This window comes from Labrus mixtus, chromosome 5 (genome assembly GCF_963584025.1).
Source record: "Labrus mixtus chromosome 5, fLabMix1.1, whole genome shotgun sequence".
In the NCBI taxonomy this organism is placed as follows: domain Eukaryota; kingdom Metazoa; phylum Chordata; class Actinopteri; order Labriformes; family Labridae; genus Labrus; species Labrus mixtus.
Window position 1 is genome coordinate 8,751,227 of NC_083616.1, and position 50,675 is coordinate 8,801,901.

The 50,675-nt window shown below is 41.1% G+C and overlaps 3 protein-coding genes across 6 annotated transcripts; 2 read left to right on the top strand and 1 right to left on the bottom strand.

Moving 5' to 3' along the window:
- Window positions 1–1,305: 1,305 nt before the first annotated feature.
- On the bottom strand, window positions 1,306–8,704 carry kctd9a (potassium channel tetramerization domain containing 9a). Its single transcript, XM_061037612.1, has 12 exons — window positions 8,533–8,704; window positions 8,089–8,210; window positions 7,960–8,003; window positions 6,922–7,018; window positions 6,740–6,798; window positions 6,525–6,653; window positions 6,339–6,406; window positions 6,154–6,249; window positions 4,989–5,138; window positions 4,476–4,581; window positions 4,265–4,398; window positions 1,306–2,866 (listed from the first exon to the last, which is right to left on the bottom strand). The coding sequence occupies exons 1-12, from the start codon at window positions 8,578–8,580 to the stop codon at window positions 2,750–2,752; spliced, it is 1,170 nt and encodes a 389-aa protein (XP_060893595.1). The 5' UTR covers window positions 8,581–8,704; the 3' UTR covers window positions 1,306–2,749.
- Window positions 8,705–9,144: 440 nt separating this feature from the next.
- On the top strand, window positions 9,145–10,964 carry ankrd39 (ankyrin repeat domain 39). Its single transcript, XM_061037614.1, has 4 exons — window positions 9,145–9,556; window positions 9,753–9,856; window positions 9,940–10,143; window positions 10,235–10,964. Exons 1-4 carry the CDS (start codon window positions 9,463–9,465, stop codon window positions 10,379–10,381), a joined length of 549 nt encoding a protein of 182 aa, XP_060893597.1. The 5' UTR covers window positions 9,145–9,462; the 3' UTR covers window positions 10,382–10,964.
- An 11,822-nt stretch (window positions 10,965–22,786) lies between these two features.
- Window positions 22,787–50,006, top strand: fgfr1a (fibroblast growth factor receptor 1a). 4 transcript variants are annotated; one of them, XM_061037616.1, is made up of 19 exons: window positions 22,787–23,071; window positions 23,386–23,443; window positions 28,237–28,417; window positions 34,446–34,688; window positions 34,905–34,994; window positions 36,275–36,447; window positions 38,516–38,639; window positions 39,736–39,926; window positions 40,243–40,393; window positions 43,622–43,812; window positions 44,198–44,343; window positions 44,728–44,849; window positions 45,324–45,434; window positions 45,998–46,188; window positions 46,310–46,432; window positions 46,644–46,714; window positions 46,821–46,958; window positions 47,642–47,747; window positions 48,613–50,006. In XM_061037616.1, exons 3-19 carry the CDS (start codon window positions 28,264–28,266, stop codon window positions 48,787–48,789), a joined length of 2,502 nt encoding a protein of 833 aa, XP_060893599.1. In that variant the 5' UTR covers window positions 22,787–23,071; window positions 23,386–23,443; window positions 28,237–28,263; the 3' UTR covers window positions 48,790–50,006. The 4 variants fall into 4 exon arrangements, with proteins under 4 accessions (XP_060893599.1, XP_060893598.1, XP_060893601.1 ...); XM_061037615.1 differs by having other exon boundaries at window positions 22,787–23,443; XM_061037618.1 differs by lacking the exon at window positions 40,243–40,393 and adding an exon at window positions 41,185–41,329 and having other exon boundaries at window positions 22,787–23,443.
- The last annotated feature ends 669 nt before the right edge of the window (window positions 50,007–50,675 follow it).

The following is a 50,675-nucleotide window of genomic DNA, read 5'->3' on the forward strand; positions in this document are numbered from 1 at the left end:
CAACCTTATAGGTTATATATTATACTATATCCTGTATATATATATCTATATATGGAGTCATATGTTCACTCTCTTTCTTGTTTTTGTTACTAGACCTGCAGCAGAGTTCTGAGATAGTTTCCCATTATACTTTTTTTGGTAGACCATAAATAGAGCACTACAAACTGCAGTCTAAAGAACAAAAGTCACAGATGAGCTTCTCAACATCTTACTGAGATAAAAACACCTTGGCAATATTTTAGGTAAACTATTTTTTTTTTGGGAAGCTTCAAGGGTGTCTTCACACAGAGACTCTGATGTGGTTATAAATCATGTCGAACAATAATCACACCAACTGAACATGCTAACAGCATTTATTATACCATGAAATGATCATCATTTTTTATATTTTTTGTGTCCACTTTCCCTGCTGGTGATAATATCCTAAAAGTTAAAAAAGAAATAAAATGTGTGAGAATAATGAAGCATTTCATCAGAACCGTCACAGTGATGACTTGCAGCAAATGAAATAACATCGTACAAGCAATCCTCTTTTCCTTATCTCAGAGAAAGGAGATTCTTCTTCACAGCCCAAAACACAGCAGGCTGGGCCCACATGTGGAAACCCCTCGACTATCTGTGGAAAAATAAAAAGTACAAGCAAAAGACAAGAAGGCCAACAAATGCTCTGGAAAAGTTTGCGAGGCCATGACACGTAGCTCATGCTTACATTGTTCAGAGTGTCTGACAGGTTGTCCAGCTCCCTTTTCCCTCCTGGGCTCAGTCCGTATGACCAGTGCTGACTGCAGCCAAAAGGTATAGCAGTGCACACAAGCAAGAGCCACAATGGCGACGGGGTAACCATGCTGAGGAGAAAAAAAGTCATTTTAACATTTATTTATCCCACAACACAAATACTGATGTAGTTCTTAGCCAGTCTTTACCTTCTGTTCATACAGCGGGCAGAACTCTCTGATCTGATCTTGTCTGCCGTCCTTTGTGAATCCTTCAATATTTTCAAAGGTTTATATAAACCTGTGCTGCTTTTTTTCCTCTAAATCTGACACTTCCCTACAGGGGGTCCCAAAGTGGGATTAAGCATCATGGTGACCTGCAAAGCTGTTTGAAAAATGACACATGCTGTGTGATTTCTGCTCCTCCATAAAAAACTAAAGGTTGCACAGGGAGGGATCTGTCCACAAATAGCCAACCGTTTTTAAGATTATCAATTCAGTAACTTTTAAAATGTATTTATTATTTGTCATTTTAAAGAAATGAAATAGGAATCAGATGAAATAGGAAAAAAAAGACACCGGAGAATCTTTCTTTTTCTTCATAGCAGTTTATTTAACAGTCATTTATGGAAATATATTTCCACGGTCGAGTGCAATATTCATAGATAGGGACTCATTCCAGACTCTCTTCCTCATACACAATCAAGCCTTTGTCCCATATCGCATTTAGTGAGATGTAGTAACATAAATAACCAGAACTCTTCCATTGATTTTGCACAACATGATTGCCTTCATCGTTCATTCTCACAGGCTGGGTACCTTGTGTTAAAAAGAACTGAGTAAATATTGTATTGCATCAGAGCAGCTTTGAGCTACAGCGAGAGAAGACGAGAAGCTCTTCACACATGCAGACAGACTGAGGTGAGACCCTCGACTAAACAGCTGACGACACCGTACTAAACTAAGAACCATTCTTTTGGAAGTTTTTTTTTTGGGAAACACTGGATTTGATTTACATTAAAATACAAGCACCAAAACTTGTGTTTTTTTTTTTTTGGTGAACAGGTTTAACATGTTACAAGTCAACATACTCTTGTGCAAAGAAGTTTAAAGAACGATTAAGTGATATATGTCGATACACGCAGAACGTTTCCAGGCAAACCCACTTTGACGAGACGTGAAAATGGCTCCTGTTGAAGCAGCCCAAAAAGGATTATTTTCTCATAATGAAATTAAGAAGGATAACTGATGTCATACGTAAACTTTGCAATAAATGCATGCAACTGTGGATCACTCACACGACGGATTAAAAAAAGAGGTAGATTCACATAGCGCAAAACAACGGAAAGCTTTTTAAGAACACAAGGTTTGAAAACCTCACAGCCATCGATCATGTATTGCATACATAAGCTGTTTTATAAACTAGCCTGTCGCATAGTTTCTTTTTTTTTTTGTTGCACAAACAGCATGTTGAGCCTTTCAGACTCTGCTGTTGTTATGGCTTTGGCTTGGCATTGCTTTCTTTAGAATATGTTAAATCCAACAAAATGAAGTAACAAACAGGAACAAAGAACCACACAGTTATTGGTAAGTGACCCCCTTCTGGTTCTGCTACAGCAGCATCAGTGAAGAAGCTCAGCGCTCTGAACTTCACTGAACACAGATGACCTTATTCAGACTCCCACTAACATGTCAAGTAACGTGAGCATAAATTATGTAAAACATGAAATGTGTACAGTCATGGATTGCATCCAAACGCATCGACATACACGAGGAACATTATTTTTGTTTTGGTGATATATGCAGCTGAACATTCAAATATGACTCTACCTTACAAACACACATGGACAACCCTGAATATATTCTAGTGCAAGATATTTAAAGCTCAAATAATAAAAGTTGGAATGCCAGGGATGTGCATACAGGTACCTGTGTCACAGACAGGTACAGAGATTGAAAGTAGGGGAATATAGTGGAGCACAGGTTCGTGAAAGAAGCCAGCTGATGTTCACACTGAACCACAGGTGTGAGCTCATTTATCTGACACTCTGAGACATGTGCAGAGGGGTCAGCATCTCTTCAAAAATGGCTCCTTTTACATTGGACCCTCTCAGGTTGGCTTCTTGTAGATCGCAGCCGGACAGGTCGCAGTTCTGCAAAGACAGGGGGATTCAATAAAGTGGGTTATAACACATGTGGTTTATTTGAAAAATAAACATGACGACTGGAAAACTTTTACACATTTGCTTGCAATTTGATTTAATTAAAATGATAGGTGCTTTTACAGCTGATCATCATGTCCCTTGTATTTTAAATGTTGTTTTTTTAAATGCCAGATTATGATGGCAGATGCCCCCGAGCTTTAGTTGTCCTATTTCAATAGCTTGTTTTGTCCAGCCAATAGGTTTATACCTGAAAATATTCACCTTTGATTTGTAAAACCGTTTTTTTAAAAGGACTAAGGAAGATGTTTACACTTGCAAAAAATAAAAACAATTCTTTTGGCATTTTCTGCTTAAAGGTCTGTGTCCATAGACATTGTTTTTGGGCTCGTTTTCAATACAAAACCAATGCAGTTCCGCATTCTCAGCGTTAAAACGCTGTCAACGTTTTTTTCACTCTAAACTGAAAACATTACAGTTAAACTTTTGGAAAACCACCACACTCGTCAATGTGACTTCTCCCTCACCGACCAATTAGAATCAAGACGAGGCGGGACTTAAAACATCAGCTTAGTCAACAACAATGGCCGAGGAGACGCTAGTCTGTCTCGTCTTTTCGAGGGTACAATTTCCAGGTGCAGAGATGCTGCTGATTCCAGGACATGACTCCTGTACATTGTTTTCATGTTTCAATCTACTGAATTACATCATTAAATGACCCCTTACTATATCATCAGACATTGAGGAAACATGCTATGTAGAAGTGCTGGCTTCTCTGACACAAATGCAGCAGCCAGTAGGTCCGTATCGGTCTGTATTCGTTTGGACCAGAGAGGGTAGGCGGTTTTAAGGCACCTCCACATGGCAGTTCTGAACATCGCTCTGTTCGCCAGGCAAATGGCAAACCAACAGGTGTTGCAGAGGTGGAAACTGGCTGTGGCTCAGTTGGCTGTTCGGTCCCCAGCTCAATGCAGCTACATGTCAGATGTGTCCTTGGGCGTGCGAGTGTGTATGACTGGGATTAGATACTTCTGACGGTCACTTTACATAGAAACCTCTGCCATCAGTGTGTGAATGGGTGTGAATGTGAGGGTGTGACCTGCATTGTAAAAGCGCCTTGAGTCCATTTACCAAAGCAAACCTGTTCATATATAATTTATTCTATTCAACCTTTTCTTGGGTTTGTGTAAAATGTGAGGATTCTGCTGCATTCTAGCCATTTAGGCAAAAGCTCTGATGTGCACCAGAAATACACAATCTATAGGAGCAGCAATGACATGCAAAAAAAGCTATTGGGATCTCTGTTACTGAAATTATTTTTGTGGTATTTGTAACTAAATATCAACATGATGGTTTTGAGTCATAATCCTTCTGATGGCTCCAACTCACCTCGAGATCCGTCCCTGCTAAAGTGGCTCCCCGCAGGTTGCAATTCTTCAGCTTTGCATTTTTCAGAGTGGCCACACGCAGGTTAATCCCAGTCATCTGGCTTCCTTCCATGTCCACTCCTTTCAGGTTAGCACCTGATCAGAAAAACATTTGGTTCAGATTTATTTTCACATGTGAGGCTCTGCTTTGGTTTAGAGTGGGGATCGATCACCTTCCAGGTTGGCCTTCAGACCGGATGGATCTTCAAAGTTGCATCCTTTGAGAGAAGCTCCCTCTGCATGCGAACACAGCATCTTCACACCCTGTAAATTGGCACCCTTAGAAAGACAAGCCAAATAATCATTATGTTTTTTGAGTTCATACTGGGTGACACCCTAAAAAAAGGTTACGTGAAGTTAACAGATTGGAAAAACAGTCTGCTTGTTGCTCTTCTAATGAGGTGAGAGTGGATTTGTGTTTTGTCAAACTTGTGAACAGAACGGCCCTTCCTCCTCACAGCTGAGGGGACAGCAAGGGAAAAGTGGACAAACACAAAAAGACTGGTCCATTGTTTACCAGCAGGAAGACCATCAATTCAGAATAACACAAAAATGACACATTACCTAGAAGACCAGGGAAATGTTTCCTCCTGGCTGAGTTCTTCAGTGTATTCTATGTTGATGTTTTCTGGTTACATGAATCATAAAATGCTGACATGGAACATTTAAAGAGCTATTTGACTTACATCCAGGTTGGCTCCAGACAGATCGGCTCGCTCTAGATTAGAGCAGCACAGGTTGGCATGTGAAAGATTGCAACGGCTCAGATTGGCCATCTTGAAATTGATGTAACGTAGATCAAGTCGGGAAAGATCAGCGCCACTGAAGTTAAGACCCTAAAAACAGTACAAATAAAGGTGGTCAAAATCAGTTTCATATGATGAACTGATGGAAATCAGTGTTCTTTTCCTTCATGTTAATTGTGACAAAAGACTTTCTTCTTTGTGATTCCTTTTTTTTCCTGACAAAAATGAGTCATTGACGATATTGACGATATCTACTGAATCAAATCATACAATGCCTTACTCAATCATCAGACATTAAGGAAACATGATATGAAGTACTGGCTTCTCTAACAACAATGCATTCAGGTGCGGAATGGTTTGTTTTTGTTTTGACCAGAGAAGGTAGGTGGTTTTAAGGCACCCCACACGGCCGTGTTGCACTGATTGAAGCGGGCAAGTGAACTGGTTCGGACAGATATAACTGATTCTCCCCGGCCTAAAAAGCCTCTGCATTTTCCTAATAAACTCCAGGACCAGAAACTTGGTTAAATTAGGATGAATATTGGAGATGCTTTTGAAAAATGGAGGGGTTAAAACGCAGAAAAATTTCAAGACTGATGTGGAGCTGGCTAAACACTGAAGCTTCAGTGACATAACAACCTGCATGCGCCTCGACTCTAGGGTGGAGGGGGCGGGGGGAGACAGCTCTCTGCAATGTTTTGAATTTGGACTGCAGTACCCATTTTAAACACTAGGTGTCAGAGTTACATATTGGTCTGTAAAAGGTGTTTTAAATGGGTTTTTGAGTTTAGATAAACAGCTTAAACACCCGGTTGCCTTGATACCGATTCCTGATACCTGTATTAGGTTAATTGAATTAGTTTGAAGAGAGAATATCTTTACTAAAAGCAATGACTTAGTAAGGACTTTTCATTGACTAAAACTGGACTAACATGTTTTGAGTTATCGTTAACTAGAGCTATAAAACTATCAAAAGTTAAAATAACTCAAATGAGACAAACTAATGAACATTTTAATCTAAAACCGAACATTACGTCTAAATCTAAAATATCTGCCAAAATGAACACTGATGGACATATCTGAAAAACTTTGGATTAAGCTGTACCTGACAGCGGAGCTCTGATTTGGTTGGTGTTGCCAGAAGAAAACGAACAAACTCTTTTCGGGAGATGGGAGAGTGGTCCTCGGGTGGTTGTGAGTTCTGTTTTAAAAGTAAGCATGTGGTGAGTCATGACGTATCAAGGAAGTAATCACAGTGCTTAATGAACACTAATCCACACTTCATATTACCTTGATTGCGGCTTCTAGCTGTTCAGCAAGTTGCTCTATTCCAAAGAAGCGAGCCTCCTCGAGAACACCTGGAAGATGTTAAAGAAACACATTTCAAACTCTATCGGGAGATTTGTTGGGAATTTAACTACTGACCTTTGTTGAGGGATATAGTTATCAATACTTAAGAGTTTCTTGAAAGCTTACCTCGTATATTTATGCCTTCATTAATAATGAGCTGTCCATGTCTTAGGTAGTTGAGAATGGGCTCAAAGTATTCAGGGCTGCGGTCGATTAAGTAAGCTCCATGCTCGTCCTGCTTGTTCCCCCACACATCTAGGGAAAACACAGAAATGAAGAAAACTCAAAAGGTTGCTCACATGTGACTGACTGCAAACTGATAGGCTGTAGCCATAATTTACCTTTCTCTCGAAACATGTGAGCAAGCATACTCTCTGGCTCTTTGCTTACTAAGGTGCTCCTGAACACAAAACAGACACATTCAGGACAGAAGACAATGAATAAAAAAAATGTAGCTGCAACAGAGACAAACAAACAGAAATATACACTGATGTCTGGCAATCGCAAGTCTTCTGTGATGTACCTGGTGGTGGTGAAGGGACGACCACCAATATTAAGTGTCAGCCAATCAGTGTGTGCTCCGTGCTGATCAGATATAACCTTGGCTTCATTTTGAGGATCTGTGATGCAAAAAAAGTAGAAGAATAAATATCTCCGAGTAGAGCTGGGCAATCGTATTTCAATTTCAATAAAGTTTTTGGTTTCCAACGATCATGAAAACAAGATACCGTGAAGCAATCCTTTTTTTCCATAGGTTAGTCATGTGTGGTTACCTTTTCAAAGTGTTTATTGTTCTATTTTGGCCACAAGAGTACATCACCACTATCTCAAAAACATCATTTAATTTATTGATTAATAGTATATATTATTATTTGTATATATTTACTGGATATTTTTAACTTATTTATTTTCATTTTTTGCTTGTTTTTCAAAGTGTTCAGAATGTCAAAGTGTCAAAAGTGTTTAAAATAGATAGATGGTTGTGGTGCAGATGTTGTAAAATAAAAAGTAATCGTGTTAACATTTATAATTGTGAACTCAATATCAATTGAGCAGAGACACCTCCCACCCCCCACCAAGGACTGTTTTTCGCTGCTGGACTCTGGAAAGAGGTTCCGCAGCCTCCGAAGCAGAACTTCCAGGTTGTGAAACAGCTTCTTCCCACAGGCCACAAGACTCTTGAACACAAAAAAAAAGAATCCCTCCATTCCACCTCAAACCCCCACACAGGACTACCTCACTGGACTGTAAAATACAATATAACATACATCACAAACGTGCAATATATTTATCTGTATAGTAATTTTTACCCATAGCTTTTCTTTTTATATCTGTTTATATCTGCACCTTATTTTTTTCTATGTGAATACTTGCTGCTGTTTTTTATCCTGCAATGCAACGAAATTTCGTTCTTATCTGCACTGTAAAGTACAAGTTTGAATGACAATAAAGAAAGTCTAAGGCTAATTAAAAATAATCCTCATGATGATTTTTTGCCACAAACGAGCAGCCCTATCTCTCTCTCTTCCACTGACAGATGATGACACATGACAGCACTCACCAATAAATGGATCTCCTTCTGACACATACAACACGTCATCATCTCTGTCAGGAAAGACAAGACGGAGAAATTACAAACAGAGTTGTCATGCCAACAGTGAACTCAGAAACACATCTATCATAAACTTACCTTATAAGAGCTATGTCATCTATGAGACCACCTTTTCCATTGTACAAACAGGAGGCTTTGATTCCTAACTTATTGCTGGCTACGGATAATAAGTCTGACAAGGTCCCGTACACTGCTACAACCTAAAAACAAATCATTAACACATAAAAACAAATCATTAACACATAAAAACACATCATTAACACAGTGGGATTCATAAGATTTAACATAATAGATCACTCTTGTAAATACATTGGTGTGTCGCAGTTAGCAAGATTGTTGCCAATAGTAATATCCATGTGAAAAACAAAACAACAAAGAGTAACCCTTGACTCCATATGACTATTATATAAAATATGTAACTTTAGAGAGTGGTTATGAGGTCATAATGAAACACGTATGTTCAGTGGAAAAAGACAGTCACACAGCGGCCTAAGCTCCCACAATTAACTACATTTTACCCACCTTGCCATTTTTACATGTCCCGTTAATAAATAAGGTAACTCTTCTCATTCTTTAGGCGCTTTGGTTACAAGTTTTTTGCTACAATGGCTACAATAATTTGGCTTTAGCCAGCTAACACTTGCTTGCCGATTCAAGCTGGCTAGCTAGCAACATCAGACAACAACACGAGACAGAAGATGCTTTCAGGAGCAATCGGAAAAAGTGACTACTATGAGGTTGCAACTCGTACTTTGCCAAATGTTCATAACTCCTTGTCCCCTCGTCAATATATTTAGATACAGTTTTAATAATTATATTTAGTGCATCTTCCAGCCTGGTGCATAAATGACAGTTAAAGCTTTTCAGAACAGTGAAAGAGGAACGGGAATGATTATGCCATAAATAAATAAATAAAGACTAACTAAACTGACTGACTGAGTTGGTGAATTGAAAGAGTCGTTGCAGCAATATGATAGCTCACTTGTTTTAATCATGAGATCACCAGTTAACACTTTTGTGTTACAGTTGCTTGTTTTCTTCAAAATATGTGAAACGATAATTCCGATAAATCAGAGGGCCCCTGAAGGGTATCTTCCGACTGCTGCTCTACCATTGGTCGGAATGTTCATACGTAAGCACGTTTGACCTGTTTCGGTCTACTGCAAACGTGAAGCTATCCTGAAGGTTTTCGTATTCACAGTTCTCAAATAACATTATTTTTGGGTTATTTTCGTCAAACATTAATTGGCTGCGTAACGTTTTTGTGGGGCTTGTATGTTTTAGAGCTGGTCCTGTTGGTTGGGGTAATGCACCACGATGTTGTGGACCTTTACAAGAAGAAACGCGGAACCGACCAACAAAACAAGTTTATTGATACATATTTCTCAGAAACAAGTGCTCAACTAAAGCTTTGAATCAGTCAGAAACAGCTGTTTTAAACAGTTTTTCACAATGGCGTTGGATAGACATCAATGTTCGTGTTGCTCCCATAAAGTCTCTTCTCCCAGTGTTTACCAGACTCTGAATGAAATGGATTTTGAACGAGGTTTGCCTTTATTTGCCTTTCAAATGGTAGATAGGGAGATCAAGGTCATATAGATGTTTATAAGTGAAGGTGTTGACCGCCTGCATTCAAATTCAAACTGATGTGTATTTGATTAATGACCTCTGATAACAGTTATTTAGTTCATGTAGTGGGTGTTTTGTTGCTTACAGCTGTTGTGTTGTATTCTTCTCTACAGGTATCTGGTCTGCTGCAATGGACGGGGACCTGGAGCGAGTTAAAACCTTGGTCCAGAAAGGCACAGACCCTGACCTGAGAGATGCAGCTGGATACACAGCTCTGGTGGGCAAACTTTTAGCCTTCAGTGTTATTGACTTTTCATTCGTACCTAAACCCCTGGCTCATTTCCGTGTGTTTTATTTCAGCACTATGCAAGTCGCAGTGGCCATCACACTGTATGCAAGTTTCTTCTGGAGAATGGTGCTTGTGCATCTCCCCAGACACCAGGCGGTGCAACACCGCTCCATCGATCTGCTTACTGTGGTCATCTTGACGTGGTTCGACTTCTGCTGCAGCACAGAGCAGATCCGATGACCTGTGACGACGATGGTGCATCACCTTTACATAAGGTGCAGAATTACTTGAAACAATAACACAACAAGGCTGCTTCATGATTTTTAACCTGTGCCTTTATTTTTGCCCTATTTAATGCTCGAGCAGGCAGCAGAACGAGGTCAGGAGGAGGTGTGCCAGCTGCTTCTTGAGCACAGTCCAGCGCTCTGCAGCCAGGTGAACAAGAGGCTGCAGCTACCCTGCCAGCTAGCACCCAAGGGAGACCTGCAGGAGCTCTTAAAACCATCTGGGTGAAATCAGGAACACTGCAATCTGGGGCATTCAGAGGTGCTATGAAGAGACATTTAGATGGGTCTTCTTATATCAGGATTATACTCATCTTGACCTGGATTGAATAAATTTGACTCCTTTTTCTTTTCAGACTTGGGCAAAGAGCCACTGAGTAAAACAGGTTGGACACAGCATTACATGTCTAGTTTGTAAGCAAATGTTACCTTCTTATGCTGCAACCATAAACTGACACAAAAATGGAAGACTCTACAGTGAGATAACATTAACAGCAAGGTTTTGAGTAGGAATGTTGCTAGAGCATCTTATGTACTAGCTCAATGTAAACAGAGGTAAAAGTACACAACACATGATCCTTTACACAAGAAGTATAGAAATGGTGTAAATGAAATACCGCTCAAGTACTGATATATTTTCTTCACAGAATTTTAAGTTAAAAGTTGAGGCTCTAAAATGTATCGACATTATGAAAGTAACAAGATATTTCTACCTGATGAAGTTGTGCAGCAAAACCTGTTAAACTTAAATACATCCAATGTAAAATACAAATGTATGTGCAAATGAATTTAACGGAAATTAATGCCTTTAATGTGAGTTCCCCTAAAGAATTATTAAAGCAAGCAAGTAAAAATCAGCTTTTGAAAGTGCAAGAAATACAGAGGACACATAGGTGCTAACAGTAAAAAGTTGACAGAAAAACAAATCTTGATTTGCGAAAACTCTACTAAATTAAAATGATAACGTGACTTCCAACACTGCTTAGAAATGGCTAAGAATGATGGATTGAAGTCACATATGGATATTAACAGTTTACTTAAAACACCAGCTTTTACACTCTCACCCCACCCAACACCATTGCAGCAGCATCAACGATTATTTACCTTGAACTCGAGCCATGTTTGACAAAGCAGTTTGTATTCAAACTGGAGGCCAACACCTCTGTGATGTGTTAATTGTAAAAACTTCTGCACATTTCTGAGTAAATCCACGCTGTGTGTTGTTTTAATATGAAGCAGCAGGGGGAGCTGTTGTCTCAAAAGAAATGTGTGTTTTTTCCAGTAGACCATGTGAATTAGCTGGCAGCCTTACACACAGTGACCTCATTCGATCCTCCCAGCACCATGTCTGAAAACTAAACAGGGTGAGTGTTAGAAAGAGAGAAAAGTGAAGCAGTTACAGCGGGTAGTAAGACATCACTGCTCAGGGAACTTGTTTATGACACTCCATTGGGTTACTTGTTTTGTATCAGTGCAGTAAGTCACCACTGATTGCGACATGTTGTTGCAGGTCACCCTGACACATTGGGATCATTAGAAAAGTTTCAAATCTGACATAGTCCACGTTCAGCCAAAATAGTTTTACAGTAACCTGTTGCTTCTTTTTCAAAAAAGTGTGAGTATTTGAGCAAAAACATGAACCCTAATGCTCGTGGTGTAAAGCATTTACACTTTTTCACACTGAGAGCAGATACTGTCTTTGTACTTTTGTCAAAGTAAAAACCGTCTTCTTCCTCAGTCTGCTGGTTTTGCACTGCCCTGAACCTACGTGATGTGCACATAACTCCCTCCTTTTTCAAAGTAAAAGCCTCAAACCCTTCAACTGTTCTCCAACAAAAAAAAAACATGTTGGCTATACAGTAATTGTGACCTAGAATGGAAGATTAGGAAAAATAAAAAAATAAATAGTCACCATCATATCTGGTTTTATGTCTTTCTAAAGAAAATACAAATGACTATTTAAAAGGATTAGCAATTATGAGTCTTTGAGAGGATTAATCCTTTCTGTAGTCATGAAAAGCAAATTACTGAGCTGTGTACTGAAACCAGTATTTTGATTTCAAGGAACAAAAGAACGGGAGCCTGTGAGTGAATAGAGGATGTTGATATTTCCATGTCTATAGAAACAGATGGAAATACTTGAATCTTTTGTCAAATATACTTATTCAAAGCATGCTCAATAAGTAACACATGCACATACAGGAGGCAGATACAGCACAGTTGCTGCACTTCTCCTGCGCTCCTGCGTGCCGCACAAACACAATCCAGCGGCAGGAAACCTCTCGCTGCAGTCTGAGGAACTTTCATTGGGTCCACTGGTGGGTGGTGTTTCCAAACTACCTTCAAACCACATCCAGTGCTGTGACTGGAGGGGTGCCAGGCCACATCTGGAGCTCGTTGCAGCTGACGCCACACAGCACAAGGAGATGGGGTGTTGGAGAAGGGGGGTTAGATGGGGTGGGATGGGGGTATTTAAGCTAGGAAAACTAAGCCAAGAGAGCTGTTTACGCTCAGTGACAAGTTTCCTCCTTCCACACAGCTGAGCAGCTGTAACGAGGATCACCCATTTTGAGTGCCACATGGCTGTAATAGCAGGGGTGTGCTCTGCCTTTTTCACTGGTCACTGAAGAAAAGACACCCCTGTAATACTTCTAAATAAAAGACGTTACTCTGTATCAGAGCAGTAAGTCTGACTGGCACACAGATGATCACAGCCGCCCACAGCACCTCCCGATTGTTCCCCTGCCAGGTTCTGTGTAGCACAATCAAAGTTGATGTCTCAGATTTGCAAGCAGTGAGTTTGGGTAATGAAAACCCTCTGTGTCACTCCGTAAAAGCGCAGGAATATTAAAGGGCCTCGTTCTTTTTTTTGATAAATGTTCATGAGCTGGTTTGAATTTGAGAGCTGCTATCCCCCCCCCTTAATGTGGAAACAATCAGAAACCGGCCTCCTAGCATCGACAGGGGGAAAAAAACAGACTTTGAATGCATCTTTCAGAAATGGCTTTCAATTAAATGCAAACTTGACTCAGTTTCTTCAGTCCAAACTCTCCGGCGTATGATAGATGAGGGTTAAGGTGTGATTTTTTTAGGATCAGCTTTGAGAGCTTTCCTTTAAAAGTGACGACTCCACAAGACGAGGAATTCGGATTACAGCTCTGTTTAGTGAGATTTATTTGGAAAGCAATGAAACTTCCTGGCGCAGGAACCCACTTCCACCATAATGAGGCCGAGTTAAACCGGGACTGGATGTTATTTTCTTCAGGAATAGAAGGTGGTCTGTGTGCCATGCTTGAACGGAGCATTTGAAGTCAGTGCTGGGACTTTATTTTAAACAGCACTTTGGATTGAGCGTGGATGAAGAGAACAGTTTGTCCTCTGTGTGGATTTCTTCTGCTAGCAAAATTGTGATCGAGCTGCAACATTTGTCGTTTTAAAGTGTTCCAGCCTTTTTATTTCCTCTGCTGTTGATGATAATTCCTGGTCCTTATCGTTCTTGCGTCCACCTGTACAAAATGAATGCCACTGTCTGGCCTCCCTGCTGCCCCGACAGAGCCCGACCTGTCTGAGCTATCCACAAGTAATCAGGTAAATGGCTGGCAGATGGGCACATATTAAGAAGGGGGAGTACCAGAGTCTGGCATGGAGGACCGCCCTGTATCATCTCATCTGCATCGAAAGGGAAGCAGGAGTGTTAGTGTTGGTTGATGGGGGGTGTAATCAAATTTTTCAGGAGCTGCTGCTCAGAGATACTGCATAATCCAATTTAGGTCCACTCCCACTTCAAAGCAGCATGTTGTCTGCTGCCTGAAGTGATGTTGCAGATCTTGAGCTTCAGCTTTCCAGGTCAGCGGGTGATAAGAGCCATGAGTCCAGAAGGCTGTTGCTCAGATCTTCCCAGCAATCAGCACTGAGACTGTCAGGCTTATCAGGTGATCCAGACATGTGAATCATGTTTTTTTTTTCAGGACTTTTTTAAAGTAAAGATCTTTCTGTCGTTTTAATATCAGACATGGAGGCCATTTCAGTACAATTTGTGGCCACACTTAGACTAAAACGCATCAAAAACATCTGGCTGATGTCAAAACATCCCTCCCAGCAATCATAATCACGTAAAAGTTTCCCCAGGAAATTGTGCTCAGGGCACACGCTGTGATTTTGCTCTTATTCTGGGTTTTTATCAGAGGGAACATTTATTTTCCCAGATGTTTTTTTTTCCCTCCAGATTCTGTGATGGCTGGTTAAGCTTCTTTATATTGATTATGGAGATGTAATCTTCTCAAAAGCAGGGCCAGACAAACAACCCACAAGCTTTACCATATGAGTCAGAGGACGATTAATGAAGCTTCTGGGATCATATATCAGGTCCCATCATACCTGACTGTTGTAGAAACTACACACATATTCTGAACTATAGACTACACAGGCCCGTACTTATTGGTCAGTGAGATAAGTTCTACATAAAGATGGAGAGTTTGCAGGCTCTCTGATATTACATGGACCACAACACCAAATTATTCTAAAAGTACAATCTTAAAGGCATGGTTGGTAATTATCAAAAACTAGCATGATTTTGAAAGTAGCATTACATTGCCACGCCCCTCACTTACATGCAGTGCCGTTGCTCCTAAGTTCATTGCTTGCATTGTGTAGAAACTACCTCGTCTCATATCTCATGTCTCATTCACGGTAATCAAACACTAAACTGTGTCATAATACATGAATATTTTACTACTCATGGCTAACAAACTCACAGCATAAACTCCGTCATCGTTGAAGCGCTTTGAGCGTGTGCTCGTGCACGCAGGGAGTACAGAACGAGCAGGGAGACAGGGAGGCGTGATTGGTTCATCAGATTGGTACCTCGTGGCAGACATTGGTCGAAGTTTTTACATGCTTACAACTGCTACAGATGACGGTTTTCTTCATTCCTTTTTTACAGCACATGAGTTATTCATTTCTGTCAGGACATAAAGGCGATTTTAACCAAAATCTTAAAAAGTTTATCTGGAGAAAAATAGCTACCCCTGCCTTTAAAGCCTCTTCACCAGTAAGTACACCATAACAATTGATCAAATGAATTTGTGCAATGAGTTAGAGGAGTAAATTCTTATTTTTTTATTTTTCAGCCAAAGTGTTACAATTTTATAGTTTCTCACACTTTGATGTATTTTTCTTAAACAATAAAAATCCACTCTACTCTACATGCTCAGTACCAAACAGCAGTCAGAATTTAGCGTCTATCTTTTCGGATTTGGCATCTAAAGAGACAAATATTTTTTTCAGGAGTGGAGTCCGGAATAAAAGGGTCAATATTGCAATAACAACTTCTATGTCAGATAGTAATGCTGCTCCTTTAAGTGTAAATAGGCAACTTCTTGCTAGAACTTTGTTTTCCACACCATCTTTAATTGTAATTATGTCAGTGCTCCATTAGCACGTGTTTCCGCTGCCCCCACAGAGGCCAAACAAAGCTTTGTGAACCGACATGCTGATGTGTGGTCACAGTCCGTTAGCCACACCAGTGCTGGCTCCCAACGTGATTCAGTGTCAGGCAGCTTTACTTCACAAAGATTTTATTTGTTTAGAAGACACAGACATGTTCAGTTTTTAATTTGTCCTCTTTTTGTCTCCATAGAATAGAATGAAATGAAAACTTGGGTGTCCACAACTTCAAGGAAAGGTAAGATAGTCAATAGAAACGTACATGTGGAGGTAAGTATTGGGGATCATTTGAGTACTTTGGGGGAGAGTTTAGATAATCAATCGATCAATCAATCTTTTTTTGTATAGCGACGATTCACAACAAATGTTTTCTTGAGACACTTAACAAAAAGCAGGTTATCAGACCTTACTCTTTGTTATTAATATAACAAAAGAGCAGGTAAAAAAAACATTGTTATATTACGAAGACCCAATGTTAATCCATCATGAGCACAGCACTTAGCAACATCTAGCAAAGTTACAGTAAAATAAGATAAGATAAGATCATTTATCCCACAAATAAGACATTGACAGTGTTACAGCAGCAAAGAGCAAGGATAGCCTAAAACAGAGAGCACACACAGAGCACAATAAAATAATTGAGGAACCAAAAACAGAGCTGCAGTTGTTACAAATGTAGTCTGAACTTTCACAGTTGTTGGGAAAAACATGATCATGCACACAGCGCACATAAAAGTTGAACATGTTGCAGGGTGCACCAAGTATAAGTTCTGTATATTATTGCTTGTAACTTATTTAAGTAACTTCATACACATCATGGGAAATTCAGTTTTAGGCTGTAACAAAAAAGCTGCACAAACGAAACAATGCAGCTGACACCACATTAGTCAAGAATCCCTCCACAATCATCAAAACATCTACAACTGCAGTGACAATCCTCCCATTGAGCGTGATTGACCAGAGGAACGTAACACCGGTTTGCACGTGTAATTGAACAAGATGGTTACGCTGATGAACTAAGACTCATACAGGCACGCCGTCCCTCTGTCAGCAGGTGCCCGGCACACACAGCCCCATTCATATGCGCATTCCTGTCTCTCCTCTCGCAGCCCAGCAGGTTCCTCCCGGGCCACTCAGGACAGAGCCTGACGCACACAAAGGGTCTTCAATCTGCCTCAGACAACAGGCCGCATAAAGGCCCGGAAAGCCACAACAGCGTCCTGTCAAAAAGAGGACTGGGGGGTGGTGAGCAGAGCTTGGGGGGCTCTGTGCAGAGCAGAGGCGCTGCTGATGGATGGATGAGGGCTGGGCTGGGGAAGGCCTGTCTGAAGGTTTTTGTGTATAAAAGGAGGATATTTGTACTTGTCCGGTAACAATGGAACGAAAACAGTAAAAAGCTGGGACAATAAAACAGCACTTTGGGGCGATAAAAAAAAAAAAAAACTCCTAGGGAAATCATCATGCAAAGCATCCCCTGGGGGGGCTGGGGAGGGAGATATTGTTCATTCTGAGGATTGCATGACTCCATGTTTGTTCTCATGCTGATGTGTGGCTTTGGCTGCCTTCGGTTTGCTTTTGCATAAGGTATCCCTGGCTTTAACAGTGTCCGGCACATTTCCTTACACTGAAAGGAAGTGTGGAGTGATCATATCTGCCACACCTTATCCTAAGGCAGACGGTGTTCAGGATGAACTTTTGTCTGCTGCATGCATCTGAGCAAATGTTCAACTGACTTTAGTGCCTATGAGGTCCTGGTCCTACCCCAGATACTGTACTGTGTAATTATTAATAAAAATCATAAACTCTACTGTATGCCGTCATTTTATGGCCTTTCAGTATCCATGACCCGCCTATACGCTTCTTTAGCTACCATGGCATGTCCACATCACAGGGACAGCTTAATGATAAATGATTGAAGCTTTTTCAAACTAACCTTGTTTTATACATGTTCTGCTCTTATTCCCATATGTCTGACAGTAAACAGGTAAAGAAAGAAACACAAAATGTCTTCTTTTTGCTGCTTTATACCACCAAATGCCATCTTTTATTGGTATTCAATTGCTTTTTATTTTATTATGTCTCATCTGTTGCGCACACATTTTACCACCCTCAGCTTTCACTGTTCACACTGAGGGGGAGATTTCCAGAGTTCCAGATATATGACTCATCTCTTATCATAAGAAGAAAACAATAAAAAAACAAAACAAATGAGTAAACAGTCACCATATGTTTCGGAGTGCTGCCAAGGCTTTCGAGTCTTGTGGAGAGCTTTTTCTTATTAACAGCTTAAAGCACATCTCAAGGGAACCCTTTATCAGAGACACAAACAGAAAAAAAAAAAAAAAAACGTCTGTAAAATGTCTGGTACCAGACTGCTGCTGCATCAAAGATCTCTGCCGTGTTTTGATGCTCTGAAACCGTAAGATGTGGCTGATGGCAGCACATGCACGTTTAACTCTCACTATTAGTTAACTTTATGAACATGCGTGCTTTTTCTCTGGTATGTGCGCGGTTGTCAAAGTCACACTCCATCTGGCTTGGCAGAAAGCAGCTCTCTTTGAAGAAGCAAGTTCATTTGAACCTAAAGTGCGTTCAACAAAAAAGGCAGTTAAGAATTGTTAAAAGTGGGAGTCTTACCACAATACAGCAATCAAAAAGCAGAAAATGAAGACAATATGTTCTTTTACAGTCAGTCAATAAAACTTCAAGGAATTTAGGGTAATATGTGTTATTTTCTTGCTTAGAGACAAAGAATTGATTGACACATTTCTTGTAAATATTAAGCTAAAGCCATTAGCTGGTTAGCTCAGCAGAGAAGCAGCTAGCCTGGCTCTCTCCACGGGTAAGGATCCCACCACAGCCTTTAAAGCTCACTGATTAACAATGAACATCTTGTATTTGAATCCATGCAAAAACCATGGAATAAAAACCAATTGTTGTTGTTTAAACCTTTTGTGCCAGGCATTTCCTTTTCAGGACCAAATCAGCTCCTGGGGTCTGGGCTGGTTGCCTTTTAAGTTCACAGTGATGAAAATACAAAATAATTCACTGCAACTACTGTACTGATAACCATAGACTGTTAATATTAATGGGCAAAGCCTGAGTAATGTCACTCATCTGTTACTGCAGGGGGCTCCGGAGGCTCATCTACAGCAGTCTTCATGCTGGAAATGCTGTCTCAACCTAACTCTCATTCCACCTAACGACAGGCTGAGAGCTGGATCTGAGGCAGGTTTCAAGCCTCCTGACAAACCGCTAATCCGCACCCGCCTGTCAGCCAGGTCAGCCTTATACCTTATTCTGCACAACTCGCTTCATTCATGAAATCAAAACAGATGAGTTATCAAAAAAAATGATCCACCCGTACAGTGTGTGCCTATGAGGACAATAACTAATCAGACCAAAATCCTTCTTTTGTACCAGGATTTAAATATGGTCATTTCTGCTGTTAAGCATATCTGAATGTGCTGAGTAATGCCCCGTTTCCACTCAAGCAGTCCACTTTGGTTCAGTACATTTTGGTACGGTAAACCCTGATCTTGCGTTTCCACAGCCAAATGTACTATTACGTGGTAAACCGAGTGTAAGCTGGATGGCGATTAACGCGTCAGCTGTGTCATCGCGTGACATCATAGCAGCACGACACAGTGTAGCCTGCCAATAAGTTCAATGAAGAAGATAAACCCCACACATTAAACGAAGGGCGACAATGGAGAACGTTAAGCGGAGGTCTGCACCGCCAGTCAAGTCGTCCACGGGGTGGTGCTACGTGCTGACTTTAGTCGCAAAAAACAAAACAGCCTTGAAATGACTCTCTCTGTAACCACAGGGTATTTATACATGGCTCGATTTGTGTTTGTCCTTTATTACGGAAGTCATCATTCGACCAATGAACAGACTGCAATGTGTCTAGCTCCAGCCTTTAGGGTCAGATCAGTACCCTTGGCACTTGGCATCCCAACATAAGGGTAGCAAAAAAGTAGGACGGTACTGATCGGTTACTTTGGTACCATTCCCAACTTTCGACAGTGGAGACGCTAATAAATGAGTACCGTACCACACCTAACTAAACCGAACTGTACTTCTGCATTGGCTTTATTTTTTAACACCGGAGGTCGACACTTGTTGATAACTCTGTAATAGCTTACAGCCCCAATATCAAACTGTTGTGCTAAGCTAACTGTTGTGCTAAGCTTAGTGACTGTTGGATTAGCTTCCAGTTATTGTGCAGACTTAGAGTAGCATCCATCTATTCTTACTCTCAAAAAGAAAAACCTAAATCCTAAATTTTCACAAAATGTTGAGCGTTTTTTAAACAGTACTCCACCAATTTAGCTTCTTACTGAAACGAATTCTGACTCAGAGTTGACCAATTACAAAAATTCAACAATATACCAGAGTTATTGTCTTATCCTTCTTATTCAACCCAGTTTCATAGAGTTCCCTATTGCAACTGTTTTGTTCGAGATTTGGTTTGTGTTATGCTAGTTGTAGCTTATGTTGCTTCTTTGCCTCAAGAAGAGCTGAGTAGCACGCCAGAGGTCGGGTTGCCTCACTTCTTTATTAGTTAACCAGATGTTTTTTGTTTTTTTTTCATTTTGAAGCTTTCAGTCATCAGGATCCAGAGGTTTGATCAATTTTGATGTATAGGTCATTCATCAGACTTCACACAGCTCCTTCTGAAGCCGCTAATGGCTTGATAGGCTTACTATTGTTTCACATTTTTAAAAGCAGACTTTGATGTGTAACATGGAGGGGAGTTATGCTTTAAGTGAAAATAATAAGATAACCAAAGAGTTATCACCACCAGTATGTAGCAACTTCAATATACACCTTCATGTGATGGGCGTTTTCATTACTTTGCTTTCGCTGAGTGTGTGATGTTTTCAATCTAACAGCATTTACCTGTGTGTGCTTTATTCTGAACTCAAAGTTAGTCAGTGTTGTAACTTTATGTGGATCGTGGTGTTTTGTGGGGCCTTTATGTAGGCCTAACTCATTGTTTTGTTGTGATCTCTTCTTAAAGTTTATGGTGTGAGGATTGCACGAAAGATGGATCAATTACAGTATCAGCCCTTTATCTAATCTGAAGCACATCCTGTTACAGCATGCAGATATCCTTCTTTGTTTGCACAGGAGTTCAGTTTAGGGTTTGTGTTGAAACTAAAAGCAATAATATAATGGCTGCTTCCTAAATGGAGGACAGTAGAGTAGATACAGCAAAAACATATAAAAAAATATTTTAGGGGACAATTAGGGAAAGGAAATAAATAAAGTAATCTATTTTTTTGCATGCATAATCACCACAAAAGGTTTACATTGCATGAAAGGCGGACATATGTTGAAACACAAATCAGTTTCTAAATCATCCTACTCTTTAATCTGTCTACCAAGCTGGGCTTCATGTGTCTCTGCAGCTTCAGTCGTCAATCAAATGTGACATGAAATCAAAGACCATATGAGCTCTTCATATACGAACTATGTGTTTGATCAGGCAAAGCAATCTTGTGTTTATGCTGAGTTGACAGATACTTTTGAAATCTTGACTCTCTTTGAAACGTTGCCAAAGCATATGATCTTTAGGCCAGCACATAAAGCTGTTTTATAGTTATGTTGAACAGGAAGTTGATGAAAGTGCTCACCTTCTGTCAATGAATTTGCATTCCTGTTAGTCTCTCTGACATGCTGCAAAGAAAACACATTTCCCTCCAAAGAGACATCTTCACATTTTGACCCTCACAATCTGATGATGTTGAACTTTTTTTTTTACATATCTGTTGACAATGATACTTAGACCTTTTCTATCATCAACTTGTGTTCCTTTGAAATTACTAAAACTTTTTAAGGTACAATATTTAATTTGGGGAGGGACGTTTTCACAAAGAGCTCGACAACTTTGTAAAAAGAAAAAAACATTGGAATAATTGTAGATTTATGTCATTATGTAACTTTTTGCAGTGTCCCTCCAAAAGTGGTAGCCTATATACAACAGAAAACGAAGCCTGTATCCCTCTTACGGGAATCTAGCCTATTTTATTTTTGGATATTCCTTTTTTAGCCTTTCTTAGATTAGCCTACTTTATTTGGCATGACTACATTTGACGTGAGTTACCTAGATAACAGTCTATGGTCGTTAAGTGTAACGCAGGAGCTCTATAATTATTTATAATCCCAGTATTAGTTTATAATCCCACTATGCAAAGAGGTCGGTGTGAAGAGTTGGTGGAGGTCTGTTGGAGCGGTGCTATGGATGGCAGGGGGAGCCAGGTTTCTTCCAGCCCCGGCAGACCTGCGTCAAGTTGAAAACTAATAGCCTGGATCTGAATACCGAATGCGTGACCTTAAAAATAAAAGTCTTATTTTAGTCCCAGTAAAAAGTTAACATGGAGCCTTTCAACAAACAAAATAAACGATTATATATATGGAAAGCAGTTGATATAATGTGTAAAAATAGTTTAAATTCTAATATGGTGAACAATTACAAATGGCAAGGTTATGACATAAAATGTGAACACAAGTTTAAATAAAAAGTGCAGCGTTAACATTTTCTGTGTTTGTCAAGTTGCAAAACAGTCACAAGGCCTGCTCTCCATTTTTCTAAATTGGTATTTGTGTATTAGTGCTCTAAAAACAACTGTATCAATCCACGTAGGCTACTTCTGCAAAATACTGCATCTTCCCCCAGTTATAGGCCTTTTCCTCAGCCTTTTTCCACCTATTCTTTGGAAAATTCCCAATGTTTAAAAAGATTCAACATTTAAAGGTAGCAAAAATAAGTGATGAGGAGATTTCTTTACTGGTCGTTTTTATTTCAAATACCTGTTAATAATCGTTATTATTTTTTTTTTTATTATTTGTCGATTTGTATAGCCAATTTGGTTTAAATATTTCTGCAGTTTTTACCCGTAAAGCACATTGTAACTTGGTATTGAAAAGTTCCAGACCTATATAAATACAGTTATTAGAGCAGCTGTGGCCTTTTCTTAAAAATCAGACTTAATAAATGTTCGTTTGGTAATGTATATATTTGGCCAAGTTTATCTACAAAAGTTAAGTAAGGTTACTGTCCAGTAACTTCCGATAGCTTTTGTTTGATAATGTCGGCTTTTATTTTATGCTATAACAGAGACCGGAAGTAGTCTATGTCACTCTCCCGGTCTTGACAACAGTCCGGAGGATGCGCATACTCTCAGATTTAAGGGGGGAGGTTTGGAGCAGTCCGGACTCTCGTTGTTAAACAGCATTTCTCCGCCAGGAATGGTGCGAACACTTTCTAGGATTCATTTTAACTACGACTTTCTTGTGTTAGACCATAACGACAGGCAACATATCGTGTCGATATATTTCGACGGAGAGAGTTGAACAACTTTTGAGACACAGTTTTCCGAGGTGAGGAGACTTCATTTCGTGGCGTTTTGGGATAAAGGGGGACTACACGCGCGGTGTTCCTCCGGGATATGTTCAGGTTAGCCAGGTGAGATAAAAGACATTTGTTGAAAGTGGAAACAAAACACAGCGTCGGTGTTTTAAAAAAAAGCAAACTTAAACACTGTGTGGGAAGTTTTGTTTTTTTTCCGCTTCGTTGATTATTTGTTTTTTTTGTTTTTTTTTTTATCAGAGTGGGGGACGCACAGTCTTTTCTCCTGTCGCACAAGTTTGGATAAAATATGAGCAAACTTGTTAGCAAAACGTCTTTATCTTGGAGTAAGTGAGCTTCCTTTACGGGCTTTACGTTTGTATACCTGGATATACAGTTTGTCGGGAAGTTTTTTCTACATCCAATCTCAGCTCGGGAGTCTTCCTTATCTGACCAACACTGGCTGTTCCTCAGCCCACCGCCAGTAAGGTGAGTTTGTGTCTTACTATACTCATCTACTCTTTGATTTAGCATCACTTACATGTCTATTTACGTGCTTAAGGTGCTAAACCACGGCAATCATTTGACTGCATTTTGTTGCACCTCTTGGCTTTTGTAGTAAATTGAACGACTGAAGCAAACCTTTGAGACGTGCAGCCACATGTTTTTCTTAGGAAAATGGTGTTTGCGTTCTGGAAACGTAAAACAAGATGGGATAACTGTGGTATGTTTGTATTTTTGCTGTGTGGATGATGTTTCCTGTGCTGTAACACCTCCGTGTTTGTACATGAAAAGGGCACAAACACCAACCTTAAAGCAGAAGGCCCAGTGTTGCCTGCAGTCCTGTTGGTTTTCTATCTCAGGTCACAGTAGGCGCCTCTAATCAGATTAGGTCTGTGAATTTTGGGGTGGGGGGAAGTACTTCAAGGCACATCAAGGCTGAAGCTTAAAAAACAAATGTTTAAGATTGGACTGGATGAGCGCATCCTGCTAAAATAAACTACTTTTGGTTCTGTGGATATGTGGCACTTTGCTCAACTTTGTCATTGCAACTACATCATTTGTGCAGAATCTCTGCAACAACAAAAAAAAATCCAGTTTTTGTCACATTTTCTTCCCTTCTTTAAATTGTGTTCTTACTTTTCTGCTCAAACATAAAGAGTTGACTCCACAACGTGTCTCTTTCCTTAAAAACCATGGCCCAAATTACATATGCAGAAATGCACTGAGGTTAAACCACATCTTAAAATTCTCAGAGGACGGCCATTATAAATACATCTGTCATGAAGTCTGGGTCTGGAGAGGCCAGCCTGATGTTATGTAAAGCTCTAAATGTTATGATATAAAGGAAGAGGGAGAAGATGGATGGTTGAGGGAAGCGGTGTCTCCACAGGGAGTTCACCAGGAGGGAAAACAGCGTTTTCCTGAAACCTATAATGGGAAGTGAGGAACTGTGCTGCCTATTAATTTACCCCGCTGCTCCTGTGGCATTGGGAACTAGATGTAAATCCATAGAGAAATATGTTGTGGAATAAATGCTTGCAAGGTTTATGTGAGGTTAAGTTTACCAAGAAAAAAGTAACATTTTCTTCAAAAGTTGTTCTAAAGACACGGCAGGATTAAGTGTTTTGTCAATGTGTCAAATGCTGATTTTAATAACACAACATTTTCTGAGCATGAAGTCTCCAGGGATAGTTTTTCTTGCTTGGTTTGCATTAGATTGGAAGTGTCAACCAAATGGTAAAGTGTCGGATGGCTCAGCATTAATTGTCTTTACATTTTGGTGTAATCTCTTTGACACCTGAGCCCTCTGTAGCACCCTCGTGGCAAACCATGAACTCCGAGAGTGAGGCTGTGTGTGTTTTTGTGAAAACAGTAGCCTTAGGGGAACGGTCTGATGCTCTTGTGTCCGCTGAACTGTGTGCACACCAGCCTGTTGCTGGCTGGGAGTGCAAAGTGAAACAGGGAGGGAGGATGGGGGGAGTGTGGGGGCTGCAGAATTTGGGACCTGAGGAATTTTATGCATGGATGGCAGTGAACAGTAATTATGGTGCAGGCAGTGTTATGGGTTAGGCCTGCAACCTTTGTCTTTGTATAATGAGAGAAGCTAAATGTGACTTGTGTGTTCTTATCCGTTTAGTTTAACCTCTCATATTCGCCGGATTTCACTCGTGTTTACCAATTCTGAAGGATTAAAAAAAAAAAAACAGTGTGATTTTTCCAAACCTAAGCATATCATCTTAATCTTTGACAATACTAGTCAACGTGTTCTTTAGTGGACTTAAACAATCCAAGATGTGTAGCCTAAATTAATATTTTCTTTTATTTTCTATCAGCATCAACTGTTCATTTTTTTTTAAAGTATTTTGGGACTTTTTTCGATACATTGCATGTTACTGGGCATCTTTTCAACAAGGACATTTTACACCAGAAGAATCAACAACAGTAAATCTTGGGCTAGTTTTTCTTTCAGCTTGACTTCTGTTGACTCCTTGTAGGCAGTTAGTCATAACTCAAGTCTTGTTATGTTTAGACATACTGAAGATGGTTTGATTCACCAGCAGAGAAGTTGTATTGGTCATACTAGAGGACTTTAGTGTGTGTGTGTTCTTGTGCAATCTCTGTTCTGTCCTTTTTGCAATTGCTGTTGACATTTTTCTGTAATGATTTGGCCGAGTGAGAAAACATATTTTGTCCCCATGTTGAGCCCAAATCTGAACTTCACTTCAGCCTTTTTATCACTGATTTTAAACCATGTGTGTAAGGAAGGTTACACATCTTGGATTGTTTATGTCCAATGAAGAACACGTTGAGTAGTATTGTCATTTCATTACATCAGTGTTATCTAATACCATGGCTAAATGTTTCTCAAAGTTTACCATCTGCTGTATCCTGCCCATTTATAGTCTGTAGAACTCAGTTATGAAATAGGACGGATCCCTGCCAAACAATGTGTCCTGAGGCAGTATAATGTGACTGAATTATCACTAACAGGTTCTTAGTAACCATACTATCCGATACAGATATATTGGCCGATATCTTTGTTCCATATATGTTCAATCTGTAGAGTGAATGACAGTAAAAGAACTACTAGTGAAATGCTATTTGACTGGTGAATAAATGTAGTAATATTGGCAAATATCTGAGATAAAATTAGCCAATATTCACTTGATATGCTAATAACGGCTGGTACTATCGGCCAGCTGATTAATCGGTCGGGCTCTGGTTTTCACACCTTTTAAAATCTAATTTGTACAGAATTATAATCACATGACAAAAACCTCTATCTTTAAACAAACCTCTCAGATTTGTTAATGTCCAGGATGCATGCTGAAGGAAAAACATACTGGGTAATGATTAAGCTGCTTTCAAATATTACTTTGGCATTTCCCTACTGCAATTTCTTTATAAATATCGACTGATTATCAATTTGTTAACAGTATAGCAGCTCTCTTATTGGCCCGGAATATTTTTTTAATCAGTTTTGCTTTAAAGAAATCGTTTGTTTGCTTGTGTTTACATTTTTTGGTGACCAAAAGTATCGGCATACTAATATATTGGTCATCCTCAGTGTAGAAGGGTGTGTGGTGTGAGGATAGTAAGAAATACCGCATCTCCCCTGAGAGGAGGTGACTAAACGTTGTATCATAACCTTTGAAGAATCTACTTCCTGCTCTTTCAATTATTGGCGGTTGTCGAGGGAACGTGGTTGTCCGTTCTCCGCGGCTCCTTCTGTCTCGCAGAAAAAGCACTTTCTTGGATTCCTCCCAAACACTGACTCACTGCTTACAGCGCTGCGATGACCAAGCTTCTTTATCCCCCTCGGACCCCCCTGACACAGCTCAGCTGCTGGAACACTGGACCATTCTTGGAAAGTGAAATTGAATTGGTTTTGAGGAGAATACAATGACCGTTTCTGTGACGAACACACACAAGCGAACATAGCTCTTAAAGGAAACCGCAGCTGCATCTCTGAACATGACTTTGTGTCAAAACATAAACCATGTTGAGCTTTCTTTGACCCAGATGTGATACAGTAATTGTTGTTGATATTTTGAGTCGTCGTTGACCTGATGAGTGAAAAGAAACCAACTTTTGTTGGAGCTTGTTTGACAACGCGTGGGAGCAAATGGTTGGGGGGGGGGGGGGGGGTCGGTCATTTTGGGCTCCAAAAACCAACTGTTAGGTGATAGATCTCTCAGCGTGAAAATGATGGCCTGGCGGTCTCTCTCCTCAAGGGTGTCACATAACCGGCTGTAGTTTTTTGGTCTTAAATAAATTCCTCAAGGGGGGTTATGGGGGTTAGGGCCAAGTTTTAATCTCTGCGGCCAGATGCTGCAGAGGTGATGATGCGAGCAGATGTGTGTGTGTGTATGAGGGCCACGCACTGGTACTGCTGGACTGTACATCCTTTAGGCCAGTGGTTCTCAACCAGTATAGCCTAAGGACCCACCACAAACTCCAAGGACCCACATTTCTGATCTTTTTTAACTAATTGATAGTGGATTGATTTAATTAAATAATCTGGATCTTACCAAACATGTTACAGAAGACACAGGACAAAACAAACCTGTTCAAATAAAATGCTTCATAGACTTTTTGATACATTTTTTTCCCCCATGCAGACCTTCAGGACCCATTTAAAACGTCTCTGTGACCCACTTTTGGCTCCCGACCCACCAGTTGAGAATCACTGCTTTAGACCCTTTTTGAGTGGTTTTTGCAGCAAAAACAGAAACTCTACACAGCATTTTTTTTAGAAGTCATGAGCCTCATTATGTCTTCAGACTTCAATGGTTACTTTGAAGTTTCCAAAACTAAACATTTAATTCCTCAGAAGGGAGCAGGACATCTCACTGTTTGTTTGTCTGAGCTATCGGAGCGTTCCTGCTGCGCTGAACTTTCTTATCTCTGTTTTTGTACAAGAAGGCTTGAAAGCTAAAAGTTCCCACCTTGAACCTTATGGAAGGACAGAATATTCTCTTCTTCCTTATTGAGGAGTGAAGAATTTCCTTGCCTACTGAGCAGTTAGTTCTCTGGTTCTGCTTTGAAGAGCCGGAGAGAAAGCTTTTAAAGTTTTGAATGGGCCTGCTGTCCCTCCTGCATATCACAAGTTTATTTTCATCAGGCAATCCTGAATTAAACCTCCCTATTAACAAGTTTTAGCATGACTCCATCTAGTCTTAATGTTCCTACTACTTAAAACCAACCTTTTTAAAGGCATTTATATCCACATGATCATGTTTATTTATTTGCTTTTCTTGTTTTTGTATGTGTTTCAGTCCAGCCCTGTGAATGCCCCGCTGCTGATGCCATACCGGTCTGAATGGAGTTCCAGTCGCAAAAAAGCCAGCGGTTGTAGCTCCCTCAGCAGGATGCTGATGAGGCCAACTTTACTATTGTTTCTGGCTTTATTCGCCCAAGTTTTAAGGACGCAGTGCCGGCCTGCCAACACTGATGAAGGTAAGAGGACTTCATAACTAAAAGCTTCTTATGCTTTATTAGTAAGCTGCTTTTTTTCTCCTAATTCTGCTTGCTTTATAAGTAGATATCGCATAACTGTTTGAACCCATACGCTTATTAAGCCTGACTTATCTTGACTCCCATCCTGATAATCAAAGCTTTGTTCTTTGTACAGGAATGTACCCTAACACAGTCCAGGCTTTGGTGGAGTCCTTTGTAGCGTCAGTGTTTCCTTCACCACCCCCATTTCAGTCTGATGTTGCTTGAGTGGAGTTTTCTGCGTCAGATGTCGCACAACTTTGTTTCAACACCTAATGTGTTTATCCAGGCTGACTAAAACGATCTGTACAGCAAGCTATTTACTCCCTGAACATTTGGGTCTGATGATTTCATTTAATTTGTACGCTGAGGAGTACGGCTTTAAGGTTTTCTGTGAAGAATTTAACCACGTCTGGCTGTTGCACAAGTAAAGTTCTGAAAAAGGGGAAAGAGGCACTGAAATCGAATCCTTAAAAATGTGTCCCTTGGAAACAGTCCAGCAGTGTAATAGCTGCCTGGACTTGTGGGTAGATGGGTTTGGATGTTTACACTCTTCAGTCGGAAGTGGAGAGCGGCAAAGAATATGATAAAGTACAGCATTATAATTAGAGTCATTAAGCAAGAGGGTCTCTCTTGGCCTGTAAGCCCTAAAATAAACTTGGTGTGGCTGTGTTTAAGCCGACAGTGGAGCAGGGAGGAGTAAATGACTCCCATCTGTAGCCCGAGGGCAGCCCCACTACTTCGAAGTCCCTGCTCCTCTCCCCCTTTGTAATGAAAAGGTATTTGTTGTCACTGAGAGGGGAGTTAACTGCCAGGGAAACTATAAATTAGCCCCTTTTTTGAAAAAAAGGAAAGAAGATGCTACTCTAAGCCCTCCCTTATCCAGAGGATTGGGTTTCTGTAGGGAATGTTTGTCTTTTAAGGTGAGCCATAAATTTCCACCAGGGTGGGGGAAGTCTGATGCATTTACACTCCTCCCTGTTCTTAATCACCAAATGGCCAGGTACTATCTGCTACTACTCTGTGCCTGTGTGCTTTTTTTCCCCCTCCTCTCCCCCAGTGACTTGTGCTTGGGAATGCTTCACTTTCCCCCGCTCCCCTGCTGGGTGACGGATGGCTTCAGCTGTCGACAAACAATCACAGCAGAAGCATTTGGTTGCATTCCTTTTGTCTTGGTTAGGGAAACAAAATGCTTGTATGGAAGTGGTCATGTTTTATGCAAGCTTCTTTGTTTGTCTTGGGACTCTTTTTTTTGTTATGTGTTGTTCACATAAGAAAAGAATATTCACTGGACAAATTCAATTCATTGAGTGTCTCCAGGGGTCACATATAGGCTGCCCACTGCCATTTTAATGACAACAGCCCTTCATTTTCCTGACCCCTATGCTCATTCAGAGAAACAGTCTTTTTTTTTTTTTTTTTTTTACATTTCAGCATGGATGTATTTTTTATTTTTTTTGGGTTCTTACAGTGAAAAGTCAGGAAGTTATTTATACGTTGTTCTCCGGGGATTTGTTTGACTCGATGCTCTGCTGTCAGTCAAAGTAGACGAGGCTGTGACCCTTCAGTGAAGCTCCCTCGTTCCTGAGAAAGACTCCTTTTTAGACAGTGATGGAGGCCCAGAGGATCCGGCTCTGCTGACGCTCTGAGATCAGAAAAACAAAACATTGAACTGACTCTAAGGACATCAACTGATACATTAAAGTTTTTACCTGCCAGAGTTAATTTCAGCTCATGGAGAACCTGGTGCATTTAGTTCATTTCTATTGAGCCTGTGCACTTTACTGTACACAGTACTATAAATAAATCTAAGATCAACTTCCATGCTTAGTTGTTGAGAAACCTTTGCTTAGGAGGAGAAATAATGATAAGAGATGAAAAATGGTTTTAGATGTCTGCTCATCGGTACATAACAGATTTAATGTGATTATTTAAGTGGCACTGCTTCAATAAAACTAATCCATATCATATGCTGTAACTGTAGCTCCAAGATGAAGAATAAAACACAAAATATCATCGGATCAACCCATAAGTTTGTACAAAGATTCATGTTAAGGTAAATAATTCCCCCCCATCATTGCAAATATCTCAGTGATCTTTGCGTAGTGTAGTGATCCCCCCTCCCCTCTGTACCATCTTCTGAGGCGTTACACAGACAAGACGATTTCAGCGGAGCCAGCAAGGGGAGGACTGCGCTGTGTGTGTATGTGGAAATGCCACGCTTCCGCAACGCTCAAACGCGACACCAATATTACGTCGCCGCGGAATCAATATAAACATACAAAGGCATGATGCTAGCATGCTGATCTTAGTTACAGAACTTTTGAGAAAAAGCAGTCTGAAAATGGCGAAAGATAGAAAAACAAGACAGATTAGTGTTCATAACAGGCCAACTGTTCACTCTGTAAAACAATCTTAACCTTGTTCTGCAAACGTGGGCGTCTTGACTTTGTAATTATGTTGTTAATGTGCAAAGTTTTCACTTTATTGAGTCTGTTTCCTCTGATGTGTAGGTCAACTTTCAAATATCTGGGTTAAAAAAATAACTGGTGATGAATTCTTTTAGGAGGTCCTGGTTTTCCTGTTTGTCCATTAGAGCCCTTACGTGAGGCTAAATGTAGCTGAAGTCATTTGAATGGCACTGAGACATCTTTGCTGTGCACAGTAATCCTTGTAGCTCCTGAGTGTTAATCCATGCTGATTGTCAGCGGCTCATTTAGGAATGAAAAGCTCCTCCACTGGAGAGCTTTCGGGAGGGGGAGGGGGGTGGGGGGGGGGGGGGTTACTCATTCGGGGAGACATTTTGGGGCTTGCTAACAGGCATTGTCCTATTCTTCCTGCTAGTTCTGTCTTTTGTCTCTTATCAATCCCCCCCTACGCATCACCCACCCCTCACTCAACTGTGGTGAAATCAGCACAGGGAACTAGCCAAAGCCAGTTACCCCTGTTTGTACCGCAGAGCCTCAACCAGCCGGAGTTCACTGCATTCAACCATCACTCCTACGAGAGCAGGAAATCCCAGAAGTCATTCACGCGGCATATTGCTTCCTATCTTGTAGTCAGAGAAGGTTCCTGAGACTGGCGCCAACTTTTCCTTTTTGTTGGTCCTGGATTTACAGACTAGTGAGCTTTCTTCCCCGTGTTTTACCTCTCAGTGCTTTCTTCTGCACTAAATTCCTCTCATGATTTGTTGTAATTAGGCTGATTTTGAGCTACGTCAGTCAATGTTTCCAAGTGGATGGAGGAACACATGAGAGACGTTCCAGATGGGTCGCTTTCTGAAAATATGCCCCTTAATCCATTTTAATCCAATCATAGCAACAGGAGGATTAATTAAAATGAAACATCCTCAGATTCAAGGGAAAGGCTTCAAATGTAACACTAACCTCAGCATGAGAAGTTGAACAAAATATATACTTTGAGTTATAGTTTCCTGCCACTTGTTGCATAATACTTTAACCCTGAGTCAAGCAGAAATACAGTTGCTCTTTTCTTTTCTCTTGTACACAGTAGTAAGGTTGAGTAGACTAAATAGTGTTTCTTTTTTGAAGTAGGTTGTCACAGAAGCACAAATGGTCCCGACTGTGGCCTACAATAAAGCAACGAGCAAATGTAACAGCTTTTATGGGTGTTTTATGATGTCTGCAGCCAGATTAACAGCTGGGATGTTGACACAGTCTTATCAGTGGGATCTTCATTTAGAGGGCAGGGACAGAAACACACTGTCAGCCCCCCCACACACAGTGCAGGCCGAGACCTTGTGTTAAAGGCCGTGTGCAGGTTTGATATCTGCAGCCCATCTCTACGTGCCTCTTCGGCCCCCCCCCCCTTCCCCCCCTCCCCTCGGTTTTGTTTTTGAGGAGAAAGTTGATCCTACCCCCTGGCCCCTTTTCCTGCCGGGATTAAGGGCCTGTCAGACATATGTGATCCAGGAAATACCTTTACTAGGCCCAAGTGGGGTCACCATAGCAACTGGCACTAGAACCTGCCGCTGCAGGCCCTGGCCGGCTCTCGCTTTTCTGCACATGCTCACTGCTCCCGCTTCCCTTTTATTGTTAGGAGGTCTTTGTTGTGATGGAGGGAGGGATTAGTCAGGTCTGCTGATGTTGTCCTGAGGGTTATGGTGTGTAGATATGCTTCCTGTTTTGAGGATGTGCGTGTACAAACACACTGTGGGCTTTCAATGCAGCTCCGAATGATCTCATTTGGGGAGATCGCTTACAGCCAGGCGTTTGATTAGCTAGTTCAAAATGTGTTGTAATAATGGGGAAGGGACATTATTGGAAAGGAGGATGAGAGAAATGTTGCACTCGATGTTACACTTCTGCAACATGTGGTAACTTTGTGATGCTACCGGAACAAAACAACATAACCATTGCAACCGGAGTTTAAACAAGAAGTCCATTAATGCTTTTGTGAGGCAAAAAGAAGCTAGTCAGCTGTTTGAAAACTGATTTACAATCACAGTTGTTATTCAAAGGCAACAAATAAAACATTATTCAGATGTACTTTCCAAATGTGAAGATTTTCTGCTTGCCTCATTTCATTTTCATTTCATTTATTTAAAGGCCTTTTGGAACAACTCCTCTGGATTATTGACCTTTTTCTAGCAGTGTGAAATAATGCAACTTGTCTTTTTGTTCTTTTTTTTAAATGTCCAGCAACTACATGATGTGCTTATAACTCCCCTCCTCCGGGCCCTAAACCCAGACTTTTAAGTCCCATTGGACTCTAATGTTTTATTGAATAGGAGATGTTATCCAAGGGTGAAGATACTTGCTACTGAAAGTTATCGATAGTTGCAGCTCCAATATTATGACAGCTGAACAATCTGTTGAAGGGAGACAAGAAATTAGTTCGGCAGGGGTTCTTGTCGCATCTGTTGTCCTTTTGGGTTTTTGACTGATCACGTCCGCGTGAGTTTTGGTTGCATGCAGGAAAACATGCAAGGTGGTGAGTTAAAGAGACAAAATGCAGCAAGAGAAATGCAATCTCTAAACCAAACTGCTTTAGTTTGACGATTTCTTTCTGCATTTTTCTTTGATTTTAAAAGGAAGTTTTCCAAATTCACATAGAGACATGCGTGGCATTGGAAGGAATCTTCCCTGGACCTAAAACCACTATAAAAAGTATTATAAAATACATGACCAGAGCTTGGAAAATGATCTAGTGCAGAGAAATACATTATCTGTGAGCTTTCACCAGTGGCCCTAAGATGTTAGCTGTTGTTCCTCCAGAGACTAGATCACCATCAGATGATGGCCCATAGATGCAGCCCACAAACGGTAATCAGAACAGTGCACGCTGTTTGCCTTTTTGGCGTGTCTGTGGGATCCTAAAGCAAGAATGTCAAGTAAGTTGTCCGGTGCTGATCTTAACCTTTGTAACTAGACAAACAACACCATTGTGATGGACAGTGTGTCAGCATAATCAGGTTAACCCCTCCCTCCTTGCAGACTCTGTAGTCATTTAGAACAGGGGGGCTCAGGTGTCTGGCTCCGCAACACCTTCCCTTTCTTCAATCCTCTAATTGAATTTCACCTTCCTTTCTAAAGTAGCTCCCTGCCCGCCTGACGATGGGGCCTTAACTAATTTGGGAGATGATTTAATTTGTGGGAGAGGTAAGGCGGGCTGTTTGCAGGGAGGAAATCAAGGGAGGACTTTTCTGCTGGACCCTGTTTTATGATTCGAGCACCCTCTGATTTTTCTTTTCTACAGAACAGACACAGCTTGGTTTTGTTTTAGAGCTCTGAGAACAATTCGGACACTCTGTTCCCGTCAGTTATCAGAGACATCGTGCAGCTCGTTTGGGTGTTAGCTATCCTGTTTTTTTTTATACCATGACTGACTCATATTTTTAATAAAGCTAGTTCAAACATTAGACCTTTTTTTTTTTTTAATATGTTCACATTTCCCTTTTTGATGCTAACAATTACACAAATGTCTTAGCTTTTTGATTGAAACCATATCCTGTTATTTTCTTTGGCAGTGTCATTGGAAACACAGCCGGAGCTCTTCACGCTTTACCCCGGGGATCGTCTCGAGCTAGAATGCCCTGCCAAAGACTCCCTCCATGCCGTCAACTGGACAAAGGACCATGTGGCAGTAGTGGACGGAGAACACACACACATTCGTAACGGACAGCTGGAGATTGAGACAGTGGAGTTGACCGACTCCGGTCTGTACGCCTGCACCACCTTCGGCAACCACAGTATCGTCTTCAACGTCACAGGTAAAGACGTAGAAATGGGACAGATTTGTGTTAGCCATTTTCTTCATTTGAAGTGCTGTTGGTAAAATGTGCGTATAAACTGTACAGAATGTCAGTAGTGTTGTAGGGTTCATTGTTGTCATATGTATCCTAAAAACTGCTATGCTAACAAATATGATGTGGATCTTTTTAAAATGGAATTGTATTTGACCTCACTATAACTTTGTATTTACCTAGTTGACACCCTGGCCTCCAGTGAGGATGATGATGAAGATGAAGAGTCCTCATCAGAGGAAGCCAAACTGTTGGGGAGTCAGAAGCTGCTGCGTAAGTGTGCCGATCTCCTCCCGTTACTAATGCCACTGCAACAAATGGTCATTACCCGCTCGCCCCGTGTCACAGGGTGATGAGTAATTGTCACGCTCAGTGATTTGAGAGCTTTATGATTCAATTATGGGTCTGCCGTGTGTGTGCGGGTCACATTTGGGTGAATGATTTCACTCTGAATCAGAGGGTTTTTCACTACCTCGGTGACAGCTCCTACATGAGGAATGTCCTGCGGTGACTTGCCGTGGTTAACCTTAGATGTCTTCCAATTTGTCTATTGAGCAATTAAAACACTCAGGCTCCATCATCTGGCTACTGCTGCCCACTCTGCCCACAAAACCCCAGCAGAGACGTTTGCTCTCAAACACTCAGAGCTCTGTTTCCCCCTTTCACTCAGGAACAGTGAAGCCACAGACGTTTCAGAGATCTATTTTCTTTTCATGCAATGTACAGCTTTGCAGGGCTGTATGGGTAAGGAACATGTGACTTTATCTGGAATTATGTTATCCATCCATTTTTTTTCATTCTTAGGAGTTTGAGGCAAATTTTACAGGAACAACCGGGGTTCATGATAGATTGATAGATACTTTATTGATCCCAAGGGAAATTCAAAGCATCCAGTAGCAGGTTACAAAGACGTACATGACATGAGATGATAAAAAACACAATTTCCTTGTTCCAAAACTATTCCTTTTATTTTTTTTAAACTTTTAAGCAAATAAAATGTTTCCATTTATACACATTCCTAGTGTAAAGGCCTAAAGTGAAAAGAGGGCAGTGTTGGGGCAGCTGTGGCTGTGTTGGTTGGGGGGTTCGACCCCTAGCTCCTGCAGCCACATGTCCGATGTGACCTTGGGCAAGACACTTAACCCGAAGCTGCTCCCACTGCTATGTCGGCGACGTGCTAATATTATTGGTGTTAGTCAACATACATAGCAGCCTTTGCCATCAGTGTGTGAATGTGGTGTGAATGGGTAGGTGTGATCTGCGGTGTAAAAGCGCTTTGAGTAGTCAGAAGACTAGAAAAACACGATACAAGCTCAAGTCCATTCACCATGTAGAGCCATAAAAAAATATACATTAAAATATATTTTTGCGGACCTTCACTCAGTTAGTACTGGTATCTATTCTTCCAGAGGGCATTGACTTAAGAAACCGAGTTGTAGTTCTACCCTTTAGTGTTTCAGATATTACTCAAAATGTTTAGTTAATCTATATCAAAGATATTCTTCTATAACCTGCCATTGTATAACTTGTTTTGTCTTTTTTTTTGTGTTTAGCAATGGCCCCACAATGGGCTCATCCAGAAAAAATGGAGAAAAAGCTTCACGCTGTTCCGGCCAGTAAGACTGTGAAGTTTCGATGCCAGGCCAGCGGCAACCCTACTCCTACTCTGAAATGGTACAAAAACGGGAAGGAGTTCAAGAGGGACCATCGCATTGGGGGCTTCAAGGTAAACAATACAAATATTAGGCACTTTTTAATCCTCCTCCTCAGATTCTTCTTTGTGACCAGAGACCCTCCTTAGCATTTCTTATTCAATCACTAAAAGTGAAGATGTGTCAGTGATCTCATCCACACGTTAGATCACCAGCCCCCCGCCTCCCCAGGAGTTAGAAACACTTCCTGTAAGTGAGATGCAGAGGCAAGTTTCACGTTTGACCCTAGAAACAAAGCTAGATCAATCTCAAAGCCACAAAAAGGAACACTGTGTCATAAAACTAACACCTCCAGGTGGGCAACCTTAGCCTTCCGTTTGGATGAAGATAACATTGGCTGTCCTCATTTTGGGTATCGGTGGACCATTTGATTCTGAAATGATATATCCACACAGCTCTGAAACCTGCTGTGTCTGGTGTATGATGCATGGTGTGTGATTTCTCTTTGTAAACGTCTTCCTGTTTCCAATGTGACCGTAACTGCTGATAAAACTGTGAGGTTGTAATAGTTGATAGAGATGGTTTTATTGCACTTTCTGGATTTACTTAGCAGAGCTGTGCACCGGATCTATTATAAACCAGTTTCAACCATCAGCGCTTGTTGTACAAAGCGTTGTTTTCCACTTAGAGATAACACAATAAATCCCTTCTGTTCAGGTTAGATGCTCTGGAAAGAAGTTCAAATCTGTTTGTTCTTCTGTAAAATACATCTCCACATTTTACCTAACTGCTAGAAATTCCTCAAGTTACAGTTTACCATCTTCAAACTCTGAGAGCCTGTCTCTGTTCTCCACTTTGTAGAAATTAAAAAACCGGTAAAACCATACATATCATAATAAGTAATGGTAACTCTGTATTGGATGTCTCTGAATATAATGTTTTATGTACTGGGAATGTCTGCATCAGTGTCAGTTGGCCAACAGGTGTGCGATGTGTGTTAAGATAGTCCCCTCCTCCTTCCCTGCATCTGCTCTTCCCATCAAGGTGTAGGCCAGTCCAGCCTTGTCTCGTGCTTCCCCAGCACATCTTTCTCTCCAGCTGGGACACATTTAGGAGTTTCCTCTCAGCTGCCTGCTCCCTTCGCCCCCACCCACCCCCACCTGAGCCCCCCCACCCAGCCAGCCAGGCAGCACACTTCACCATCTGGCTGCTGCTTTTTTCTGTCAAGGTGCAGAGGTCTGCATCAACGGCAGTGGACGTCTCTCATCCCTCCCACACTTTTTGCTTTTATGGCTGGGCTTCTATTGTTCATAAGGTCTGCATGGAGACGTCGGAGGGAGGGTATAATGTAGACCACATGTATATGAAGCCAAGCACAACACATCTGGCAGCAGGCAGCTGGACTCCTTCATCACGTTTTTTAACCTAAATGAGGGAAACTGTATGGGCTCGCTCTCTGTATATGCATGTTTGATGTTGCCATTGCCTTGAAGGTCTGTCGGTTAATCACACACTGCCGGTCTTGGCAGATTTATGGAAGAAAAACTATAACATGTCTCAGAAAAAAAGCCAGACATCAGTCAGTGCTAATAAGACAGGTTGGGGCAGATTTATATAAAACATGTTTCGATTTTTTTCCTCTGGCCTTTGTGTGGTGGGGCAAAGATACGCTGTTTAAAACGCCGGATGGTGTCACAGGAAGAGGGAGTAGTGAGTTGTCTTGTTATCAACACATCAAGATCATTGACCTTGTTAGGCAGGGCTTTAAATTGAGCAAAATTTAATTTACGGCAATTTCTACTGGAAGAAAACTGACAGAGAAAAATGACTCCTTTTGAAGTTTTGCAGGATTGCTGTCTTTAATGCAGTTTAGTCTCCCTGCTGGCCTTTTATTATGTTCCTTTTTACTAATACAATTATAGCTTTAACTTTCAGGACTGGCCAATAAGTATGAAGAGGTATTAAGTTTTGTGTTGCCACACACTGGCGGTAAACTTGCTCAAGAAAGTTTTACGTTTGTTTTGTACACACATACGTCGAACATGTTTTTCTGTACTATGTTCATTTTTGACCGTTAGTTTTTTTTATTTTATGGCCTTTGTAAATTAACTTTTCTTTACTTTTTTCCCCCAAAACCTTTAGGTCCGTGACCACGTGTGGACCATCATAATGGAGTCTGTAGTCCCCTCTGACAAGGGAAACTACACCTGTGTGGTGGAAAATCAGTACGGCACCATTAACCACACCTACCAGCTCGATGTAGTCGGTGAGTGTTGACTTTATTCATGTTGTTGGAATGAATAAGCCTCACGAGGAAATCTTGCTCTTGATGTGTTTTTTTTCTTTATTGGTGAAATAACACGACAAGAGAAAATGTTGCATGGAAGACAACGTGGAAAAGAAAGGTATAAGAAAATAAACGATGAACACGCATAGCAACAATAACATTCTCAGTATTGTATGGATCATGCAAGACGAGTCTAGGAGTGGAGATAACACTTCAGTTAATAAAATAGATTGAGAAGTAAGAAATCCGTGTTTTTGTAGGAAATGTTGATATCTATGTGTTTTGGAACAGTTTGCATGAAGAGTATGAGAATTGCATTTGATCTTAGGGTTTAATCACCTTCTAACTATTCACAAGACTTCTTATAATTCACCAAAAACCCACAACAGTACACCTGTTTGACCAATCAAATGTCATCTTATTCCAAAAGCATGCTGTCTTAGTGGTTCATCTTGGTCTTCTCTTGTCAGACATCTAATAGATCAAGCCTGGTTACATGTATCTTTAGTGATCATCCATGTCGAGGAGACAAGTGATAACTTTTCTAGGACCTGTTCTGTCACTCTACACCATCCGTTTTTATAAATCACAGTCCTGCTCCCTCCGTCCCTGATGTCCCCTTGGCTTCCTCTGACCTCAGCAGAGGGGCTAGACCCTGATGAGTTGGGAGCAGCTCCACTGAGGGGACAGTATTTAATTGCTTAGTCCCCACAGAGACTACTCGGTCAGACAGTATTGGACAGTTGACTTTTTGCAAGATCCCTAAGTTTTCCCTTTTCCCAGTCTTTACAATGAAGCACAAGAATATTTAATTTCATAGAAAGAGCATGATAGCACAGGCAACATTTATCAGGAGAAGTAGCTACTTAACTCTTGTTATGCAAAATCACAGTCTGTTTCTTAAAATATTATGCAGCATCAGATCAAATTATAAAGGCTGCCTTGTCTACTGTTTGACTTGGTTTTTACTTTTAATTCATTCTACATGTGTCTATCTGTGATATCACATGTTTGCTCCATTGCTAAACTTCTACTCTAACATTTGTGTGTTTTTTTTGTCATGGTGGTGTTGCAGAGCGCTCTCCCCACAGGCCAATCCTGCAGGCTGGCCTTCCTGCTAATCGCACCGCCGTGGTGGGCAGCGACGTGGAGTTTGAGTGTAAGGTGTTCAGTGACCCCCAGCCTCATATCCAGTGGCTGAAGCACATCGAGGTCAACGGGAGCAGAGTTGGTTCTGATGGGTTGCCGTATGTCCGTGTGCTCAAGGTAGGGGCTGACTGTGACAAATCCTGCAAAATCGGCACAGATAAATCCCATGTATAATGCTTAAAAAGAAAAGAGAGCAATTTAGATTATATATTTTCATTAAATGCTAATTTATTTTGCCTTAAATTCCCAATTTGTTTGTAAAACAGGTCCAAAGTGTATTCTTTAAAAAAAATATGAACTTTATTTCACTGTTGCTGTAATTATAAATGTATCTAATATGATCGAGAAACGAGCTTCATGAATCATGTACTCTATTTTGATCCTGTGTCTGCCATATTTTCCCGTGATGCACATGCAATGTTTTTATTTCCAGCATTCTGGGGTCAATAGCTCGGACGCTCAGGTGCTGACCCTCTACAATGTGACAGAGGAGGAGAGCGGAGAGTATATATGTAAAGTGTCCAATTATATAGGAGAGGCCAATCAGTCGGCCTGGCTGATTGTCAACAGATATGAGCCCACAGGTAACCGACACGCAGCCGCACAGGGACGACACAGCGGAGACGCTTCCAGCTCCACCTGGAAAAAAACTAGGGCCATTTAACTCGAGACAACTTCAGCTGTTTCTCTCCTCCCTCCCTCCGTTTCTCCCTCCCTCTCTCCTGCCTCAGTGCTCCTGACTGTAAATGACGCTATGGAAAATTCCCAGCAGAACAGTTGAAAGTGTTTATTCTCAGGTTTATGTTGGACTCGCTCTCATTCCTGCCCCATGCCTGTGCTCTGCCCTCCTAATAAGGGCCTCTCTTACCATCTTCTTCTATTACTTTCGCTCCCTTGCCCTTCAAAGTCCTCCTTACACGCCTCACAGCCCCCCCTCCCCCCACCTCCCTTTTGTTTTTTTTCCAGCTGTCCTCCTCTGCTCACCTATCTCAGACCTCCTGTTGTTTCTCTAATGCCAACATCATTTGCAGAAGTATGATTGTGTGTACAAGTGTGTCCTGTTCTGCTGTGGAGTTTTCCATGTTGCCCATCTCTTGCATGTAGAGATGAGACTGAGGTATTTGATGTGGTGATGGGTTTGGCCCAGTTTGGGGTCCAGCAGCGCAGACTCAATCTAACCAGCTCCTCAACTAACAGATACCGGGGAAGCAGGGAGGCTCTCTCTGATAGAGTCCTCTGCAGGGGCTCTAGGTGGTGTTGGATGGCGGAGGAGAACGCTCCTCCATTCCCTCTTCTCTTTCAGAATCCTTTACTCATGGTTCCCTTTCCCCCTCTTGGGCCTCTTGTCGGGTCTACTTCCTTTGTTATTTTCTAGACCGCTGGCCTTAACACCACGGACAAGGAAATGGAAGTCCTCCAACTGAGAAATGTGTCTTTTGATGACGCTGGGGAGTATACCTGCTTGGCGGGCAATTCTATCGGGTTCTCTCATCACTCTGCATGGTTGACCGTTTTTGAAGGTATCAGTGGTTCTGTCTCTCTCCTATGTTTCCATTATTTTCTTTTACTAACTCCCGCCTGACTCTGCTTATTCACATTTTGCAGAAAAGGGTCTTGTTTTTAGACTCTATTTTTGTTGAAAATGTGCGAGGAAGGCAGGGCAAGCTCCAAAGTACTACAACTCCTCCTCTCTCTGTCCTCAGCATGGCTCCTGCTCCATCTAAACTAGATTTAGATAGAGGAGTTTGGCCCATGCTCTGATGTTTCTCAAATGAAATCAGAAAATGCCAAACAACATAGAAGCTGTCTGCTACCTGTGAAACCATGACAACAAAAATCTAACTTGAGAAAACAGAGCAGTAGTGTTAAAAATACGCACACTTAATGGTTTCAGCAAGGTAGTAGTTCTCATTTAGAGACGAGTTGTTTGGCAGCTCTGATCAGATTTCACTTTGATCTGTCTCCACCGCTCTGCTCTTTAACCGGTGTTTGCTATTGATATGGTGTAAAGCTGATTTTCTTTGACAAGCACCGCAAATGACATGTATCCCTGATGTCATTTCCTGCTGTGAGCACAGCGGCTGGCTCTGATAATTGGCTCTCTGTGGTGGACGTGTCTCATTCCTGAGGGTTGGAATGGGCATTTATCCAATTATCAGGCAGCTTGTCAGTCAGCCTCACACAAGTGCAGTTCACTTGTGCTGCTGGTGTTGGTTAGGGGTGTAATGGGGTACTGGAGTCGGTATGGCACCCTTGGTTTGGGATGCATTGTTCTACAAATAGAGTTTCCTGCTTAAAGTAGTTGGAGTTGCTCTCCCACCAACAGAATGTAATTCATTTTGAACTATTTATTAGTGCCAATGTTCTTCTACAATTAAATAGAAAAACTTATCTTGATGAAATTCTAGAAGGAGGAAAAGGAAACTGACCCAAAAAACAGTTTTATAGAATTTATCAAGAGGAAAAGCAGTGTCTCTGTTATACAAACAAACGTTTTGAATTGCAAAAAAGTAATCGAGGTGTATGTGCTCCTAGGACATATTGTCCCTCTGAGGTAGTGTTGTAGTCAAGACCACACTAACCGAGACCAGAGTGCTCCAAGACAAGACCAAGACTTGTAGGGATAGAAACTGAGTTAAGACCAAGACCAATGCAATGCAGGGCAGGACCAAGACAAGACCAAGACCATAAATAACCATGAAAAAGCATCATCTTGGGTGCAGGGGGCGTGTCACTCAATTAGGCCGTAACAGCGGGAAGGTTGCAAACATAACGGGGGGATGAAGATCAAACTACAAATGAATTGAAGTTATCAGGTAAAGGGTTACTTTCCTTCTTATCACAGTAATGACGTGGAAAAATAGCTTCTCAGTGGTAGTCTTGATTTAAAATCCTTAAAATTTAAGCACTGCACACTGTTTGTTTTTTTGAGCATCGCACTTTGCATAAACTTTCAAGAATAAAGACTGAAAAACTATATAAAATAATAAGTACTGCTTCATTGATGACCTGAAATGTCTAAATGTGTTATAAACGCGTTTCTGAAATGTAGTTCTTTTGCACAAAGCCACATCCCAAACCAAGGAATGCACCGAACTATGTATTCATAAACATGGTGTCCATTACATCCCTAGAATTGGTCTAAACATTTGGTGTTTTCTCTGAAAGGGAGGAAAAAAACAAGATCTGATTTGGACTGTTTTCTTGCTGTAGCTGTTTTCTCAACCTAACACATAAATAGAATATATTTTAAAAAACACTGTTTTCCAGCACCAACACAGGTTTCGATTAAAATGTCTTAGGAACAGAAGTGAAAATTGGTTAACACATGTTTTTAAGTTAAGCAGTTAAATGACTTTATTGAGCTTAAGCTTTATTGTACACTGCTTTTAGACTTTTAAGTAGACTTGAAGTGTGACTTATATTATTGGATAAAGAGGAAGTGATGTGCCGTGTGACATTTTGATATGTAACTGTATAAAAAACAGACCCTTTGAGCACCATTGGACTCTCCATTTATTAAATGTTTATAATTCATATTGGTTGGTCCCTGATGATTTCTCCAATGAGAAACTAATTATTCAGTGATCATTCATATTTGTCTCAAAGAAATGAAACTAGCAAAACACTCTGCCATATGTTATCGTGTCAAAGGTTCTGGTTTTAATGCAGCTGTGTGAGTTTGTGTGTGCCTGTAAAGCATGCGTATGTTTGGCTATAAAATCACACCTTCTATGTTAGTTTGATTTAATTGATGACAGCTGACCTCACCCCCACTCCCTGCCCCGCCACCCCCTCCTCCCTCCATCTAGCTGTACCACACAATCCTCCAGCCAACCACACCTACCTGGAGGTGGTCATCTACTGCGTGGGCTTCTTTTTCATTGCCGTCATGATCGCCATCGTGATCATCGTTAAGATTCGCACCTCCTCCAAGAAGAGCGACTTCAACAGTCAGCTGGCCGTCCACAAGCTGGCAAAGAGCATCCCACTGCGCAGACAGGTAACAGAAAGTAGATAGGGGGTTCGGAATATTTACACCTTTCCATTTCCTCTTTCTCTCTCTGCATGACATATTTGACTTTGATAACTTTGGAGCTTTTCAATGTGTTGAGCTGTTTGGCTCATTTGTAAATCTCTGCCGTGTTAATCTTCTAACAGAAAACTAAAAGCATGCATTTAAAGACATTTCAGGTTCATTTTAGCATTTACCTTGAGGTGTTGGACATCAGGTAAGTATCAAATCTAGAAGTATTTGGTCTCCATAGTTATGACATGGTCATGTTATAGTTTTTGTTCTCTTTTGGTCACACTTTTCTTAATAAGCTCTTAAATCTGTTTTTTGAGCCATTATGAGGGGAGTAATGTCCGTGTTTTTTTCAATCCAGGTGTCTGTGGACTCTAGCTCCTCCATCCACTCTGGAGTGATGCTGGTCCGTCCCTCCCGCCTCTCCTCCAGCGGATCACCGATGCTGTCTGGGGTGTCTGAGTATGAACTACCCCAGGACCCTCGCTGGGAGCTTCCTCGAGACAGGTACGTCCTGGACAAAACCTTATTAAAATTCTAGGGACAAGAACAGTAGCTATCCAAGAGAGAAGTTTCATGAATCAAATATTTAGTCTGATGGACAGAACCATCGTGTAAGAGAAGAGAATTTTCTCATTTTGACTCAAAAAGCTTATGCTGAGGTTCCCTCTCATTGGTCCCCTTAAACTGCATGATCACAATGTGCTTGTACAGAGCAGCAGTGAGTAAAAAAAATGTAACTCTACCTCAAGAATATTGTCCTAAATTGATGTAGGCATATATTGAAGGTCAGCTAGACAAATTGAGAATTACTTTTTTTGACAAAACAGATGACATATGTGTGTTGTTAAACTACCTGTTAATGTCTTGTGTGTCTTTTCCTTCTTACAGACTTGTTCTTGGGAAGCCTCTGGGTGAAGGCTGCTTCGGTCAGGTCGTGATGGGTGAGGCGCTGGGCCTCGACAAAGAGAAGCCAAACCGTGTGACCAAGGTTGCCGTCAAAATGTTGAAATGTAAGTCCTTTCTTTTTAGTCCTGAGAGCTTATCTTATACCTGGATCTTGCATAGAGTTGAGCTCTCCAGAGTAATAGATTTGACAGATGTTTTCTAGTCCCTGGAGTCTGGACTCTGGGTTCTAACACCACAACTGTAATGAAGAGATACTCAGATACATCTGCCATTGGATCTCAGCCACTGTGCAAATGGGAGAGCAGAGTAAAAATTTACGAGAGCCCTTGACATCCCATATAAAACAGTGTTCATTAAAGTGCACGGAGGAGTGGGGATGGAGGGGAAAGTAGCATTTATTGTCCAGTGCTTTAAGTGCCTTTCCCCAGGGAGCATTATCCAAGACAAACACCACACAAACTCTTAAAGTAGTGAAAAGTTTCTAAGATATCATTGTGAGGCCTTTTTGGACCTTTTTAACAGCACTAATCCACTAATTACCCCGATTTGATTGTTTTTTTTCTGTCTTTCCTCTGCAGCTGACGCCACAGAGAAAGACCTGTCAGACCTGATTTCAGAGATGGAGATGATGAAGATCATCGGGAAGCACAAGAACATCATTAATCTGCTCGGAGCATGCACACAGGATGGTAAGACCAGACGGCTCTCTCTCAGTGCTCTGCTACTGACCTGCTCTGGTCTCGTTGGGCCAACACACACACACACACACACACACACACACACACACAGTCTTTCGCCCACTGTTGTCCCTCAGACGAGCATGAATCTTTCTTTTAGAAAAGTGTAGAAGCGCATGATTAAACGATTCTGACACCAGCTTCCGTGTTCTCAGTTTGAATCGACCACAGCTGCTGCCATTTCTGTCCAATCATCCCTGACGAAAAAACTGTATAAACTAACCCCTCATGACCCCGCAGAGCGCATCGCTCTGCTGCCTCCGCACTGAAACACAAAGCTCTTTGTTCACTTCAGTTTATTTACCAACTTTATCTAACTTGACTATTTTTTTTATTTCAACCCCTGATATAAAGTATTTTTATTCTCTGCTCATAAGTGCAGGTTAACTACTTGCCTTAAATCCAGAGCACTGTAAGATCATTTTAATAAAGGAACCCTTTTATATAACAATGCTTTATGTCATGATGTCCTTCTATGATGATTCATGTTTTTTATTTCCTTCAATTGTCTCCAGGTCCTCTTTACGTGATAGTGGAGTACGCCTCCAAGGGAAACTTGCGGGAGTACCTGCGAGCTCGTCGCCCGCCCGGCATGGAGTACTGCTACAACCCAGACCAGGTTCCTGTGGAGAACATGTCCATCAAAGACCTGGTGTCCTGTGCTTACCAAGTGGCACGAGGCATGGAGTATTTGTCCTCCAAAAAGGTAAAGACAGATCTGCATTAGAAGACTGCTTAACTAAAAGCAAGAGCACTTTGAACATTAAATATTCACACTGATTCCCAGAGTTCAGTTCAAGTAATCTCTGTTTCTGTTATCTGTTAAGTGTATCCACAGAGATCTTGCTGCTCGCAATGTTTTGGTAACCGATGACAACGTGATGAAAATCGCTGACTTCGGCCTGGCAAGAGATATCCACCACATCGATTACTACAAGAAGACCACCAATGTGAGTGTCCTTTTGTGTCTATTTTGTGCTCTCTGTGGTTGTTTCTGTTTGTATTATTCCTTCCTGCAGACATTTAAACTAACCTGAATACCAATAAGCGGAGAATATAAGCACATCTAGTTAATGAATATGTTGCTCTAACTTCTTCATAATAAACCTGGGAGATGCTGAAACTGTTTTACCATTGAAAACCTGCATACCTCTCCTACAGGGTCGCTTACCAGTCAAGTGGATGGCTCCTGAGGCTCTGTTTGACCGGATATACACGCACCAGAGTGATGTGTGAGTATCACACGTCTTTACTTTTCCAATCCAGTCTTGACGGAATGTGAAGAGAATATTTTCTCGTGCAGAAATGTAAGATGCTCCACTCTGTCTCTGTCTGCAGCTGGTCATTCGGGGTGCTGCTTTGGGAGATCTTCACTCTGGGAGGCTCTCCATATCCCGGAGTCCCAGTGGAGGAGCTGTTCAAGCTGCTTAAGGAAGGACACCGTATGGACAAGCCCTCAACGTGCACTCATGAGCTGTAAGGAAACGTTTTGAATCTACTGTGTCTAAATGTGCCTGGAATTCTTCAACTAAAGCTTGTAGTCATAACATCAGAAAGCATTTTCTCATTTTGAAAAAACTAATTAGAATGATAAAATAACCTTTATATGCTGACACAACTTCATATTTGTTTGTTGTGATTTTTGCTGAGACGTCAAAAGGATGAATATCCAACATGTGCTGTTCATGATGTTGCAAATATTTGTCCCATTTTGACATTAGCTGAATACAAATTAAGTCTATGTTTTACTGTTTTGTGGTCACAATCAGAATTAAGTTTCCATCTTGAAATCATTTGTGCCTTTTAGTAAATAGTTTGAAAGTCAAAGATGATCTACAAGGCTCTTAAATGAGTCTCAGTCACTGCTGTGACTCATGCTCTGCCCAAGCAGTTGGCATTGATATTTATATTACTGCTGTTGTATATCAGCAATGGTGCTTAGCAACATAATAACAAACCCTACCACTGTTTGTGTGACAGCTAATAAAACAAGATATTCGAAGGTTAAGTGATCCCCAGTGAGCACATAATGTTCAGATTTTCTGTCACTTTTGAGCCACAGACAAACCACATGAATCCAATAACATCTAGGGTGTGTGGGTTTATTTTAAGGCATGATTATCATGACAATTCAATTGTGAATCTCTTGCTCTTTGCAGGTACATGATGATGAGAGACTGCTGGCATGCTGTTCCATCTCATAGACCAACATTCAAACAGCTGGTGGAGGACTTAGACCGCTGCCTGGCCATGACATCCAACCAGGCGAGTCCTTCTCACTTCAAATTGAAGAATGACTGTGTAACTTGTATTTATACATCCAGACTGTATATATAGTCTTCATCCGTTGGTTTGTCAACTGCATAAATTAAGCTTCAAATTTTGCATTCAGTAACCACCACGTGGGCTGTCTGGTTCCAGAAGTTGCCTTACTTACTTCGTATGCTGGTGAATGAGCATGGCTGTCCTTTTGTTTCCCACATAGTGATGTTGTGTATGTGGTAGTGGCTTACTCAAGCTTACCAAGTAACTCAACGTAACTGGTCTTCTGGACACTTCATCTCTCTTTAATCTATCCAGAAAGCAATCCACACTCCTATGAGATGGCCAACAACTAAATATATGTACTAAGCACTAAATGAGCAAACAAGACAGGTACAGTTACTTGTTTGTTACAAAATATCAAAAAGATAATACTATGGTTTCCCTCCTGGTAAAAGCTCCATCCCTGACTTCTTGGACGAACAGTTGAAGCCATAAATCAGAATGCTGGATATTTTTGTTAGTGTTGATGCCCGAGATGTCAAGTGCTGTGACTGAAGTTTCTCAATTGATGATCCGCTGACAGCCAGCAGGATCCACCTGTCACTCAAACTAACCCCGCCCCTAACATTAAGGCTTAATATCATTAATACGAGGATCGGCTAAATGAAAATGAACTCTGTTCAGTTTTCATAGAGGAAACGGTTTTGTTTTCTGTAGCTCATTTCTCTATCAGGCTATAAATATGCTTATTTTTGTGGACACTCGAGGAACTGCAGTTTTTTGCACTTCTGCATTAGCTTCATTTTCAACACCGGAGTTAGAAATTAAATGTTTATTTGTGTTCCTCCCCATATGTCTCCTACAGGAGTATTTGGAGCTGTCCATGCCTCTGGACCAATACTCCCCCAGTTACCCGGACACACGCAGCTCCACCTGCTCCTCGGGCGAGGACTCTGTCTTCTCCCACGATGCCGGAGCAGAGGAGCCCTGCCTGCCAAAGTTTCCCCCTCACTCTAACGGAGCGGCTATTAAGAAACGCTGATACCTCATTTCCATGCAGAAAAAAAATGGACACTTCCTCCGCTCCCTGCCCCACATTCCCAGAGATGAAGCTAAAAAAACACTGGTGCTCTGTGAGAAATGAGCTCGGAGGACACCTTGAAGAACTTGTCAGATCACATGGTTTGACATCAAGGAGCAGATCTCTGGTTCTTGGCGGTGCCCATGTTTTTATGGGGCTCTTTGTATTTACAGGAGTGGCGGTTTGTCAGGGTGTCAGAAAAAAAACTTCCACTCCTCTCTCTCCACTTTGGGCATTTCTCCACATGAGAGGCACATGGGAGGGTCAGGAGAATCAAAAAGGACTGACTGTGATTGTGTCAGGTTTATGTTTGTTTTGATGTTTTTTTTCCCCTGCACGGTTATTTTGTCAGTAGAGACGGACAATGTTCTGCTTTTCAGACCAAATCCAGAGAAAAAACTCCCAACGAACATGCAGCAATGTGCTCCACTGCTCTATTCTTGTAAATACAGTTAGAAAATTATAAATATGAATATATATTTACATTGTACTCTTATTTTTATTACCATAATTGATTTATTTTCTTTTGTACAAGGATGCTTTTGTTTGATCTATTTTTAATATAGTCTGTAGGGGCAGTTGTTACATGAGAATATCGTAAAAATTGATGAGGATGAAATGGCCAGTTTGTTTTTGCTTCCCCTAAACTTACTGCATAATCATCAATGGAAAATATATATATATATATATATATATATTGGGTTTTCTATTTTTAAACATTACATGATTTTCATGACACAACCTTTGAAACAGCGTGACTCAGTGTTTGGGTATCTTCTCCATCAGAGGAAATAGATTTATAAAAATTTGTGTTGGCTGTATGACTGCGTGTGGGGCTGACTGTCTGTATTTGTATGTGTATGACAGGTGTGTGTGTGTGTGTGTGTGTGTGTAAAACTTTATCTTGTCCCATTCAAGATTGTTCACTTACATCAAAGATGGTCACAACTGTAAGTGTCCCAGGTTGTATGCCCTGCTGTACGCCGTGGAATAATTATCTTCAGTCAACATCATGCACTTCCACTGTGCATGCCTCCCATGTGATGAACTTTATCTTTTGCTGTAAATGCTTTAACAGGAGTTACACTTGCTGCCATATAACTTCTGATGAAGGGTTGCAGAACACGTATGTCATCGTAAAAAGGATTACATTAAATAAAATGCTATTGAAAAACAAACTGCTAAAGCTTTCAGAGCTTGAACTTAACTCCATAAACGGCTCTATAAATATCGAGATTTTCATGTTTGTGATGTAAATCATGTTTAAAGAGGTGGAGCGATGGCTACTTCAATCCGCTCCCAGTTAAACACAGGTTGCTGGGGGCTTATTAGATATGATAATGTCCTGCTGACATCAGAAGAAATGTTGGCGGGAACAGGGTGCCACCGGCAGCAGTAAACATGTGATTTATGGTTGTGGGAATGGCTTGGCAAGTGCTGGTTCTACACTTCCATCCATCAGCAACACCAACCTTGGTGTCTGACTCTGGCTTCCTGCCATTGGCTGATGCGTCACCTGGATTGCAGTCTCCATGCAACCGGCTAAATTGAGCCGCACAGCACTACTGGCTCTCGACCTTTTTTAAAAGCCAGCTTTTACAGTTCGGATCAATGCAGTTAGCCTGCTGAGCATACTGTATTACCGCAGAGGAAACAGTTTATGTTAATAAAGGAAAAGATCCTTGTAACTTTGATCCCACCAGTTAAGTGAAGCCAATCTGCATGGATTTGTAAATGAACACCGACAACATGTCATGGCCCTCAAAGATACAAGGATCCAGCTCCGACCAGGATTCAAACAAACAAATGAGTGTAATGTTTTGGGAGAAATATCATCCACTCCTGGA

Coding starts and splice junctions, on each gene's coding strand:
- kctd9a (XM_061037612.1), bottom strand. CDS start 8,580: ATGAGAAGAGTTACCTTATTTATTAACGGGACATGTAAAAATGGCAAG. Junction 8,004..8,088: donor GATGACATAGCTCTTATAAG/GTAAGTTTATGA, acceptor CTTTCCTGACAG/AGATGATGACGTGTTGTATG. Junction 6,654..6,739: donor TCACATGTTTCGAGAGAAAG/GTAAATTATGGC, acceptor TGTTTTCCCTAG/ATGTGTGGGGGAACAAGCAG.
- ankrd39 (XM_061037614.1), top strand. CDS start 9,463: ATGGCGTTGGATAGACATCAATGTTCGTGTTGCTCCCATAAAGTCTCT. Junction 9,857..9,939: donor CAGCTGGATACACAGCTCTG/GTGGGCAAACTT, acceptor GTTTTATTTCAG/CACTATGCAAGTCGCAGTGG. Junction 10,144..10,234: donor GTGCATCACCTTTACATAAG/GTGCAGAATTAC, acceptor ATGCTCGAGCAG/GCAGCAGAACGAGGTCAGGA.
- fgfr1a (XM_061037615.1), top strand. CDS start 28,264: ATGCCATACCGGTCTGAATGGAGTTCCAGTCGCAAAAAAGCCAGCGGT. Junction 34,995..36,274: donor GGGGAGTCAGAAGCTGCTGC/GTAAGTGTGCCG, acceptor TTTTGTGTTTAG/CAATGGCCCCACAATGGGCT. Junction 46,433..46,643: donor ACTACAAGAAGACCACCAAT/GTGAGTGTCCTT, acceptor CCTCTCCTACAG/GGTCGCTTACCAGTCAAGTG.